This window comes from Lucilia cuprina, chromosome 6, assembly GCF_022045245.1.
Source record: "Lucilia cuprina isolate Lc7/37 chromosome 6, ASM2204524v1, whole genome shotgun sequence".
In the NCBI taxonomy this organism is placed as follows: domain Eukaryota; kingdom Metazoa; phylum Arthropoda; class Insecta; order Diptera; family Calliphoridae; genus Lucilia; species Lucilia cuprina.
The window spans coordinates 42,815,740-42,885,511 of NC_060954.1; the positions used below are offsets into that span (position 1 = coordinate 42,815,740).

Sequence of the window (69,772 nt, forward strand, 5' to 3'; positions counted from 1 at the left end):
AGAACAGAACTAGAACAGAACTAGAACAGAACTAGAACAGAACTAGAACAGAACTAGAACAGAACTAGAACAGAACTAGAACGGAACTAGAACAGAACTAGAATTGAAGAGAACTAGAACAGATCTAGAACTGAATAGAACTAGAATAGAAAATGACTCTGTTCCTCACAGCAGTGTTTTCGATTAATGTAGAATGTAAACTCAAAACTTTGGTTTAGATTTAGAATCGAAAGAAAATGCTATTTCTGTAACAAAATTGTACAAAAATTAATATCTCTATTTATAAACTCTAATCAATTATTGCGACATTACCAAAATATCATAACTAGAACGTGCTTGACTTATTAACACTCCTGAAATCTTACACAATTCGAGAAAAAACTGAACAAAAACCTCTTAACAATTGTCATATTTTTATCAAAATTTTTACACTTTTAACTTACGAAAAAAGTAAAATCAATTTGCTACTTTATCTTTAACTGACACAATTGTAATTTGTATTTTAAATATACTTCAAATTTTTAATATTTAAAGAGAAGAACTCATAAAAAAGTAAACAAAGTTATGATTAACAATAATTTGTTAATGGAAAATAAAACAACTAAACAAATAGACTTAACAATTGCTACAAAAATACGTATTTTAACAAAAAAAAAAAATATATATAAACTTAAATCATATAGTACCGGCAGACAAACATAAATTGTATTTATCGGAATTTTCAATTCATATTGTTATTGTAAAGTTGAGATTGAAATAAGAGCAACAGTAGTGTAACATGTCACTCTAGTAAACGTTTTCATATAAAATGACAACAACAACAGCATTAATATTGATTGTAGCTATTATCACCACTTAGTGTATAACAGTTTGACTTTCGTGCTTGTTATCAATTTTGTAGTTTTTATTATTATTGTTGTATTTTTTTGACAACCATAACAATAATAACATGATATTTAAAAATATATTGAGACTAATTTCATTCTGATGAAAACTTTCAAAAGTTCTCTTTCTCTCTATTTGATAACAGTGATAAACGGTTATTTTATTTTACTCTTTAAGTTTAGTTGTTTCTCTTAGTCTCTAGAACTCAACTTGAACTGAACAAGAACTGAACTAGAACTGAACTAAAACTGAACTAGAACTGAACTAGAACTGAACTAGAACTGAACTAGAACTGAACTAGAACTGAACTAGAACTGAACTAGAACTGAACTAGAACTGAACTAGAACTGAACTAGAACTGAACTAGAACTGAACTAGAACTGAACTAGAACTGAACTAGAACTGAACTAGAACTGAACTAGAACTGAACTAGAACTGAACTAGCACTAAACTAGAACTGAACTTAAACTGAACTAGAACTGAACTAGCGCTGAACTAGCACTGAACTAGAACTAGAACTAGGACTGAACTAGAACTAAACTAGAACTGAACTAGAACTGAACTAGAACCGAACTAGAACTGAACTGAAACTGAAGTAACACTGGTATACAAATGATCTACAACTGAACTAGAACTAAACTAGAACTTTTTTACCTATTAAACATATACCTAACTTGTGTAGGGTTAGCATGTCCGGCTAAAATTCCTTAGTAGTTTTTCATTAAAAATTGACTTCACTTACAAGATATTCCACACACAGTATTAAATAATATTAAAATAAAACTTAATAATTAGTACATACCTTTTGTAGAAGTGTAATAATATATGGTCCTATAAATGTCTTTCAATTAATTGTTCATAATTGTGAGATAATTTTATCAAATACTTTTAAATTATTTGATTAATGATTATGTTTATTCTGCGACATTTTCTTCAGTTATTACTCTTGTCCTCTTATTTGAGAGAATTCTCTTACAATCGTATTCGTCTTTAACAATGTTAAACAAGTGTTTGTTTAATATTTTTAACATTTTAAATGTTTTAAATAATTTTTCTTTTTTATCGTTGGAACAGCAGCTGCATTGTTCATTTATATTTATTTCATTCTTTAAACTAAAATAGTTTAGTTTGTTCTATTTTTCTCATGATATTCTTCATTTTCTGGAAGCATTTGATTCAATTGTTTTCAAAGCTTCAATCACAATTCATTAATGAGTTTTTTTTTTTTTGAAAAATTCTTAAGAATTCTTTCAAATAAATTTTAGTACATTTGTTTTAAACATTTACATACATATACATATTTTGTTTTAGTTGTTTAACAGCTACCACATCGCTTTTTGTTTATTTTAATACCTTTTTGTGTTAAAGGAATTGTTTGTCATCATCTTCATATTTTTGTTTGTTATTAAATATAAATGTCTTTAGAAGATTGTTTTAATAAGTATTTTTTACTGGTCTTCAATGTTTTTGGTTGTTTTCTTCTCTATTACTGCTCTTGATTTGTTTGAGCTTCGTTAGTATTTAAACTACCAATGCCACTGCTAGTTTGTTCAACTATTTCTTCACTATCATCATCCATAGCTGCATTACCATTCATTAATGCTCCATCAACTCCACCGTTTTTAATGATTTGTAAGATTTCCTGTATGATATTCTTTTCCTGATAGAATACTCTTACAATGTTTAAAGTATCGGATGTTTTTAGAAATTCTAATTGGAATGTCTCGGAGAAACGTGTATCAACAAATTGTGAAAAATGTTGCATAACTTCGGGTGTCAGTGGACATGTAGAGTCCAAGGAACATTGTTTACTATATCTTTCGGTTTTAAGTAGATCTTCAGGTAGTTTATAGAATTTATCGGTTATTGAGTTATTGCCAAAGTCTATGTAATGAACTTCACATTTGTTATCCTCTAGCAGGGCTACAATTTCGGCACGATAATAGGCGAGATCTTCGGGAAATTGGGCAGCACATATGGCACCCACTTGTAAGTCAGTGAATACAGGAAATTCTGTTTCTGCATCTAGTAAAACATCGGTGATGTGTTCTAGTTGAGAAACGTCTTTGGTTAATTGTACATAGAAAGAGGTGGGAGAATTTACATGTATGATACTACAATCATAAAGAGTAGGTAAAGGAGAGAATACTTCTTCTACAGCAGTATTAGATTCCACGGCTTTTTCTAGTTCCTCGGCCAAGTCCTTGTAATTGACTTGCAGCTTAACGGTGTGTACACGTGTTTCCTCATCCACATCATCCTGTTCTATTTCGTAAATTTCACCGAAATGTGTTTCCAATAAAGCAGCAAAACGCTCTTCTAATATTGAGTCACTCACGCCGTTAGGTATAGAATTTAGACGACATTTTAGAGCTATGGCTGGTATTGATCTTAGTTCTTCGGGTAACTCACGTATTTCTTGGGTTATTATGGTATTACCATAATCTAATAAGAATATTTCATAGCCTTTCTCACCCGCCAACACACCTTCTATACGTCCTCTATAGTAACAGTCATCTTCAGCTGAATATGCACAACACACTCTTCCCACTTCGGTTTGTTGCAGTTTCTCTTGGTTTTCATTGACTGCTGGCAAATTGAGTAGTGCCTTCTTTACCATTTCCATTTTGGCCGAATTAGATTTCAATTGTATGTAGAATTGTGAGGGTGAAATGGCATGAGAAATGACACAAGTTTTGGCTGCCTTTTCCAAGTCCTCTTCGGGCAATATGCCACTGTTAACTTGTGGGGCTATTGTCACCGTTTGGGTTTTATGATCCATGCCTAAAAGTTTATTAAGACTTTCACAGAGATTTTCTTCCGTGTTCATGGCAAATGCTTTCACTATGGCCGGCTGCTTGTCAGTGCCTTCATTAATAATATCGATTTTGACTAGTCCCTCACATTGATCTATCAAGGTATTGAAAGACTCTGTGGCAATTGGACCAAATTGAGAATATTTAAGGGCATTTTCCAATTGGCATTTCTTAGAGAATTCCTTTAGTTCTACTAGATCTTGGGGTAAAGTCTTAAGTTCTGTGGTAACAGCTTCATTGCCAAAGTCTACAAAAAGAACTCGGTATTCATTATTGTCTAATATTTCCAATATTTTAGCTCTGTATAGTTTGGAATCTTCTGGATAGAGGGCAGCACACAACTGCAATTTGCAAGGATTCTCTATCTTCTCCATGGCCAAAGTATTAAGAGATTGTGTCATATCTTCTAGACGTATAGTATCCTTGGTAAATTGTATATAAAAATCACAAGGAGAATTGACATGTGATATAACCGCTTCGTATAGAGTGCCGGTCTCATAAACAGAGGTGTGCAGAGTCGAGTTGTTAAAACTGGTATTCATTTCGTTACAGGGTTCGGGTAGAGGTTTCTTTTCGCACAACTCCTCAAGATCATCATTGATATTATGACCATCAATTAGTAGATGGACAACGGCATGATGTTGCGATGGCTCACGTAATTCTACACTGAATATAGTCTCACCAGTATCAGCAATTTCCATAAATTTCTGTTCAGCTGCATCAGACCAGCCGGTGCAGCTGGCAGGCACCTCTAAAGCACATTTCTTTGAGAGTGGAGGCAATTCGGCGATTTCTTGAGAAATCTCACGACACTCTGGACTAATGCTGGTGTTACCATAGTCTATAAACAAAACCTCATAACCAACCTCGCCAACTTGTTTCAACAACTTGGCTCTGTACCACATTTCATCGTCGGGAAATAGGGCGGCCACAATTTTGTGTTTTTCAAATTTTTCCAATTTCTTAAGTTTCTCATAGTCGGCTAAATAGATTTCGATTAGTTCCAAGCCTTTAGAATCTTTTTCATATTGTATATAGAAGTCTGAAATACCATTTACATGTGATATAAAACAATTCTCTCCTGAATCTACTATTTCCAAAGGTTTGGCATAGCCATCCTTTATTAATTTCTCCATAACATTAACACCCTCTATGTACAGATTAACATAACTCTTTTTGAATTGTTCCCCCTGGGTTATGAACTCATAGTCCAAAACCTTATTATAGGAATCGTTGAATATAGCATTGGCCGCATCCTGCCAGTCGATAGTACCATTGGGACGTATGGGTAGAGCGCAGGGTATACATAAAGGTTCAACATCAGGGAAAACAATCATTTCTTTCAAATCTGTAGTATCGTTTACACAATCAGTGTTGCCAAAATCGATAAATTGTAAAACCATTAATTCGGCATCTAAGATTTTAGCACGATACCATTGTTTGTCCACCGAGTACATGGATATACAGTAGGCACCGTTGATAATGCGCATTAAAGGTGGCAAAGAACTGGCCACAATTTGTATGTTCTCTTGCAAACGCTGTAGATCTTTAACCTTGTCCATGGGATGTATAAAGAATTGAGCCGGGTTATCGCAATGAGCTAATATAGCATGTTCCATATCAGCATAAGGATTAACAACAGGTTCTGGTTCAGGTTCTGCCACAGGCTCTGGCATTGGTTCAACAACAACTTCTTGTATTTTGGCTTTGGTTTCCTCAACTTTAGCTGTTTCTTTGGGTTTCTCTGTCACAATTTCGGCGGCTTTAACTTCTGCCGCTTTAGGTTTTTCTTGTGTTTCCTCGGGCTTAATCAATTTCTTTTCTTCTTGACTGGCGACCGCAGTCTTTTTCTCTGCTTCAACTTCTTTGTTATTGGTTTTCTTTTTCTTGGGCGTTGATGGTTTACTTCTATTGCCTGTTTTTGCTTTCTCATCGCCACCCTCATCCTCATCTTCCAAGGTTAAATCAACACATTCTATATATTCCAAAACATTGGGTTTTTCTTTCTCCAATAATTTGCGCATAAATTCCAAATCTCGCGATTTAATAAGTTTTTGTTCCTTAAGCAAATCAATCATATTTTTACCATCCGGCATTAAGAGATCGGCTATTAAATGATTATTCTTAACTTCCAGACACTTAACAGTGATTATCTTATCCAAAGTTAAGCTGGTCAATGATTTAATGACAGCTATATCGGTTTCATTGGATGCAGTTGATCCTGCAGCTTTTTTGCCCTTTTGTTTCTGTTGCATATCGGCTGCCAATGTTTTTAGCGGCAGATTTATTTCCACAGCATAAGCACTCTTATTTAAATAGAATTTTTCTTCTAATTTCTTTAAAAGCTGCTTCTCTACCGGTTCTGTATTGCCATAATCTATATAGTAAACTTCAAAAGCACCCTGGGCATTTTGATTACTTTGTATGCGTGCTCGATACCAATTGCCATCACTGCCTTTAGCGGCACATATTTGCTCCAAATCGAATGTTTCAAGCAGAGTACCTACAAGTTTAAAAGTACATAATAAGTATAACTTAAATATTTAGTTTTATTAAGAACTTACCTTCATTTTCATAGTAATTAAACATGTCATCTAATAGTTGTGCCATTTCCATTTCAGTGGCCACAATTTGTCCATACAAACGATAAGGTGATGGTACATATACAATGCGTACATTAAAACTTTCCAATAGAATAGGTGGCGTACAGATGTACCAGGGTATATCTTCTTTAAGCAACGGCATTAGAGGACGCAATAAAAGACTGAAATTATTGAAATTATTTTATAAGATTAAAGAAGTTTTCTTAAAAATTATTGTAGTTAATCACATCTTGATTCTTTTTATTTATTTTATATACCTTTTGCCACTATTACTATACGTCTATACTTTTGCCATGGAGAAGTTAGGGAATCCCTGAAAATAGCAGTTGTGTGCTGCCCTCTATCCTAAAGATTCCAAACTATACAAGAGCTAAAATATTGGAAATATTGGGCAATAATGAATACCGTGTTCTTTTTGTAGACTTTGGCAATGAAGCTGTTACCACAGAGCATAAGGCTTTACCCCAAGATCTAATAGAACTAAGGAATTCTCTAAGAAAAGCCAATTGGAAGATGCCCTTAAATATTCTCAATTTGGTCCAATTGCCATAGAGTCTTTAAATACCTTGATAGATCAAAGTGAGGGACTGAACAAAATTGATATTATTAATGAAGGCACTGACAAACAACCGGCCATAGTTAAAGCATTTGTCATGAACATGGAAGGAAATCTCTGTGAAAGTTTTAATAAACTTTCAAGGTATGGATCATAAAACGCAAATGATGACAATACCCCCACAAGTTAACAGTGGCATATTGCCCGAAGAGGACTTGAAAAAAGCAGCTAAAAACTTGTGTCATTTCTTAAGCCATTTCGACCTTACAATTCTACATACAATTGAAATCTAATTCGGGCAAAATGGAAATGGTATAGAAGGCTCTACTCAACTTGCCAGCATATAAAGAAAACTTCAACTTAAATGGCCAGAGTGTGTTGTGCTTATTCATCCGAAGATGACTGTTACTACAGAGAACGTATTGAAAGTGTGTTGGCGGTTGAGAAAGGCTACCAGATATTCTTATTAGAATATGGCAGTACCATAACGGCTCATCCATCGATACCCACAGCTCTAAACTTTCGTCTAAAGTTCTCTCCGGGGCATGTTTCTACGATGAGTGTCACATCATGGTGTATTGCAATCCCGGGGTAGAGAGGTGCGACCAGTACCTCTAGTCTGCTGGGACTATATACTGGTGTTTACAATACAATCTTTAGCTTGACCTTGGATGAATTAAAAAATGGTCCAGAGCACCATATAATTTGGTACTACGGGTGGCCAGGTGACCAGTTGCCCGAAGGGATCCATGTAGTGGCTGTGTTGAAACCCAAGTGTGCTTGGTTAAAAGACTGGTAAGTATGATTTTCAAGATACATTTCTGTTATCGTTCCTGGATGCTGGAGCGGTACAAATTACAGAGCATGACTATGGATTAATAAAATGTTAGATTTGAGCTAATAATGAAAAGATTGGGTTTACGGGAAGGAGTTTTCTGGTGTTTTCTGATGCTTACTCGCATTCTATAGAGAGAATGGATAAACTGATGGATTTTATTTATCGATTTTTCTACATGGTTGAGTGTATGCTCAACTTATCACAGTGGGTCTTTGTGACCACTGAAATAAAGTCTTGTCAATTAATATGATCCGTGCTTCGGACTACCAATGACGACCCTCTAGGTGATATTGCCGAAACAACAGAGCCATAATAGTGTGGTTGGGCGAAATTATGTCGGGGTAGATTGAGCTGTGCTTGAGAGCTATCTTTCCCCAACGAAACTACTATGGCAAGAGCTTATATAGCTAGAGTACTTGAGCAAAATGCTTGTACATGGACCGGAACATCCATGTACAAAAATTGCATTCTACGTGTAAGTTACACAAAGGGGCGGTGGTAAGTTGTTTAGCTTTTAGTTTCAGACAGGTACTCACGTAAAACACTTCGACTTCATGTCGTCTAAAGTCAATACCTTCCTAAGTAAGTAAATTAGTACTGCAAAAGCGTCTCACTGCCTTGATGACAACACATTTCGGTTTTAATTACAAAATTGAACAGGATGATGTAAATGAGGAAACATGTGTATGCACCACCAAAATACAAGTCCATAACAAGAACGAGGAACTAGAATATAACACTGCTGTAGAAGAAGTATTCTCTCCTTTACCTACCCTTTATGATTGTAGTATTATACATGCCTACTATCGTGATGAAATTGAAACTGTGCTAGAGTACAAGTTTACTTCATTGTACAACTCAATAAAAAACCGATTTTTTTTTGTATTCACTGACTTACAAGTGGGCGCCATAAGTGCTGCCCAATTTCCCGAAGATCTGGCCTACTATCGTGCCGAAATTGTAGCCATGCTAAAGGACATGTTTACTACATACTACAACTCAATAACTGATAAATTTTAAAAACTTAAACTATGAAAAGTAACAAAACTTGAAGCTCCAACAAATCTTGGGCAGAAATTGATAAACGAAAGAAACAACCGATGAATTACTCAACATAGAACAACATAGTAAATGGCACAAATGAAAAACTACTTACACTTTATTATCATTAACATCCTTGATATTGAGAACACATGATTTGCCATCATAGAATTGTTTAAACTTGCGCGCTATATCCTGATTAGATTTAACAAAACGTACATCATCGTAAGAACATAACATTTCAATGTTAGTGATATTTTTACAGCCATAGAAAGGTAATTGAATTTTGAAATTTAACATATTATTAATGGAAGATATTTTGGCACGTATTTGTTGACCGGCCAGTAAATCCAAGCGAAGTTCTGAAAAAAAACATTAAAATAGTATACAATTAAAATGGAATAATTAACAAAAACAAACTTAACACTTACCCGGACATATTTCAGTAATTAAACCTTCAGTACAAAGAGTTTGTTTTAGCGATATCTTATTCACCTTTACATTGACATAATATAGTTCATGATTATTCTTTTCAATGTATTCACATTGTAAGGTTACACCCTGTGGCAAATACTTATCCATACGATCTATAATATAAAGATGATCATAGTTGGAGACAATGCCATCGAAACCACACAAATAGGCCATAATGGGAAAATCGGCAAAACGTTTTTCAACTTGCCAAATATCCTCTGAAGTTACCGTATACTGATTACCAAAATCTACAAAATGTACTTTATATTTGCGTAACATTTGATTACAGGCCATAATGCGGGCACGATAGATAATGTTGTCTTTACGTTGACGTGCCATTACATACGAACCCACCTTCAATTGCAGCTGTTGTAGCGGTAATTTATGATAGAATTGTTGTATATCTTTCATGAAACGTTCAAATTCTGCGGAACGTGATTTTAATTGAGTATAAAATTGATGTGGAGATATCCACCAGGAAATAATAACTTCCTCACGACAAGGTGTCTCAATGGCTTTGACTGGGAAAGCTTTGTTGAGTGGTACAAATGTATAGGTTGTGGTTTTATCTTTGGCCTGTTGCTGTTGCTGCTGTTGAGTACTAGTTGCTGAAGCATTATCCATGTTGTTTTTGTTACATTGTTCTTGTGATTTTTTGGAAGTTTCAGTATTACCTGAGGAGGAAGACTTGTTGCTATTATTTAACTGATTATCTTTGTGTTTGGGTTGTTGTGAAAAACCCTGTGGAGCATTTTGTGGACGCTGCTGCTGTTGTTGTTGCTGCTGCTGTTGTCTATGTTGGCGTGGAGAATTCTGTTGTTGTTGTTGATAATTTTGTTTATTTTGTTGTTGTTGTTGTTTTTGGAATCTGGGTGGTGTATTAGAGTTACTAAGCGATGAAGGTCTTTGATTATTATAACTGCTGGTTGTACTGCGTTTATCGCTCGCTACTGAATTGTTGGAACTTGTTATGTATTGCTGATGCTGTTGTTGTTGTTGCTGTCTATTTGAGGGATAATTTTTATAATAGTTTTGTCTGCGTTGTCCCTGCTGCTGTTTAAATTCACTTGAACTAGAACGTGAATCTCTATTCTCAGTAGTCAAGGAACTATTTGAGCTTTGTTTGTCCCATTCAGTGGTGGTTACCGAAGTAGCATAACTTTGATTATTAACATTGTTATTGCGATTATATTGCCTTTGCTGTGTCTGCTGCTGTTGTTGTTGCAACTGTTGCTGTTTCTGTTGTAAACGTTGTTCTTCACTTTGCAATGTGGTTGAATTAAGTATATGACCTTTTTTACTTGAATGCATGGAGGCCACATCCGTGGAAGAGGCTATAGAAGGTGTTTTATTGCCATTTTCTGAATGTGTTTTGTGATGACCGTTCTGGCCATGATGACCACCCGCATGTAAATTAAAGTCTTCCTTTTCCAGTGTTAAATATTGTTCGAATGGCATTGATAATTTGTATAATTTCTTCATAACATTGAGATCTTTGGTACATAGATTTACTAGATTAACACCATCGGGCTGTATGCGAAATACTTTGACGGTAAAGGATCTTCTTTGACGATTCGACTCCTCGGCCAACATTTCAAATTGTGTGGTAGCCAAATCTTTACTCAATTCATTGTTTTCGAAACCTTTTAGGCAGCATTGCACCGCTTGACGTGGTAATTTTAAATGTTTTTCTGCTATGGTACTGAGTAGATTTTTCGTTACCTTTTGTTCATAGCCAAAATCTACATGTCTGACTATAATGGCTGTGGAATCGGCACGCATAACCTCTGCTCTATACCACTCATTATCGTATTTAACGATACAAGGTGCACCCAAAGCCAAGTGATTGGGTACATTTTGATTTTTGTTATAATACAAAAACATATCGTCCATTAGCTTCTCGAAGGCTGGTATATTGTCAACCTTTTGTACATAGAAATTTTTAGGTGAATCAATATAACGTATCTCTACTATATCGTTGTTACGTAAAGGTTCATTTTTAGCATAAACCAAACGTGTTTTCTGTATTTGTTTTAAAACATGCAAAATATTCTTTTCCTGCAGATACAATTCACAGTATTGAACCAGTGGCGGACCCTCTAAGGGCATAACTTTTAGTTTACAATTCTTATAAATAACCAAGTCCTTGAAAGCTTTTTTTAAACTATCATCAATAGGTTCCAATTCCTTGTGACCGGATAAAGTGAAACGTAAGGCAAAGGCTTTAAATTTAAGAAATTCATCTGGTATTTCATATAAATCTCTAAAATGTACCAACTCAGCATTGCCATAATCTATGTAGGCCACTTTACAAGCTGTAGGTTGTACACCGGTTATAAGAGCTCTGTAGAGTTGACCATCTTCGCTATAACGTGCTATACAAGCTGTTCCCAATAAAGGTTTCTCACTAAATTGTTTCAAATGCACCTTTTCAATTTGATTCATCATATCGGTTAGGTCATCTTGATGGGATACCAGCTGGACGGAAAATAAAAATGGACCATTCTCTACAAAACTCACACTTACATCGTATACTTGACCTACGGTCAGAGTATTGGATTTAAAAGTAGCTGGCGTAGTGCGTCTGGGTGGTGAGAGTGGCATTTGTGGTTGTGGCATATTGATGGCACTTAATTGTGTGGGTGGAGGTGGTCTTTGATAGCGAGGATTGAAATTATTAAAATGTGACACTGTTGAAGGCAAAACACCGGGTAAACCATTATAGGAACCTGCTGTTGCCGACATGCCAACGGCAGTGGGTATTGGCGGAGGTGGTTGTTGATGATGCGGGTGATGTTGTGGTTGGTAGTGGAGACCAGTATAGGGAATGCGATTATTTTGTAAATGAATACCTTCATTAGAAGGAAAATGTGAAAAAAAAGAAAGAAAAACTCGTTATTACCCTGAAGTAAAGAAGAAGAAATCAAAAATTTAAACTGAATATTAACCTTGCATCATTGATCTTAAATTTCCAATTGACTGGGGCATACGTGGCTGAACAGGAGCAGTCTGTAAAATTTAAATAAGAAAAAGCATTAAGATAATACAAATATTAATTTGTATGCTTTAATTATAGAAGATTATCACATAGACAACAATCTAGACTACAGTATTGTATACAATCTAATATAAAGTCAATTCCACTCTATAGTCTAGTCTATAGTCTAGTCTATAGTCTAGTCTATAGTCTAGTCTATAGTCTAGTCTATAGTCTAGTCTATAGTCTAGTCTATAGTCTAGTCTATAGTCTAGTCTATAGTCTAGTCTATAGTCTAGTCTATAGTCTAGTCTATAGTCTAGTCTATAGTCTAGTCTATAGTCTAGTCTATAGTCTAGTCTATAGTCTAGTCTATAGTCTATTCTATAGTCTAGTCTATAGTCTAGTTTATAGTCTGGTCTATAGTATAGTCTATAGTCTAGTCTATAGTCTAGTCTATAGTCTAGTCTATAGTCTGGTCTTTACTATAGTCTATAGTCTAGTGTATAGTCTAGTCTATAGAGTAGTCTATGGTTTATAGTTTAATATCTTGTCTTGTCTATAGTTTGGCCAATAATCAGGTCTATAGTCGAGCATAGTTATTAGTCAATTTTCTATACTTTAATCCTTAGTATATTCTAGATTATAATATCTATCTGTCTATACTCTAGTCATATAGTAAGAAATAACTACACTGAAAATAATCCATGCTTAACATTACGAAAAAAAATGTGGTAACTACTTTTTTCGTAATATATACGAAAATTTCGTGTATAATACGAAATATTGTTTAATCAACCCCTTTTCTAATTTTACAAAAGTACGAAAACCTGTCGTAATATCTTTTTTCGTATATATTAAGAAACTTTGTTTTCTTTTACAAAAATAATTTTGTTAAGGCATGTAATATTTAACGAAAGTAACGAATTTTTTTCGTAACAATATTATAGTACGAATAATTTCCTGTAAAATTTAATTTAAAAAACCTTAAAAAAATTTGTTTTTTTAATTCGCAATCTTTTTCTAAATTTACAATAATTATTTGAAAAGAACTAAAATATTTGTCTTTAAAAAAATCGTAAAATGGAAATTTTTTTTCTAAAATTATATAAAATTATATTTCATTTTACTAAAATATTTCTTATAATTTCGTTTATATTACGAAAGAATTTCGTGGTGCGAAACCACGAAGCATTTCGTACAATGTACAACATTTTTCTTGTTTATTAGGCATGGATTATTTTCAGTGTACAGACATGACAGTATCGGAAATATTCAACATGATATCTGTTAAATAATCCCATCTCTGCTTTTTCACTATTTATTTCCCTCATTTTTTACCTCTCAAAATTCAGATAAATTTATAATCCACAAACAAAAAATTAAGATAACAAAACAATAATTCAGTGCAAATGATAACGGTAAATATTGACATCAAAAGAATAGGTAAAAAGAATAAAATTTTGATAATTCTATCTTATTCACTCTCTCCCTCACAAGAATGTAGAAATACACAGCGAAAAAAAATGAAAAAGATTCCAAACTTATCGTTGTGACAAAGTGTAAAAAAAATTGTTATTTATAAATTTTTTTCTATTATAGTTTCTAAAGATTTCTTTTCGTACAATGACCACATTTTAAACATGCAAAATAATTATTCAAATATATTTTTCTCTATCGTCTTCCATTGTTAACAACAACAAACGCTTTCATTGTTTTTTGTTTTTGCTTAATTTTTTTGCAGAAAATTAGCGGACGCAGCATAAAACCTTACTTAAACAGCAAAAGAAACGGTGAAGAAAAGAAACTGAAGAAGAAAAAAGTAAAATCGCAAAATTTGCAAAAACGGTACCAAAATTAAATTACCACTTAAATACTCGTGGCAGAGTAGACAGCGAACAAACAAAAAATTTCGGCTCAAAAGAAATGCTAATAAATTTATATTCAAGAAAAGAAAACTCCAATTTTTGAAAACATATAAAGCAACTGAACAAAAACGGTCATTAGAATTATGAACACCTCTCAGGGTTCAACTGCAACGTCGTCTGGTACGACGACTACAACGACAACATCACAACAATCTCTGACGAACGGTGGTAGTAGTGCTTCCACAAGCGCAGGCGGCAATAATGAACGCAAACGTCTCTTTATTACACACGTCGACTCTCTGGGACCATACCTCAAGATCAGTGGTCACCTTAATCCCGATGCTATGGGTGTTGTGCGTAGCCAAGTTCAAAAAATCTTAACCACATGCTATACGATTGATTCATCATGGCCAGTAGCACGTCAGCTGGCTCTACTGTTACCCGGTGCCATGTGTCTATACAAACGCATCAATGGTGCTGCTCCGGCAGATTTTGAATTTGTACGATCACGCATTATAAAAGTTATTGCCGCCCCATCCAGTGCTCCCCCCACGACAACGCCAAAAGTAGAAATCGAAATCATAGATTATGGTCAGGTTGCAACCGTGGCCAGTGTTGAGGTAAGTTAATTTTTATTATTTAATTTTTTATTAAACATATTACATATTTTTGCTTTAGAAATTTTTAAAATATTTTATTTTAAATACATATCTAAATATATACTCACGTTAAATGGATGATGAGCTTCATTGATTACGAACCGTTAATTAATATGCTGATCGTGTAGTTTTTCTGTATTTCTTCTCCATGCTAACTCATATTACTTTAGTGCCGCCACTACCGCCCGTCTATTCGTACTTGATTTTCAAATATTAATTGCATTTATTTGTGTTTTATATATTTAAAATGAACTTTCATAACTTCAAGATTACTCATTATTAAATACATACGTATGTATATAATATATGAATGACCATTAATGGAGGCATATTATTAAGGCATTTTTAATTTTATAGTTTACAATAAATACAAAATTAAGCAATCAAGATTGAAATGATACTAATAACTTTGGGTTTTTAAAATACGGATTTGAACATATTCCATGGAGATAGATAATGCCAAGGTTTTCTGGTTGAAATTTCATTGCATTGAAAGTTTTCCGAAGTTCTTTAACATATACAACAAGACAATAGTCTATAAATAGACTATAGATTAGAATATAGACTAGACTATAGACTACACTGTAGACAAGACTATAGACTGGACTATAAACAAGACTATAGACAAGACTATAGGCCAGACTATAGACAAGACTATAGACTAGACAAGACTAAAGACAAGACTATAGACGAGACAAGACTATAGACTAGACAAGACTATAGACTAGACAAGACTATAGACTAGACAAGACTATAGACTAGACAAGACTATAGACTAGACTATAGACTAGACTATAGACTAGACTATAGACTAGACTATAGACTAGACTATAGACTAGACTATAGACTAGACTAAAGACTAGACTAAAGACTATTCTATAGACTAGACTATAGACTAGACTAAAGACTATTCTATAGACTAGACTATAGACTAGACTTTAGACTAGACTATAGACTAGACTATAAACTATACAATGGACTAGACTATAGACTAGACTAAATTTACTAGACTATAGACTAATCCAACAGATGTATACCAAAGACTTGGTCTATCGACATTATAACTGGCGAGTTGATATTTCCTCTTAATGTTTTAAATAATAATTAATTAAATTGACCAATATAATTCTATAATAGAAAACAATAATACATTTTGGATTGTTTGTCTTAAAATGCTAAATAATTTATTTATAAATTCATTTTTCGAAATACATAGTTGTAATTATTGTTTTGAAACTAGTTTATAGCTTACATTATTTATAAACTTTATGTGGGCATTTAAACAGCTGATCCATAAATATGCACACACATACATACATTTTGTTTATATGCGATCTTGAAAAATAAATGAAAATAAAACTTAAAAAACACGCCCGACCTACACAAAATAATTTTTTTTTTGTTTTGTTTACCCTTTCAGCACTTTTACACATATAAACAAACGTTCTGTTACAATCATCATCATAATCACAGGCATGCAAACGCCAGACAAAAAACGATCACTACCAGCACTGTCAACTTGCTGGAAATTATGTTTTAAGCGGGGAACACAATAATTTATTTTTAGGAAAACTATTTTTATAGTTAAACAGGGAATTTAGAGTAAATACTTTTTGTACCACACCTAAAGACCATTTTTTCCTGTACCCTTTTGAAAAAAACTCTTGGGAATTTTCCATACATATTATTATGTATAGTAAAATAACTGTCGATATTGCGCAATTAGAGAGATATTTATTTTAATAACATTTTATGATCTTTGGAAATTATAAACATCTGAATAAATATTATATGTACATACTTAGCTTATAAAAAGTCTAAACTTTTGGTGAAGTGAATATCAATATTCCCATTAACCTTAGCATTCCGACAACCTTTTTCATCTTGTCGACTGTTTTCTAAACATTTTTTCTTTATATTTATCATTACGATAAGTTATGCGACTGCTTTCAATTGTCTGATTTGACATCTTTAATTGAAGATGTAATATTTTTTATAAAAGATCTTATTAGTAACATGCTTATCGAATATAGATATGGTTTTATTCAAATATTCCCGACAGTACTTTCAAATAGCAGATTTATGAACCAGAGAGAAACAACTGAGTAGACTAAAGTAAGTCGCACATTGACATAGAAACGATTTCAAGAACCCAGTCATATTTCATTTTAAAAAGTCCATTAAAACTTTTTTAGGGAAGTCGAATCTATAGACGATCTGGGACATATTGGTTTAACTACAGTTTTAGAGAAGAAAACTAATACATCTCTGTCTTAGGGGCTTAATGATCCTTGGAAAAAGATTATAAGGATGTTCCTATATGTGATCTGTCCTCTAAACCTCTGTCAGAAAATAGTTATCCAATACTTTGTTGTTAGGTTGAAAAGACCCCTGTACCCTTGATTTAGCAGGGTAGGCAGGTACATTTTCGGCTTGCATCTCTTAAAGGTCCCTGCAAGTAGACATAGACTCCTAATGCTTCCTGTAAGGAGACCATTAAATAGGTAACGTAGGTGATTGAAGACAGCAAATAAACACATATTGGCTTAACTACAGTTTTAGAAAAGAAGACTGGTACATCTCTGTCTTAGAGGCTTAATGATCCTGGCAAAACGATTATAAAGAGGTTCCTATATGTGATCTGTCCTCTAAACCTCTGTCAGAAAATAGTTATCCGAGGTAGGTTGTTAGATTGAAAAGACCCCTGTACCCCTGTTTTCCTGTTCTCTCTGCAAGTACACATAGACTCCTAATGCTTCCTGCAAGGAGAGTAGAGTTAAATGAGTAATGTAGGTGATCGGAGACAGCAAATAAGCACGCCGGCTTTAGCTAGGAAGACTGCTTCATATTCTGTTTAGTCTCATAAAGTTTCCTGTAAGAAAGCCCTATCTAAAGATTACCATAACAATGAAATTAAACAAATTTTAGTCGATAACAATAAGTACTAATATTACAATTTTAACCTAAGAGTTCTTAGTTCCCTAGTAAATAGTATGATATTACTTAAAAAATTTCAAACTGTACATATTTACACCGATTATAAAGTTATTCAGTGGCAGTCAAAATAAATAACTTCGAATTACCTCAAATCTAATTCAGACTCCATTACATTACAATGGGCGTATTTTAACACTTTAGTGTGTTACAAACCTCAATAAAAACGCATAATACCCTTGCCTCTATAGTGAGATAGGGTACAACAATGAATAATTGTTAAACATATATATGATACAGTATATTATAGAAATAAAAACTTACCTAAGCTTAAGCAAAGACAAAACAAATCGTGCAAAAGAGTAAAAAAACTCAATTGAAATGAAACTATAAACAGGCGATGGCGATGATGATGATGATATTCTTCAAATTGGCCCCTCCTTAACTGCAACGTCTATAAAAAGTTGAATTTTTCTTTTCGATTTCTTTTTCAACTGTTGTGTATTTGCAAAAAGACAGAGATTTACGCCTTTTTTTAATAAATATCAAAAAAATATAGGTATTTACATTTACTTGGTTTAAAACACTTGTCACGAATTTAATTTCTTTTCTTTTTATTATTATTTTTGGTATTTTATTGCAATACAAAACTTTTCACCAAAATTTCTATTAAATAGTTTTGATTAAGAATTGCAGCAGTGTTATATTTTATAATTTTTCTCTTTTTCTTTATTTCATATGATTTTCTTTTCAACTGGTAATGTGTATTAATTATTGAATAATTATGCAGGAATTTCTTTAATCTTTTTCTTCTATTTTGTTTTTTTTTTTTGTATTTTTAAGCACTCACACACATATACGCATATTTTTATATTCTTTTTTTATACAAATTGGGCAGTAGGCAGTTTGTTATGGAACAGCTGTGTGTGTTTGTTTGTGTCTTTTTATTTAATCTTCTTCTTCTTTTTTTTTGTTTTCCGATTACTGTTGTTGTTTTTGCACTTTAATAATATTTTTTTACACTTTGCTTTTGCTTGTATTTCTATTCGTTTCTTGTTTTATTTTTCTTTTTTTTAATTTTTTTATCTGTGCTAATTATTCATCATTCACTTTTTAAGTCAAAGAGAAAAAAATGTCGTCGTGGATTATTTTTACTTCTTTATAAATTAATATCTTGGTTTTCTTTCATTAATTTTTATTATTTTAATTTAATTAATTCAGTCTTTTAAGTTACAAAAGCATAAAACTAAACTTTTCGTTTTTAACGAAATTAAATTTATGCCAAAAATGAAAAGAAAATATAATGTTAAAAAGTAATGTTAATGTGAGAAAATTTTCTTTTCTATATTCGTGAGGCGTAGATAAATATATAGTAGCTGCTGGCTCCCACTTTCACGTGGAGTTAAACCAATACCGTATGGAGGCTATTCAAGCGTTTACCAAAAGTGTTCGTTTTTAATGATTAACGTTTTAGTTTTCTTTTACAAATGCAGTCAGTAGTTTATTATTTAGTTATTGTTTTATATATAAATGTATTATAAACGTAAAATGACGAACTAAAAGAAATTAATTAAAAAAAAACTCCAAAAAAGATTTTCTTTTTATTTTCAAGCGCAAACTTAAACACACGTCTCCTCTTCATAGAAAAATTGAAAGACGACTAAAGAAATAAATAAGAGTATAGCTAATTTAGCGTTTTTGAACTATTAACATATTTGTTAAAACTTGTCTGCAATAGTCAAATATCTTGTTAGAAATAAACAAATGTTTTTATTACAATAAAATTCCAAAGAAACAAACATTTTCCGAAATTAATGTGTTATTTTGATTAAATTTGTTAAATATTATTATATAAAATAACAATTGTTTTAAAAGTTTAATAATTCGTCTACTTTTGCAAAAAATATATCAATGATAAACAAGAAATTCTAGCGATTTTTTCAGAGTTGAGTATTTGCACTATATTTTTACAACAAAAATTATAAACATCTTTTTACGTTTTTTTTTATAATTTTTTTAAAATAATTTCGAATTCACATTAAAGTTTGACTAAAAACTTTTCGATATTAGACTTTTTTTAACTTTTAGAGGTTTCGATTTTTAGTATAAATATATAAACATCGACGTTTTAGTACAAGTCAAATTATTTAAAATCGTTTTATTGAATCCAAATTTTGAAAACAATGTAAAAAATAAAAATATATTGTTAGCACTTTTGTAAAAATTGAACAAGAAAGAAGAGAAATGGCAGAGAAAGAAATAAGAAGTTAACTGCCCTACAAGAACAGTGACAGTCATTTAACCGGTCATTTGACTGGCAAATCGATCAAAGTTTCCATCAAAAGTTTCTATCTGTTTCTTAAGGGCAATATGTAAAAAGTGATGGAAACTTTTGTGTACATGTGATTTTGCATCACCCTCGCACTTATGAATTCTATCGACTTTAAAACATATATTTGAGCTGCTCACTCTTTTGCTTTTTACCAATCATGGATGATGGAAATGTTAGTCACGATTGACTAATCATTCTTTATGGATATATCCATCACAGTTGACCGATCACACTTGATGAATTTATCCGTCAAATCTGACGGCTATGCCAATTTATAATAAAACACAATTTATTAACATTTTAAGACATATATTTTTAATTTTATTAATATACATAAATTAACTATCATTTCACCATTTTACATACCTCACAGAATGTAAAATCCTCCTATGCTCCTTTTAATTTGTGGAAATAAATTGTCTGTAAAGAAATGCATATAAATATTGAAATATAAAAATTAAAAGTAAATATGTATTCATATTACCACAAATAGATTAAACTCCGAAGTGTATATTCTCAGCTCCACTTCCTGCACCGTTTTTAAATTATAATAAATCTCTTTATTTTTAATAATGTTAGTCTCAATTTTTTTAATTTTTTGCTCCTTGATCTTTGGCTTTCACTGAAATAATTAATTTATGCGACGGAAAACACAGTAACAGTCAAATGTAGTTGTTTCACTCTTTCATATGCAAATGAAACCCTTTATCACACATTGAGTACATCAACAGTCATTTTACCGGTCATTTGACCGTCATTATTGATGGAATTATCCATTAACTATTTTTTTTTGCAATTTTTAAAGAAAAATGTTGCAAGTGTGTTAGTAAAATCATTTTGTATGTGTTAGTTTCGGTCATACATTTCTTGTAGGGTGAACTCTGCGTCGATTCAACTGACCACTAACTATGTCTAGCCGTCGTTTCAAGATATGTCTGTAACGTAAGTCCACTGTGGACTTTCATATATACATTATTTCAAACCTTTAACACTAGCTATGCATAATATATTATAGTTTTTTTTTTAATTTGTCAAAATATTTTATAAAAAAAAATTATGAAAGCCATTAAAAACAAATCGGTTGAAAATTAAGCTGACTAACGGCACATTTTAAAGCCGCCGCTGATTTTTTCAATTGCCTGCTAACGACGTCATTAATTTTTGTCGGCGCAGATCTCTGATGGTTAATAAGAAGAAAAACGTCTGATTCAGTGTGTAACAAAAAAAATAATTTCTGGAATATTTTTCGCTGAAAATAATCAGCAGTATTTTAACTCTTAATAATTGGCCAAATTAAGAAAATAACACAAAATTAACTAAAAAGTATAAATTTTCAAAGAATATGACAGCACCGCGTCGTTTACGTAAAGAACTAACAGATTTACAGCAATGTCAACTGAAATCCTTTCGCGAAATTGCCACTGATGACGACAATCTATTGCGTTGGACTGGTCTAATTGTACCCGATAACCCACCCTACAATAAGGGAGCATTTCGCATTGAAATCAACTTTCCGGCGGAGTATCCCTTCAAGCCACCAAAGATCAATTTCAAAACGAAAATCTATCATCCGAACATTGATGAAAAGGGACAAGTTTGCTTGCCCATTATAAGTACGGAAAACTGGAAACCTGCCACACGTACGGATCAAGTTATAAACTCTCTTATAGCACTGATTAACGATCCGGAGCCAGAGCATCCATTGCGTGCCGAATTGGCGGAGGAGTTTCTTAAGGATCGCAAAAAGTTTATGAAAAATGCTGAGGACTTTACCCGCAAGAACAGTGAAAAAAGACCAGCTGATTAGTAAAGTAAAACGAATCATATAATTAAATATTAAAAAAAAAAAACAAAGACTTTTTGAACCAAATTGTCATTTCAAAAAAAATGTCCCTTTTTTGCTAAGGATTATTAATATTATTGTGCACTATTTTATTTGCGTATCTCATTTTATTTTCCAAAAATTAACCTCCAGCCGGACTGCCTTCTATGCGTACACCAGCAGCAGCTGTAACTGTAGCAGAAAGTAGGAAACTATTAACTAACAAAAAAAAGTACTTTAGCATGTTGCAATGATGATTATGTCCTTCGTAAAATAAATACATTTATACCTATTTTGTTTTTTTATTTTTCTATTTTTATTACATATTTTTGTTTTTTTTTATTTCATTCGACATTTATTTTTCTTAACTGCATATTGTTTAACGAAATTCATTCATATTTGAACAACTAATAATTGTATTTAAATATACACTACTGAAATTGAAAATAAAAAGTTTTAAATAAAATTGTGTATTTCATTTATGTGATTTATTTATTTTTTCCATTCACCTGCCAATAAACAAAAATTGCACAGTGTCTTTGAATCATTGAGTTTTGAAGGTTAGGTTTGTGTCTTGGCTAAATTATATGAGAAACAACAGGATTTTGTTTGTGAAAAATTCATGTTTATTTTTCATAAAGATTTATAATCCATATATTAAATTTGTTTAGATATTGAATACATATAATGTAATAAAAAAATGTACTATTTTTAGTAATTAATTTCTAATACTTCACTTCATAATTCATCATCATTATGGAGATTTTCAAAATAAGAAAAAACTCCTTCATTTAATTGTGTAACAAGTATTTAAAGTTTTTCAATAGCAACATATTATTGAAAGCACACAAAGTTTTATTAAAATCATTGCGATGCAATAGTAATATGTTTATAAAACATAAAATATCTTGATCTAAACTACTGGACAAGGCCACTTTTAGTTCTTCCAAACTATTGGTAAAATCGCCGCAGCTAGCTGTTAGTGAAATTTCAAAATCTGTCTCAAATGCAAATGACAAATGTCTATACGATAATGTTGATAGATAACGTAAAATGGAGACAGCGTAATGAGTTAAAAATGGCATATTTATAAATTTCACTTCATTTGGTTTTGCTGCCGAAAGTGAGGAAATGAGTTTTTTGAAAAAAAGTTCCTGTTGCAGGGCAAAATTTCCATTAATGTTGGCAAAATCATTAAATTTAATTTCTACCACTGTTTCATCACAAGTATAAGTTGCTCGTGGTTCTTGCAACCATAAACTATCGCATGACGTCTCACTATATAAATCATTTAGTTTTGAACGCATTATTAATAAATGAACATTGGCAAAAAGACTACTATTCAATACTCTCACTCCCTGTCCCCGATAGAGCGATAACTTTACTTGAGATTCTTCTAACTCTTCTAAATGTTCAAATTTATATTTTATTTCACTTGAATGTAAATGTTCTTTTAACATTTTCTCCAGATCATTTAAATGTTTACGAAATTTAAAAATATGCTCTTCTTTTGAGGTCTCCTTAAACATTTCCCTTTCGGAGTGTGAACCTTTATAGATTTGATTTTTATAACTTTTCTCAATAAACTTTTGATATTTATAGAGAATTTTCAATTCATCGGGTAGTTTTTGTATGTTGTAACGTTGATAGAACTCATTGCAAGTGGCAGTTCTTAGATTTTGTAAACGTTTAACAATCATTTTATGTGGTCGTATCTCATAACTATAAATGTTCTGCTCTATGGCATTAATTTGATGATTCATAAATATGCGACAGCATATTTCATGTTGTCTTAGAAAATCCAATGGTAAAGAAGTTTTGGCAAACAATGGCCATAGTAAGGCATTTTGGGGGGTCAATTTCAATTTCATTTTCTCTATAATTTCAGACAAATGTTTTGCTTCCTTTTTATAATTTAAACAAATAACATAGACCTCTGAATTGCCACGCTTAGAGGTGCAAGGCTTAAAAACGTGTACTTTTTCAAAGGCACAATTCAATAAGAATAGTTTACTAACCGATGATGCTTCGTACAGCGTAAACATTTTAATGACAAACGAACCACCCTCAGCCAAGATTGTTAAGGCGGTTATTATTTCGGCATAATGTAATAGAGCTACTTTTTCCTCTTGACAATCTGGTGACTCTATACAATCGACAGAACCATCAGCCGTTATAAGATGGACATCACCTAAACGTTTTGCACATTCCTGCTGCATATGCTGTAAGTTATCCGTATCGATAATGTTGCCAGTGAAATCCTTGTGAAATAGCCAATTATCGAGTGTGTATAGAAGAAAGCGGTCATCCATGATCATACGATTAACAGGATTACCTTCATAATAAGGATTTAAGGTGGTCGCTAACCATTTCCATTGCACCTGTTGGAAATTTATAAGGAATATTAATTAATCTAAAAGCAATAGGAAAGAGTAGACAACACTCGACTAGGTCAAAGTCAGAATAGGCTATAATATACCATAATCCAGACTAAACTATGGAATAGATTATACACTAGACTATAGGCTACAGACTAGGCCATAGACTACTACATACTAGACTTTTAACTACGCTTTATACTAGACTATAGACTAAACTTTGGACTAGACTCTAGAATCTATAATAGACTATAGGATAGACTTTCGGCTACAAACTATAGATTACATCAGCCTAGTCTTTAATACAGTACAGACTGTAGTCTAATCTAGTCTGTAGTCTGAAAAAAAAATTACGAAATTTGTTGAAATTTATAGCCTGACCAAATAACAAGACAAAATCCCATACAACTTACCTCATTCTTATCATAATTCGTATACATATAATGATTTAAAGCTGTTATAAATGCTCCAGGAGCTTCACACAAATGCAATGAATTCACCTGGGGTCCCTTAATCAATTCCGGAAATCTTCCCAAACATTCATACATTTTACACCAGGCAATTGTTACGAATTCAGCATTTGTTTCAGTCTTCAAACGCCAAGGTATCTCGCCAGCAGGATCCTGACGTCTTGTATGCAATGACCAATCCTCAATAACATAATCATTTAGTTTACTTTTCACAAGATTCAATTTAATTTTTAACTCTTGCAACGATTCCAATTGATAATATTCTTTAAAGAGCTCTTGGGCTGATGGTAGACACCAGTCATTTGCAGTTGCATATTTTTGATATAGAAAACATTTTTCAAACATTTCCTGAATTTGGCTGTTGTGGTGGTCATGCTGCTGTTGCTGTTGCATTCGGCTGTGCTCAACATGAAATGCATAGTTGTCGTTGTTGTTCCTGTTGCTATAGGGTTTTGCGTTGTTTTTAATACCAATCGATTTGCCGGTTGCAGAGCTATTACCAACGAAGCATTTCGTGGGAGATGTGTGCGGACCACAGCCATTTCTTAAGCCTTGCGGTGGTGCTAAACGTGTATCTTGCGATAAATTCATATTTTTTTGTATAATTCTTTCTAATTTTATTGGTATTTTAATTTCAAACAAACATCTTCGTAAATATCCGGAGTAAAAAAAATTGTAATTGCACTCAGAGCCCTGAGTCGACAAATATTAAGGGTGGCGGCGGCAGCTCTTAAATGTCGGCAGCGGTTTAAAATCGATTGTATAAATCGGTAATCGAAAGATTAAAAAGTCAGATTTTGGAGGTAAATATTAAGGCGGGTTTTTTTCTGATAAAGATAATCTTCATTCCTTGGCTAAACCTGGTTTAATATACGTTTTGTGTTTTTCAGTAATCAGTTAGTTATTATCTAAGTTTAACTGAGTGTAATTGACCAATTAAACTTAAGTTATAAGTGAGAACACACAATCAACAAAAACAATAAAATAATGATTTCGGAAGAAGAAAAACTTAATATTTTAAGTAATTAGTAATATTTTGATTTCTTTTATCGATATTACTACTGTTTTAAATGTTTATTTATATTTTTTCTAAAATTTTACATTATACAAAAGTGATATTTGCAAAAAAACAGCTGTTCATTGTTTATGTTTTTGACTAAAAAGTTGACAATTCTACTGATCCTAAATCCATAACTGAAAAACATGATATTTGGTTAAAGTCCGCCTTAATTTGTTCCGAGTTTAATCTAACAGCAAGTTAAACCTAGTTTAACTGAGTAGTAGGAAACACGCCCTGAATTATCCTACGCCACACAGTGGGCAATTAAAAAAGAAAAAGTAAATCTGTAATTTAAAGATTGAATTTTATATTAGAACAAATGAAACATATACTTAGTTAAATCTGTCCAAGATATCTATACTTTTATTTAAATTATGTAAAAAAAAGTAGTTACTACTTACATAATGATCAATTTTAAATTAATTTATATTATAAAATATATTTTGAGACTTAAATAAACGTTAAACTAAACTTAATTAAATAAATTATACTGTATCAATTATAATGATATATTTTGCATGATTTTTAAATTTCTGGTGGTATATTTCCCGAATATTTCAGTAGTTTTGTTTCTTCCCATTCTTTGGGATGTATCTTTTTGCGATGTGCGTGCATGTTGCCATTAGAATTAAAGGTTTTCGGACACCAGGGACAAGTGTATAAAGTAGTACCAGTGTGTGTGGCCATATGTTCCTATAAAGATAATTATTAAGAGTTAAATATATAAACCAGATTGTGGAATAAACTGTAGACTGTATAATAGAGTAGATATTTTAAATAATCAAAGTAATAAATTGTAGATCAGACTGAAGAGTACTTTGTACTAGATCAAACACTAAACTGAAGTCTTCATCATAGACAAGGCTAAAGACTATAAAATAGAGTATAGACTAGTCTATTGACAAAACTTTAGAATAGACTAGATTAAAGTTTAGACTATTGACTAGAATATAGACTGGACTTAAGATTAGTCTATAAACTAGGCTATAGACGACGCCATTTGCAATTGGATTTTAGAAATTTCCGTTTTGTACTAATTTAGACTATAGACTAGAACATAATGTAGACTAGACAATAGACCACATTATAAACTATAGACATAACTATATATTAGCCAATAACCTAGTATTCACTTCTTCACTAGACTGGAAAATACTCTGCTATTTATTTTATCCTTACCTTCAAAGCTTCCGATCTTTTAAAAGCTTTTTCACAAATACTGCACTTGTGATCGTAACCCTTTTCGTGCATAGTATTTATATGCTTTTTAAGTGCCTTTAGGGTGGGTGATATTTTTGGACAAATAGGGCAGTGATGTTCCTGTTTTCCCCCAACCGGATGTTGGGATTCTTTATGCAGCTTTAGACCTCGTTCACTAGTAAGACGTAAACCACATACATCACAATTGATAACAGGAGCGGGTATACCTTCATGCTTATTCATGTGTATTTTAAATTCAGCACTGGAGTTAATAGCTTTACCGCATATATAGCAAATTTTAACGAAACGCTTAAGATGTACCGCTTGTCGATGTTGATTCAATAGATAAGGACTGCCATAACTAAAATATAATGAGAGAATATTTAAGAAAAAAAATGAGAATTTCTTAAGAGAGAATCAATACTTTTTGCCACAATCACTGCAGGGAAATTTCTTTTCCTCTTCCGGCAAATGAGTTAATTTGTGTATCCTCAGGACATAAGCTTCTGTAAAAGATTTACCGCATACATCGCAACAATGTTGCTTAACAACCTCACTGGCTCGATGTACACGCAACATGTGACTGTCAAAACTAATACGATCTGACATGGCTTTGCCGCATTCATTGCACTTAAAATGATCGGGATTTAAGTGACAATGAAGATGATCCACCAAACGGGTACGATCGAAAAACTTTCGTTTACAGCAAACAACATAGCCGCGTTGTTTGTGATTCTCGGTAAAATGTTTCTGCATGGCGGGAAAGTCTTCAAACGGTACCTGGCAAAGATCACAGAACATTTGCTTAAAGTGCTCGGCTATAAATTGATCATTTTCTTTGCGATTTGTGCGGTGTTTACTGTAAGCTTTGCGTCTTTTACTTTCTACAGTTTCCGCAGAATCTTTTTCCGGCTGATAACTGGCATCGTTGTCATTATCACTAAGACTATCTGAATCTTGATTATCATTTGTATCTAGAGGCTCTTCTTTCACTTGCGATTCATCTGCCGCCGTTTCTTCTGATATTTTTGTCTCTGCCGTTGCTTTGGCTTTTGTGGGTTTCTTTTTATTCTTGGATTTGTTGTTTACTTTCGATTTTTTCGATTTCTCTAGAGGATCTTTATTTGTTATTTGATTTTCTAATCTTAAACGTTTACAAGCCTGTTTTAAGGGCATATCATCCAAATCCACTTCATCTAATGGCTGTGTTATTACAGTTTCTTTATTAGCCCTCAAATCGGGAGCTGGTGTTGGTGGATCTATCAGAATTTCTGGTTCCGCCAGATCCTGTGGCTGAGGTTGGTCTATTAGTATCTCTGGTTCTAGAAAACAAAATGCAATGTTATCTTTAATCTCCTCTTCAGTGGTAGTTTTTATTTTCGTTTTTTGTATTGTTATTTCCTCTTTACATTCCACCGTTGTTGTGAGCGATATTACACCAGCATCCTCTACTTTTATTTTTCCAAAATTCATATGAGCCTCTTCTATGCGCATATAGAATTTGTGAAAATCGTTTACCTCTTGCCAGCAGGACAAACATATCCAGGAATTTGTTTGTATATTGTTCTAAAAGGAATTAATTATTGTTTTTTGTTAAGGCAGACTGACAGTAGTTCGATACTTACCATTGGCCAAAAATGTTTCTCTATCACTTTTCCCATATCCAGATCTTGCCATTGTGTTGAGTTTGCCTTTATGGTGTCCAAAATATCTTTATTTATTTCCAAACACAATAAACAGGATTCCATTATTAATTTTTATTTAGAAATTTATTAAAAATAACATTTTCCAACAATTTGTAAACAAGAAGAAAAAAAATTATGTATACGAATAATTGGTAATCGGATTTGTTTAGTTAGAACTAGTACAAGGAGTTGCCAGAACATTTTTTTATGATTTTATGGCGATTTTTAACAGCATTTCTATTAATCAAGGAAAACTTAGATAATTATATCATTTTTATATAATTTTGTAATTCCTATTTCATTTAGTTAAAAGTCGACTTTTCGACTTTTTGCATTTTATGAAAAGTCGATTTTTCAACTTTTCGACTTTTTTCATTTAAATAAAAGTCGACTTTTAGACTTTTCGACTATAAGTATTATATAAATAGTCGACTTTTTATGACTTTTTTCGACTTTTTGACTATTTTCGACTTCTTTTTACTTTTTTCCGACTATTTTTTACTTTTTTCGAGTTTTTCCGACTATTTTAGAGTTTTTGACTTTTTTCCACTTTTTTAAAATTTTTGACTTGTTTCTACAATTTTCGATTTTTCGACTTTTTCCGACTTTTTTCGACTTTATTCGACTTTTCGATTTTTTCGACTTTTTGACTATTTTCGACTTCTTTCTACTTTTTTCCGACTATTTTTTTACTTTTTTCGAGTTTTTCCGACTATTTTAGAGTTTTTGACTTTTTTCCACTTTTTTTAAAATTTTTGACTTGTTTCTACAATTTTCGATTTTTTGACTTATCGACTTTTTTCGACTTATCGACTTTTCGGCTTTTTTCGACTTTTATTCACTTTTTTCGAGTTTTTTCCGACTATTTTAGAGTTTTTGACTTTTTTTCCACTTTTTTGACTTGTTTCTACAATTTTCGATTTTTCGACTTTTTACGACTTTCAGACTTTTCGGATTTTTTCGACTTTTATTCACAAAGTCTACTTTTCGACTTTTTTCACAGACGAAAGTCGAGTTATCGACTTTTTTGGAACAAAATAGTCGACTTCGACAAAAAGTCTATTGTTCGATTATTCGAAAGTCGATTTATAGAACCCTAATAGAAATCGTATAACCAACTAGAATCAGAATCGGTTTATAACTGAACATAAGTTCCATCTCCGATAATCAATTAAAAAAAAAACATAATTCACTTAAAAATATCTTTATCAAGATAAAATTCTTCAAATCATAATTTTGTTTTTTTTATTAATTCAATATCGGTAATTTTCCCGAATATTTTTGAAGTTTTGCTTCTTCCCATTCTTTGGGATGGACTCTTTTGCGATGGGCATGCATATTGCCGTTTGAATAAAAGGTTTTTGGACACCAACTACACGTATATAAAGGTGTACCGGTATGTGAAGCCATATGTTCCTAGAAAAGAAAAGTCATTAAAAATCTAAATTTTTCCCAATCTATTTTTATACCCTTCACCTTCGTGAGAAGGGTATATATAAGTTTGTCATTCCGTTTGTAATTTCTATAATATAATTTTCCGACCCTATAAAGTATCTATATATTCTGGATCCTTATAGATAGCGGAGTCGATTAAGTCATGTCCGTCTGTCTGTCTGTTGAAATCAGTTTTTAGAGGTCCCCAGATATCGGCGAGATCCGAATCTTCAGTAATTCAGTTAGAAATGCTTTCGAGTAGATCGCTATTTAAAATCAGCAAAATCGGTCTATAAATAACGGAGATATGAGCAAAAATCCGAGACAACCTCCGAAAATTTCATCAAAAAAAGCCACATTTTTTCATGCTTTGTTAAAAAAGCAACAACAACACTGTGAATTGGATAAAGATGTACATGTGCGTGTAGAGATGTATTTGGTTTTATTCAGCTGTGTATTTTTTTGCATGTTTGCATGCTGTTCTGTTTTCACAAAGGTAAGTGGGTATAACAAGAGCAAGGAGATAAAGCAGTAATATGTTGGTAATACAGCTCATAATTGTTTAAGGGTGGTAATACAGTTTGACGGTGGTATTACAGTACAACGGTTAATATTTCTTTCTGCTACAGTTTATATTTGTTTGTGTGTATGTTATGTGTGACATGTGTGCAGAGATACAAAATAAATAAAAAAAACATACTTGGTGAAGGGTATATAAGATTCGGCACAGCCGAATATAGAAATATTACTTGTTTGTATTACCCTTAATGCTTCTGCCCTCTTGAAAGCCTTTTCGCAAATGTTGCATTTGTGATCGTAACCTTTTTTATGCATTGTACTAACATGTTTGAGTAGAGCCTTTCTTGTTGGTGATATTTTATGGCAAACGGGACAGGGATGATCTTGTTTACCACCCACTGGATGTTGATTGTCTTTGTGGCGTTTTAAACCTCTTTCGCTGGTCAATAGCAAACCACAGATATCACAACTTATTGACGGTGGCGGTATACCCTCGTGTTTGTCCATATGTATTTTGTACTCAGCACTAGTAACTATGGATTTACCACAAATATAACATATTTTGACGAATTTTTTTAAATGTACTGCCTCGGTATGTATATTTAGGTGGTTAGCAGAGGGGTATCTAAAATATATATTATCAATATTTACACAATTGGAAAAAATTTCAACTTCAACTTACAATTTTCCACATTGTTTACAGGGAAACTTCTTTTCCTCTTCGGGCAAATGTTGCAATTTATGGTAGCGCAATAAAGAGGCTTTCATAAATGACTTTCCACAGATCTCACAGCAATGTGTTAAATTAACACCTTTTGGTCGGTGTAAACGCAGCATATGTTTTTGAAAATTATCTGAATTTGAAAGAACTTTACCGCAGTGTTTACATTTGAAATGATCTGGATTGAAGTGTACTTGTAAATGGTCAACTAAACGATAGCGTTGAAAGAATTTTTTATCACAACACACCAGATAACCTTTTCGATCATGTTCCGTTTCGAAATGTTTCTGCATGATGAGAAAGTTTTCAAATGGTATACCGCAAAGATCACAGAACATTTGTTTAAAGTGTTCCGCTATAAATTGATCATTTTTCTTATTTTTACCTTTAATTTCTGATGAATTTTTATCTGGTTCATCGTTATCGTTATCGTTATTTTCTAACTCGGAATTCTTGTCTGGTTCATAATCGCTATCTTCGTCATCATTATCATTTACTCCATCAGAATTATCATCGTTGCAAGCATCTTTTTCCGTTTCTGTGTTAATTTTTGATGCTTTCTCATTCAGGTCCTTGGAATTTTTTAACTTTTTAGCAGAAATTTTATGTTTTTTTCTATTTTTGCGATTTGTGGCATTTGATTTTACTAAAGGATCGACATGTACTACATGTTGACTTATATCATCATTATTTTCGATTTGATCTGTTGTTTTATTATCTGTTAGGACAGCATTCTTATCTATTATCATTTCCTTCTCCAGACAGTCATACTCAAACTCTTCACTTTCATTATTTGATTCTTTCCATTTACTTTCTTTAATTTTAATACTGCCAAAATTAGTATGAGCCTCTTCTATGCGTGTGTAGAATATGTTAAAAGACTCCAATTGCTTCCAGCAGGTTAAACACATCCAGGAGCAGTCACTCGTGTTCTAAGGATATATTTTATGTTTCATTGTTTTCAGCTTGATGTTCGTCTTTGTTTTACTTACCATTGGCCAAAAGTGTTTCTCCAGCAATTTTGTTATATTGAACTCTTGCCATTGTGTGGAATTTGTTTCTATGATATCCACTAAATCTTTATTTAATTCCAAACACAACAAACAGGCATCCATTGTTTGTTTGTTTACATTTAGTAAAAAGTAAACAAAATTTGTATCTAAAGTTATGTTAATGTTGAGAAAGTGTCGAGTATTTGGTAGTCGAATTAAGGCGAATATAAGAAACAGGTGGAATACTTGGTTTTAGTTAATTAATTTGAAACCAGGATGCATTTACATTAGGCCTCTATCGGTCCTCTTGTACGCTCCTTAACTAGTGCCAAAGGTGGCACTGGTCCATCTTGACAAGAACACTAACCTACCGGAAGCCAGTAAGTCAGTACAGACGATATGTCGATGAAGCATGAAAAATACAGATATATTACGAAATTTTTATTTTAAAAGTAAAGTTTATAAACCGCTTTTTTATAGGGTTCTATAGTTGAAACGAAAAGTCGACTTTTCGACTTTTTGCATTTTATGAAAAGTCGACTATTTGCATTTTATGAAAAGTCGACTTTTTGCATTTTATGAAAAGTCTACTTTTTGCATTTTATGAAAAGTCGACTTTTTGCATTCAGTTAAAAGTCGATTTTTCGATTTTTGGACTTTTCGACTTTTTTCATTTAATTAGTGATTTTTCGACTTTTAATATTTTATAAATAGTCTACTTTTCGACTCTTTCCGACTTTCCGACTTTTCGACTTTTAATATTTTATAAATAGTCGACTTTTCGACTTTTTCCGACTATTCGACTTTTTTCGACTTTTTTTGACTTTCTTCGACTTTTCGACTTTTTGACTTTTTTCATTTAATTAAAAGTGATTTTTCGACTTTTAATATTTTATAAATAGTCGACTTTTCGACCTTTTCCGACTTTTCGACTTTTTCCGACTATTCGACTTCTTTCGACTTTTCGACTATTTTCGACTTTTTGACTTTTTCCGACTTTTTTCGACTATTTTCAACTTTTTCCGACTTTTCGACTTTTTCCGACTTTCGACTATATTCGACTTTTTCCGACTTTCGATTATATTCGACTTTTCGACTTTTTTCAACTTTTCAACTTTTTCCGACTTTCGACTTTTTTCGACTATTTTCCACTTTTTCCGACTATTTTCGACTTTTTCCGATTTTTTTCGACTTCTTTCGACTTTTTCAGACTTTTTTCGACTTTATTTACAAAGTCGACTTTTCGACTTTTTTCATAGACGATAGTCGAGTTATCGACTTTTTTGGAACAAAATAGTCGACTTCGACTTTTTCGACAAAAAGTCGTTTGTTCGATTATTCGAAAGTCGATAGAACCCTACTGTTTTATAAAATATACTACTACAAAACAAAGTACTCGATACTTTAACAACATGTACATACATAGATATTTAGATAAAAGTGTTTGTTTACATTTCATTTAATATAAACAATAAGATGGATTCCTGTTTGTTGTGTTTTGGAAATAAATTAAAACTTAAATTCTTCATGAAGAATTTATTGAAATTACTTGATCTCTCCGTTTTTTTTTGAGCTCGTTGGGCGTTCAAAATGCAAAGTTTCAATTTCACTATAGAACACCGATCTGGGAGAGAGAACGTTGTCCCTGATACGCTATCTCGGGCCCATAAAGGCGAAGACTTTTTGAGATCTATTGAGTTAAAGACACCACCGGCAATTGACCTTGATTCGGATGCATTTAAAACTGATGAATATTTTAAATTTCGAGACGATTTTCAAAATTCAGGGTTACCAGACTACAAAATGTTCTACTGGCGAAACAAACGAATCAAATTTGTGGAAACGTTATATCTGTAGTGGAAACTTTATGTACCGACAGAACTAAGACGAAACGTAATTCGGCACACAACACACCAACATCGAAACATGGTGGAATCAAGCCTAGTTTAACTGAGGACTAAGAAAGCCGCCCTTAATAATGTAATATCTATGGTTTATATTTGAGCATGGGAAAGGGTCTAAAATTTCAAGCAGTAAATCTAATCTAGGGAACAATAATAGGACTTGTTTTTCTTATTTTTGTAAATATTTATTTCCGTAATTTTAATAATATTGTAATGTAAATACAGTTTATTTTTATAAAAAAAAATTGTTTATAAAAGGTTTTCTATGGATTAATAACTTTTGCCAATGCTGGTGGTAAGTTTCCCGAATATTTTTCAAGTTTTGATTCTTTCCATTCTTTGGGATGCATCCTTTTGCGATGCGTATACATACTGACACGTGATTTAAATGTCAACGGACACCAAGAACATTTAGGAGTTTCGTTATGAATGACACTATGATCCTGCAAAGAAGAGAAGTCATTTAAAAAAAGTACTTTCAACTCTCAACTTACTTTATTAATTTACTTTTAAATCTAATAATCTCTTAAAGCCTTTTTCACAAATATTGCATTTGTAATCGTAGTCAATGGCATGCATTACTTTATGATGATAGATTAAAGCTCTTTTTGATGCTAATATTTTGTGACACACTGGACAGGGATGATCTTGTCTACCACCCACTGGATGTAAATTTTCTTTATGTAATTCTAGATTTTGTTTGCTGGACAAACCTATACCGCAAATATCACAAGTTAGAATCGTTGGCGGTTTGACATGTTTGTTCATGTGCGTTCTATAACCGCCACTAGAAGTAAATGTTTTGCCGCAAATATGACATTTTTTTCTATAAACCATACATTCGGCTCGGTGTTTTTTCAAAAGATAGGAAGAGGCATAACTAAAATTAAATATATTTGTTATTACTCAAATGTTTCAAAAATAATAATAATAATAACTTACCATTTGCCACATTTTACACAGCGAAACTTCTTTTCCTCTTGGGGCACATGACATATTTTATGTCTGCGCAAATAGTTAGACTTTGCAAAAGACTTACCACAGATCTCACAGGTATTTTTCAACTTAACACTTTTTGATCTCTGTTTGTGCAGCATATGTATTTCCAAATTCATTCGATTTTTATGAGTGTGCAAATGGTCCACTAAGCTAGGTTTATCAAAAAACTTTTTATTGCAACATACAATGTAACTACTTTGTTTGTGTACTTTAAGCGAGTGTGCCATTAAGTTGCCAAAGTTTTCAAATGGTTTATTGCAGAGATTACAAAGTATTTGTTTAAAGTTTTTCGCTATAAGTTTATCATTCTTCTTATTTATGGCATCCGATTCATAAGCGGCATCTTCTTTGCCTAGATTAGAAGAAGAATTTGGATTCGTGTTTGCTTCTTTACTCTGGTCCTTTGAATTTATTTGTGTTGTAATTTTTGTTGTTATTTCTCTATTACTAGAATTTATAAAATTCGATTCTGATAACGGATCCTTGTTTGTGTCAGTATTATTTTCTATATATTTGGAAACTTTTCCATGTTTTCGTGGATTAACACCTTTTGTTCTATGTTTACGGAATATATGTTTTTCCAAACTTTCTCGACTGGCTAGAACTTTGTCACAGTGTTGACACTTAAAATAATTCGGATTTAAATGCGTGTGCAAATGATCAACAAAGCGACATTTATCAAAGAACTTTTTATTGCAACAAACTAGAAAACATCGTTGTTTGTGTACTTTTAAGTAGTGTTGTTTCATGGAGCAAAAGCTTTCAAATGGTATGTTGCAAAGATTACAGAGCATTTGTTTAAAGTGTTTTGCTATAAATTTGTCTATTTTCTTACTACCATCTTTATAGTTAACACTTTTTGTGACATTTTGTTGATTTGTTCCATTATCGATAAGTTTATCATTATTATTTACACTGTTCGATATGTTGGTTTTAGAAAAATCCCATTCTTTTTCTTTATTTTGGTCCTCCTTTGAATTTGTTTGTGTTGTAGTTTTTGTTATTTCTCTATTACTAGAGTTTGTGAAGTTTGTTGTTTTTTCTAACGGATCCTTATTTACCAGATGTTCATTTATATCAGAATTGTTTTGTATTTGATTGGAAACTTCATTATCTGTTACTAAGGTATTTTGATCATTTATGATTAACTCTTCATGACTGAATTTAGAATGATTCCGTAAAACCCTTCCTGATGATATTTTCTGATGCAATGTATTGTTTTGATCTTGTTTACCACCCACTGCATGTAGATTTTCTGCTTGAAGTTTTAGACTTTTTTCGCTATTGAAATATAAACCATCATTACATTATCAAGACATTCTCAAACATGTTAGAGTAAAAAACAAAGTAACTTACAATTTGCCACATTGTATACCCGAAAACTTCTTTTCCTCTTCGGGCAATTGACTATGTATATTCTCCATATGTTTTTCAAAACTCTGTCGATTGGCTAGAACTCTATCACAATGTTGACACTTAAAATAATCAGGATTTAAATGAGTATGTATATGGTCTACAAGAGTAGATTTTGAATAGAATTTTGTATTGCAACAGACAAGATATGCACGTTGTCCGTGCACATTTCGAAAGTGTGTTCTTATCAAGCGAAAGTTTTTCGCTGGTGTATCGCAAATGTCACAGCTGATTTGTTGAAAGTTTTTCGCTATAAATATATCTGTTTTCTTACTGTTAACTTTCTTTTTAACACTTTCAGAGGAATTTCTAACGGGTTCATTATCACTGTCGTCTATATCATTATTGTCCAAACTATCTATATTGTTGGAATTTGAGGTATCATTTGGATCTGCATTAATGTTAGCTATTTCTTTTTTCTGATCTTCTTCAACTAATAGATCTTTTTTAGCCAGATCTTCACTTATATCGCAAACATAGTTATCTGTTATTTCAGAATTCTGATCTTTTGACATTTCCTGTTCCAGACAAGAGTATGAGTAGTTTTCACTTTCATTACATGATATTTTATCTTCCTCAATTTGAATTCTGCCAAAATTTTCATGAGCCTCCTCTATTTGTTTGTAGAATTTGTTAAAATTTTCAAGTTGCTCCCAGCAGGACAAACACATTTTAGAGCATGAGTACATTGTATCCTATAATTATTTGCGTTTCAATTGTATTAAAATTTCTATTAGATTGTACTTACTATTGGCCAAAAGTGTTTTTCTATGATCTTTGTTATATTCAGCTCTTTCCATTGAGTGGAGTTTGTTTCTATAAAATCCTCTAAATTTTTATTTAATTCCAAACACAATAAACAAGAATCCATCTTATTGTTTACTTTTTATTACTTTTTTATTGTTGTAAAATGTTAACAAACAAAATTGTATCTCTGATACAGTACAGTATCGCATTTTGTATTATTGTTGGTGTATTAAAACAAGATGACATTCATTGCTCAGCTGATCATTGTTTACAATTTTTTATACATAAACTTGTATACAGATTTAAAACGTACGTTTGTCAAACTCCCTATAAAAAAATATGAAAAAGTGGTACCTTTCGAGTACTTGGTAATCGAATATTATAATTGTAAATCAAAGAGTAGGGTGCTACAACTTACAAACAATCAAATGATTGCACAAAAAAGTCGGAAAGAGTCGAAAAAAGTCAAAAAGACGGAAAAAGGCGGAAAGTCGGAAAAAGTCGAAAGAAGTCGAAAAATTCGGAAAAAGTCGAAAATAGAAAGAAGTCAAAAAAACTCAAAAAATTGCAACAAATAGATAAAATATAAAAAAATTTTTATTAATAATAATAAATAATAATAAGTCGAAAAAGTCGAAAAGTCGACTATTTATAAAATATTAAAAGTCGAAAAATCGACTTTTAATTAAATGAAAAAAGTCGAAAAATCTTTTAACTAAATGCAAAAAGTCGAAAGTCGAAAAGTCGACTTTTCATAAAATGCAAAAAAAAAATCGAAAAGTCGACTTTTCATAAAATGCAAAAAAAAAATCGAAAAGTCGACTTTTCATAAAATGCAAAAAAAATCGAAAGGTCGACTTTTCATAAAATGCAAAAAGTCGAAAAGTCGACTTTTCGTTCCAACTTAGAACCCTAATACTAGGGTTCTAAAAATCGACTTTCGAATAATCGAACAATCGACTTTTTGTCGAAAAACGTTGAAGTCGATTATTTTGTTACAAAAGGGTCCATAACTCGACTATCGTCTATGAAAAGAGTCGAAAAGTCGACTTTGTAAATAAAAGTTGAAAAGTCGAAAAAATAGTCGAAAAGTCGACTATTTATAAAATACTAAAAGTCTAAAAATCGACCTTTTGCATTTTATGAAAAGTCGATTTTTCGACTTTAAGTATTTATTAATCGAACAATCGTCTTTTTGTCGAAAAAAGCCGAAAAGTCGAAGTCGACTATTTTGTTACAAAAAAGTCGATAACTCGACTGCAAAGTCGGAAAGTCGAAAAAAGTCGAAAAGTCGAAAAGAGTCGAAAAAAGTCGATAAAAGTCGGAAAAAGTCGATAATAGTCGGAAAAAGTCGAAAAAAGTCGGAAAACGTCGGAAAAAGTCGAAAATAGTCGAAAAGTCGAAAAAAGTCGGAAAAATTCGAAAAGTCGACTATTTACAAAATATTAAAAGTCGAAAAATCGACTTTTAACTAAATGCAAAAATTCGAAAGTCGAAAAGTCGATTTTTCATAAAATGCAAAAAGTCGAAAAGTCGACTTTTCATAAAATGCAAAAAGTCGAATAGTTGACTTTTCGTTTCAACTATAGAGCCCTAATATGTACATAGTTATTTATATATTATCGATAACCAAGCAATCGACAATTTCACATCATTAACACAAAGTCAGATACAATATTTTTGTTTACATATCACTGAATGTAAACAAATACAATGGATTCCTGTTTGTTGTGTTTGGAATTAAATAAAAATTTAGAGGATTGCATAAAAACAAACTCCACTCAATGGCAAGAGCTCAATGTAACAAAAGTCCTAGAAAAACACTTTTGGCCAATGGTAAGCAATAAATCTATAAACATGTTAACAAAATAAAAAAAATTTAAATACAAAACAAATTTCTCTATAGAACTTAGATTCCTGCTGTTGGATGTGTTTATCTTGCTGGAAGCAACTGGAGGCTTTTAACATATTCTACACACGCATAAAAGATGCTCATGTTAATTTTGGCAAAATTAAAATTGAAGAAAATCAATTGCTAGCCAAAGATGAAGGTGGCAGTAATGAAAACCTTTTGTATTCTTGTCTAGAGCAGGAAATGCTAATTGATCAAAATGCTGTTGAAGCCTTAATGGATAAGAAAACTTGCGAACAGTTTAAAAATTATGATGGAGATCCTTTAGTGAATACTAAAAGTAGGCAAACATCGAAAACTACAAGAAAATCAATTTCAAAAGGCTTAAATGCAAATGAAATTAAAACCGAACCAAATGATTCTTTCAATGAAGACACTACCGATAGTGTATATGATGATAATGATGAAGCTAACGATTACGAACCAAGTAAAAATTTATCCGATAACATTAAAGATAATAAAAATCATACGAGACGCAAGGATAATGATAAATTTATAGCCGAACATTTTAAACAAATGTTCTGTGATCTTTGTGATTCTTTTGCATTTGATAGCTTTACCGTCATGCAGAAACACTTCGAAATAGTTCATGAACAAAAAGGTTATCTTGTCTGTTGCAATAAGAAATTCTTTGAAAGATCTCGTTTAGTAGAACATTTACATATTCACTTAAATCCTGATCACTTTAAGTGTCCACACTGTAGCAAAGTTCTATCCAATAGGGAAAATTTGCAAAAACATATACTAGGTTTACATCGGCCAAATGGTGTGGTTCTCAAACATGTTTGTGAGACGTGTGGTAAGTCTTTTGTTAAAGCTTCCTTATTGGCCAAACATAAAATGAAACATTTGCCCGAAGAGGAAAAGAAGTTTGCCTGCACACAATGTGGTAAATTGTAAGTTATATTTGCTCATTTGTTTTGAATTGTAAACGAAAACTATTCCTTTTAGTTATGCCAGTTCTTATCTCTTAAATCAACACATACAAGTTGTACATTTAAAAAAATTCGTCAAAATCTGTTATATTTGCGGTAAATCTATAAGTACTAGTACCGAGTATAAACTGCATATGGACAAACATGAAGGCGTACCGCAACCGATTATAAATTGTGATATCTGTGGCTTACGTTTGACCAGCGAAAGAGGTTTAAAACGCCATAAAGAAAGCCAACATCCAGTGGGTGGCAAACAAGATCATCCGTGTCCCGTTTGTCATAAAATATCACCCACCCAGAGAGCTTTACGCAAACATATTAATACTATGCATGAAAAAGGTTACGATCATAAATGTACTATTTGCGAAAAAGCCTTTAAGAGGACAGAAAATTTAAGAGTAAACATTTTTAAAGGATAATTAAATAGAATTTTTCAAGATATTTCTTATTTGTAGGAACATATGGCTTCACATACCGGCACAACTCTATATACATGTTCTTGGTGTCCGAAGACATTTAATTCGAATGGTAATATGCATGCTCATCGCAAAAAAATGCATCCCAAGGAATGGGAAGAAGCAAAACTTCAAAAGTATTCAGGAAATTTGCCAACAGTTAAAGGAGTAAATTTATGTGATAATTCCTAGAGGAATTTTATTATAAAAATGAATTTTTCACAATGTTTTGTAATGTGATTCAAATCGAGTGAAATATATGATGAGAGAATCGAATGAACACAATCCAATTTTAATGTTCGAAATTGAGAAATGAATGAAATTCCAATTAAAAAGAACTAGATTAGATAATATTACAGCGAATACACTTATTCTTGAGAATTCAAATATGAATATGAACATAATATTGTATTATTATCGACTGTGCAATTTTAGCAAGTTATGGCTACAGGAACTGGTTAAACAATAAAAATCATTCAGAACAAAAAAATTTTATCGAGAAATTATTTTTGTTTAATTTTAATTATTATACCCTACACCTTCATGAGAAGGGTATATATAAGTTTGTCATTCCGTTTGTAATTTCTATAATATAATTTTCCGACCCTATAAAGTATATATATTCTGGATCCTTATAGATAGCGAAGTCGATTAAGCCATGTCCGTCTGTCTGTCTGTTGAAATCAGTTTTTAGAGGTCCCCAGATATCGGCGAGATCCGAATCTTCAATAATTCAGTTAGACATGCTTTCGAGAAGATCGCTATTTAAAATCAGCAAAATCGGTCTATAAATAACGAAGATATGAGCAAAAATCCGAGGCAACCTGTGAAAATTTCATCAAAAAAGCCACATCTTTTTCATGCTTTGTTAAAAAAACGCAACAACAACACTGTGAATTGGATAAAGATGTACATGTGCGTGTATTTTTTGTATGTTTGCATGCTGCTTTGTTCTCACAAAGGTAAGTGGGTATAACAAGAACAAGGACAAAAGCAGTAATATGTTGGTAATACAGCTGATATTTGTTTGAGGGTGGTAATACAGTTTGACGGTGGTATTACAGTACAACGGTTAATATTTCTTTCTGCTACAGTTTATATTTGTTTGTGTGTATGTTATGTGTAATAGATAGATAGATAGATAGATAGATAGATAGATAGATAGATAGATAGATAGATAGATAGATAGATAGATAGATAGATAGATAGATAGATAGATAGATAGACATATAGATTTTGGGTTTGGGTTCTTTCAACGGAAGTTATGATTAAGCTTTTCAATTGCAAATACCGGAAAGTAACTCCAATTATAAATGGTTCGCTGTAGAATACATTTTTTAATAAGTAACCAAAATCTGGACGACACTAACTACATTTTTTTTGTGCAAACGAATTAATGCAAGATGAAGTCAAGGGTAATATTAAAAAAAACAGCTGATTAAATATCTTCAACGATTGTCAATGTTCTATGCACATATCCATCAAAATCTTTCATTACCAAGTAAGGAGTTGAAATGCTAAAATTTACTTACACTGGAGCATTTTAAGTCATTATTTTAAAATGGTGATGCCAATAGAGGTATATACTATCTACGATAAAAAGTCTTGAATGTCAAAAGTAGTCTCTTCCGAATACTTCGCGATATCTGCATGCGCCACTGAACTGACCTTGCATAAATTCTACGAGTTTGTTTTTAGTATTTTGTAAACAAAAATTACTTATTTAGTTTTTTTCCTCCAAAAGCATCCAATTAGTTCACCTAACTTTCCGAAGAAAAACCAAAATAATGGATTCCTGTTTGTTGTGTTTAGAAATAAATAAAGATTTTCGGGATTTTATCCAGGCTAACTCAACGCGATGGCAAGAGCTTGAAATAACAAAAATTCTAGAGAAACATTTCTGGCCACTGGTAAGCAGAACACTTTACCTAAGAAATATTTAATATTATGTGTTGTTTTTGGAAAAAAACTAACTTAAAAAGACTATACAAATGGACTCGTGGATATGTCTAACTTGCTGGAAAGAACTGCACCAATTTCATAAATTCTATTTGCGCATAGAAGTGGCTCATATACAATTTGGAAAAGTAAACCTTGGCAAGGAATTTAAAGAAGAAAATGATATGAAAAATTTGGCAGCTTGTTGTCTTGAGCCGGAAATTTTAATAGAACCAAATATTTTGGAAGATGAAGAGACAAGTTGTTTAAAAACTAATAACAAAGCAGATATTGGGGTAAATCAATTAAACAATGATCCTTTAGAGAAAACTGTAGTTATTGACCATTCTTCGGATAGTGCAAGTGAACGAGAGGAGGACAATCCAAACAGTCATGAATCAAGTAAAGAATCTGAGCAAAAGATAAAACGTTTAAATCGTAAAGAAAGAGATAAATTTATAGCTGAAAACTTTGAACAAATGTTCTGTGATGTTTGTGGTGTTCCATTTGAAAATTTCAGTTCCATGCAAAAACATTTCTCACGAGAACATAAACGAAAAGGTTATCTTCTTTGCTGCAATCGAAAATTCTATGAACGCAACAATTTAGTAGATCATTTGAAATGTCATCTTAATCCCGATTATTTCAAATGTCCTCAATGCGGTAAAGTTCTATCGGATCGAAAAAACTTTAAAAGTCATCTGCTGCGTGTACATCGTCCAAAAGATGTTGTTTTGAAACATTCCTGTGAGATCTGTGGTAAGTCTTTTACCCAAGGCTATGTTTTGCGCACTCACAAACTGACACATTTGCCCAAAGAAGAGAAAAAGTTTCCCTGCACAGAATGTGGTAAATTGTAAGTAATACAACTTATTTTTTTGTATTTTATATAGAATCTATATATATAAAAGAGTAGCGTTACTGAATGACTGATTTATCATCGCACAGCCCAAAAGGCAAAACCTAGAATCACGAAATTTTGACAGTAGATGTGGTCACAGGGTATGTGGTTTTGGTTATGTAGATCCACTAAGGAGGGTTTTTTGGAAATTTGCACATTTACGGGTAAAAAAAGGGGGAAACGGGTAAAACACGTTTTCTTAAATATCTTACATAATATTAGTGATACAAGAAAAATTTTAAATGCACCTGTATCTACTCTTAAAATAAGCAGATGGGTGCCTGGTACTTTTTTGAAATTCGTACTATTAAGGGGTAAAAATATGTAACAAAGGTGATTTTGGTACCTTTTTCAGCCCTTTATAACTCTTAAACTAATTAACATAATTCAATTTTTTCTAAATATTTTGGATACATCTCTCAAAATTATGAGACACCTGTTTCGTACTTTTTTAAAGTTCAATCCTTTTTGGGTGTAAAAGGGACAAAACTGTATTTATGGTACTTTTTTTTAGCACATTAAGAAAATTTTTTTCGGTTTATTGAATTATTCATATTAAATTACGGACTAACTCTGTAATATTTATTATAATAAAATTTTTGCTATTTCACTGGGTAAAAAAGTACCAAAAATGGAAAAAACGGGAAATTTAATTTTATTCAAACTCATTGAACTGAGTTTGAATAAATAAAACTTTTATAAAATTTCAAAAAGTAGTTTATTTACTCACACAAAATAAACTTTTGGTAGTATATTATTTTGGAATTCGAGTACTAAGGCCTATATAGGACCAACTTCGAGTAAATTGTTTGGTACCTTTTTTAAAGCACAATTTTTCTGGAATAAATTAATGCAGATTTGAATCGTTTGAGTTTTATCTGTGATATATGTATGTAGATTTAAATACGGAACATTTTGTAAACTTAATTGTCGAAAAAGTATACTTCTAAGCGAAAAGGGGAAACATTGTACTCTTTTTATTAGGTAAACTTTATTCCACTTTTGGTACTTTTTTCTTCCTTCAAATGATACTCTATGTATGTTCTTTAATATGAACTGAAAACACATGATTATTAAACATACACGGTCCTCATTGAATAAGATCCTTTAAGAGACAACTTTTTAGTACTTTTTATCTCATAAATTGTAGTTTTTTAATTTTCTAAAATATTGAACCTAGGAACATTAATTTTAACATACATGGTCTTGACTGAATAATATTCTGGAAGTGGGAATTATTTGGTTTATTTTCTATTATTCAAATGGATTCTTTATAATGGTTAACCGGAACACATGGTCCTTATTAAATGAGAATTTATTGAAAGAGATCTTTGTACTTTTTCGTTTTTCCGATGGTACTTTTTGATATTTTTACGATATTGAACATAGTTAGGGTAGCGAAGCAGCCAGGGTATGCTAGTATCTTAATAATTTCAATTTTATAATTAAATTTCAGTTACGGCAATTCTTATTTATTAAAAATACATACCGAAGTAGTGCATTTGAAAAAACAGGCGCAAGTCTGTTATATTTGTGGCAAAACCTTGGGCACTAGTACCGAGTACAAAACTCATATGAACAAACATGAAGGCATACCAGCTCCAGTTATCAATTGTGATGTCTGTGGTTTACGTTTAATTAGCGAAAGAAGCCTAAAGTTGCACAAAGAATCCCAACATCCGGTGGGTGGTAAACAGGATCATCCCTGTCCGATATGTCACAAAATATCACCCACAGCTAGGGCTCTAAAAAAACACATTAATACTATGCATGAAAGGGGCTGTGATCATAAATGTACTATGTGTGGTAAAGCTTTTCGTAGGCCAGAAACTCTTAAGGTACATTTTGTTTTTAAATTCTGCATTTTCAAATTGATAAGATACTTTCAAATTACTATACTTTCAGGAACATATAGCTTCACAACATACGGGTGCAACGTTATATACATGTCCCTGGTGTCCAAAGACATTCAATTCGAATGGTAATATGCATGCACATCGTAAAAATGTCCATCCCAAAGAATGTTTAGAGTTGAGATTACAAAGATATTCAAGAAATATACCGCCGGAAATAAGTTAAAGAGAAACATTAATACTTATTGTGGTTTTACTTTAGAAAAATTGTATCACATAGTCTAGAATATATAGTTACCTATATAGTTGACCTTACAGATGAATTTATAGTGGATACCATAGAATTATATATAGACGATACGGACGATATAGACTCTTATATCGTCAAGACTATATACTTAAATATATATAAATTATAGATTAAACTATAGACTAATCTATAGTCGATACTACAGACACATATAGTTAAGAATATAGACGGATCGTGCGTCTGTACTCGTGAGATTCAAAATAGAAAAACCAAATTTAATAACAACAAAGGATACGGGCTCAGAGAAAGAGAAGAAGGTTAGGAACGGTACTTTAAGGTTTCTCGCCTTTCTGACTTAGATGGCAATGGCTGATTCTTAAAAGTTATCGTCAAGGGAAGGCTATTACTCAGAAGGCACTGACAAAGAGAATATACGAATGTGATTAACATACAAATTCGAATCGAGTTACTGAGTGCACCCCATGGGTTGTTCCACTCACTGGAGACAACAGGAGGATGCTATCATCAACCCGGCTAGTACACAAAAGAGTGATTGGTCGATAGCTTCATCAACCTGTAGTCTACTAAAAGGCGAAGAAGTTGGTATTCCTAAACAGTGGTGACAAAGTCACTGAGCTCAATGTAGAGGTTTGGTACTCCCCAAGGATACAGTTAAGAAAGCCATATCTGAAAATAATCAACCCTTCCAACAAGAAGGCCACCAGACTTTAAGTGTCAGTCAATGATCGGATAGATCCAGATAGAAGGATCAGTACCGATTTCTGGCAATAAATTGAAGGTAGGCTCATTGATAAAATCTCCATTTTTGAGGGTAGTTTTGATGATATACCCTTCAACGCTGCAGATTGAGTTAAGAGCGTGAAAGTTGTCAATTGTGTAAACAAGAACTCCTTGGAGTTTTTATAATCGACAATACAAATGGAGCACCATTAACCCAGTAGCAAAGCTTGATGTGATATGGACTTCCGAACTGCCACTACGGTCAATGATGACAGTGTAGATTCTACAGAACGGTGCAAAACATAATGGCTTGAATGTTGATAGAATTCTTATAGACCAATGACGACCTGTAAACTCACTGGTATGTAAGGAGAATACTAGCAAGGACTTTTGATTCGATGTGGATCGTAAGTCATTAGAAGTCCCGGATGAGATAGGTGGGATTGCTATGTTGGTTTAAGGGTGAAAGCGTTTACCTTATTTGTCAAGTCTTCTAAGGACTTGTATCCTGCTAAAAAAATATATTTGGTTTTCTTATTCTTTCAGGAGCGCTAAGCGTACGCTCACATTGGCTTTGGTGTATATGCCGCTTAATTCGACGGACCCACCATTGTCGGAGGTGCGTGATATGAAAGAATACGATACTTGTGATGGGCAGTGATGCCAGTACTTATCACTGCCAAAGGACATCAAAAAAAGTGAGTTTGACTTTATAACTGAAAATAATCTCATCATCTATAGCAAGGTTGATACGCCGACCTTCATGAACAAAGATAGGGAATCAGTTATAAATTTAACTTTAGTTAACCATTAACATGAAACGTTTCAATCCCTGTTTCAACGGTTTGTTTATTTTCGAACAATAGTATCAACCTTGGATCAAGGTTGGAACACAAGCCATATGTAATTTGTTACCAACTGATTTATAGGAGGATGTGCATAAGTTTACAGACTTAATCAACGAAAGCTATCTTGTCCAGTTACTTAAAATTTAAAGGTAGTAGAAAACAGTACAATAGGGCTAAGCTTGCAGGTCATGAAATTGACTGGAACAACTTTAAAATGTGTTTTAATATTTATAAAGCTGATCTCAAAAGGTTATTCTCTAAGGCTATTTGATTCTAAATCTAGGAGGATCGTTGTCTATGCGGATGACGTTAAACTGGTAAAGGAAAATTTCTAACCACGATCAGTGACATCATAAAGACTGTACTAGGTCTTGGACATCATTCTGAACCTGTCACCTGTAGAACATTTTGTAGCAGTTTTGGCGACTATGAATCAACGAAAACTCTACGAATAAGATTGCGTTGGGTGCCATATAGCAGATAGGGGAAGAGTGTTAAAACCATTTGTCACTATAATCTATATATATAAAAGAGTACTGACAGACTGATTCATCATCGCACAACCCAAACGGCTGAACCTAGAATCATGAAATTTTCACAGTAGATGTGTTTTTGGTAATGTAGATCCACTAAGAAGGGATTTTTGGAAATTTGCATATTTACGGGTAAAAATGGAAAAAATCGGGTTTTCTTAATTATCTTACACAATATTAGTGATAAAAGAAAAAAATTAAATGCACCTGTATCTACTCTTAAAATGAGCAGATGGGTGTCTGGTACTTTTTTGATATTCGTACTTTTTAGGCGTAAAAATGTGTAACAAAGGTGATTTTGGTACCTTTTTTGGCCCTTTATAACTTTTGAACTAATTAACATAATCAAATTTTTCTAAATATTTTGAATCATCTCTCAAAATTATGAGACACCTGTTTCGTACTTTTTTAAAATTCAATCCTTTTTGGGTGTAAATAGAAGAAAACTGTAGTTATGGTACTTTTTTTCCTTCAAATGATACTCTATGTATGTTCTTTAATATGAACTCAAAACACATGATAATTTAACATACACGGTCCTCATTGGATAAGATTCTTTAAAGGAAAACATTTTAGTACTTTTTATCTCATAAATTGTACTTTTTTAATTTCCTAAAATATTTAACCTAGGAACGTTAATTTTAACATACATGGTCTTGACTGAATAATATTCTATAAGTGGGAACTATTTGGTACTTTTCTATACTTCAAATTTTATCTTTATTTATTGAGAGAGATTTTTGTACTTTTTCGTTTTTCTGGTACTTTTTGATATTTTTACGATATTGAACATAGATATTGAAAATAAAATTTAAAACCTTAGTGAATGAGTATCTCCTGAAAGGGACTTTTAGTACTTTTTTATTCATTAAATTATATATTTTGAATTGTATATAATATTGAACACAGAAACATAAAATTTTTTATTAGAGGTATTTTATGGTACTTTTTTCAAATATTACTTTTTTATAATGTGAAAGAATGAAACTAAAAATAAAAGCTTCTTACTGAATGCGAATTTAAAGTAAACCAAATTTTGAATGTATTTAATTTAAGTTAGGGTAGCGAAGCACCTAGGGTATGCTAGTAGTAGGTTTATATTTGAGAGAAGACGTTACATGAAATAGTAGATTGAATTGCAATATATCAAAGTTCCTCTGGTCAAATCTTGATATGGGTGGTACCAAAATACTTATAGAACTAGTTAGACGTAGTCTAAAGGTTCTGATAAGGATTCTAACTGGGCACTTCTCAGTTGGAACCTTTGTCAGTGAGTGGGACAGTAGTATACTGGTCTATTGCAGACTATGCAATAATAAGGAGGAAGTAGAAACATTTGAATAATATTCGAGATATTCCGAAGATATGGAGATATTATTCATTATTGCACAGATTTTTTTTGGGTTGGATCTTTTACAAGAAACTGTGATCATAGATTAATGTTATTTTCTCAATTCAAAAATGATTTAATAAAATATAAACTAGTAAAACATAATAAAGTTAATTTAATTGATTACTTAGAAATGATTGCTTTCATCAATCTTAATATAGAGATTAATATGCGTCTACTTGCAAGGTCAGATGCAATGGAGATATATGTATGTATTTATATCCTTAAATAAACTACAATTTTTCCCCTATTTTCATATGTAGTTGTTGCTTTATAGATGTTATTATTATTAGTATGTTATCTTAATTTCTGTTGGGGAAATTTATTGGATTTTACCCTATATTTCTTATTGAACCATGTTAATTCAGTTGAATAAACATACATAGGCACACATGTGTGTATGCGTGTAATTAAGGTCGTTCTTGAGGGGAATTGGAAGGATAAAAGGATAATAGTATTGCGTTTGACTTGAATATCCCTTTGGGGAAAATTGTGTCAATCATTGTGAAAGTATTGAAAACGTGATTGTTAAATGCAGGCAATATTATCTATTGAACTGTGTATAAATATAAAAATTAATAAGTAAATAAATAATATAATTTTAACAATATTTAATTACTTTTTAATTTCTTGTAATTACATCCCCCCGAGGGCATGTTAGCTTGGTGAAGCCTCTACCTTGGTGTTATTACAATTCCGGGGAATAGAGGGGTTTTCCAATATCTCTGGTGCAAATGAGTTGGTATTAATTGTGTATGGTGCAGGACAAATGTGAGGTACGGCGGGCCACACTCCACCTGTCCACCTATTATGAATGTGTCGTATGTTTTTCTCTCATGAATGTGTCGAATAAATGAGATGTGTGCTGGGTTGTATGATGATGGATGAATGGTATCATAAATTTTCTTTCTTTGTCCAGATATGTCTAGAGTATATTCTAAATTTTCTTTCCTTGTCCAGATATGTCTAGAGTATATTCTGTTTATATCAGAATTACCACAGTGTTTCACTGTGATTAGTACTTCGGTCTACCGGTTACGTCTTTAGGTGCTGTTGCCGAATCAACAGAGGTCATCCCATCTGTGTGGTTGTAAACGGAAGTGATTTTTACATCACGGAAGTTAAGCAACGGGGCAGCAATGGTCAGAGATTAGATAGCTCGAGTATTTCAGCTTGTACATGGACCAGCCAATATAGCTCGAGTATTTCAACTTGTATATGGACCAGCCCAATCCATGTACAAAAATTACCATCTGAGTTCTTCATTGAATGATTCAGGGACGATGGTAGACCGTTCTCAAGTCAACCCAGTTGATGAAAAAGAACACCGTGGGATAGAGCATCATGCCGGGTACTCACTTCAATATTCATTCCTGTAATTACAATATTATTATTTTAAATCTCCATAAAGATGTTGAGGACTAGACTATTGCCTTGTCTAAGGACTAGACTGTTGCCTAATCTATTGCTTAGTATATTGTCTAGCCTCTTCATTGCTTAGTCAATGGAGTGGAGACTTATCCATTGCTTAATCTTTCTTGTGGTCAATAGACTAGTCTATGTTATTTTCGGCTTCTATAGGTGCCTAGTCCAGGGACTAGTCTACTTTGCTTAGCCTATTTCCTAGTCGATTGCATAGCATATTACGCAGTCTATGAACTAGTTTATTACCTGTCTTTTACTTAGCCTCTGGACTAGTTTATTTCTTAGCCTATGTACTAAATCATTGACTAGTCTATGAATTAGTCTGTTTACTGATCTATGTGATAGTTTTAAACTTGCTTAGTCTATTGCTAAACCTGTGGATTCTACTAGTCCGTTTACTAATCTATGCAATAGTTTTTTTAACTGTACTTTGCAATTTTTAAAACCATACTTTTTTCCTTTTTATCCTTTAGATCCCCTCTTTATGACATTGTAATTGTTAAGAAGAAATACATACATATGTTACATACCTATATATGTAAGTAAAAAACAATTTTTATCCTTTCCATTGCAGTCACACTCAAGTATGTCTCTATATTTAAAAACACATTACCAATCATAGGAACTCAGTCAAACATACACATACATTTCACATTAGGAAAAAACCCCAACCGTCAATTTGCCACATTAATCGAATTAGTTTTATTTCTTTTTATTACATTTTTTCATTGCACATGTGACACAAGTAAACAGACGAGTAAGCAATTGAATGTCACAGTTTTGTTGAATAAAACAGGCAACAACATAAACGTTTTCCTTGTAACATCTCATCTACAATCAAACAATAATAATAAAAATAATGATGATGATGATGATGATGATAATAATGACGATGATAGTTGTATTTTATGTTTTTCCTTTTTATCTATTCTGTATTAGTCCTTCGCAGGAATGGACAAGTTGATGTTACGCTCAAATCTACTCTTAGAAACTCTTTTATTCCAAAGGGATCAGCCATTTAGATATGATCGAGATTCAAAATATTTTGATCGCAGATTGTAAATTGTCTTAACATTAATAAAAGTTCGAGAGTTTTGCTTAAATGTCCATAAGGATATAAAGTCATTTCATATGGTTTAGAGTTGTTATACATTCTATTATTGCCCACCCCTGCTCCTTTAAATGTAGAAAAAACGAATGTTACATGAGAGAAACATATGTAGTTACGCATGTGTATGTAACACAGTGTGCATGTGGGTGAATGAACATTATTGGAAAAAATGGAACAAACCATCAATTTACTATTAATGCAATGTGGTAAATGTCAATTACGTGTTATTTTATTTTCAATTTATTTTTATGCGAATTTTACAGCAAATATCGAGAGTACGATTCCAACAAACTAATGGTAGAAATAATTACATATGTATGTACATAGATGTACATATGTATGTATGTTTAATGAAGGTAAAAAATCAATGTTCGAAAATAAAGTTTGGAATTTAATGTCTGCAACCTAACAAAGAAACAAACAATCAATCAATCAATCAATCAATCAATCAATCAATCAATCAATCAATCAATCAATAAATCAATAAATCAATAAATCAATAAATCAATAAATCAATAAATCAATCAATCAATAAATCAATAAATCAATAAATCAATAAATCAATAAATCAATAAATCAATAAATCAATAAATCAATAAATCAATAAATCAATAAATCAATAAATCAATAAATCAATAAATCAATAAAATCAATAAATCAATAAATCAATAAATCAATAAATCAATAAATCAATAAATCAATAAATCAATAAATCAATAAATCAATAAATCAATAAATCAATAAATCAATAAATCAATAAATCAATAAATCAATAAATCAATAAATCAATAAATCAATAAATCAATAAATCAATAAATCAATAAATCAATAAATCAATCAATCAATCAATCACTAACTAACTAACTAACTAACTAACTAACTAACTAACTAACTAACTAACTAACTAACTAACTAACTAACAAACCAACTAACTAACTAACTAACTAACTAACTAACTAACTAACTAACTAACTAACTAACTAACTAACTAACTAACTAACTAACTAACTAACTAACTAACTAACTAACCAACTAACTAATTAATTGACTAACTAACTAATTTAGTCAATTAATTAGTTAGTTAGTTAACTAACTATCTAACTAACTAACTAACTAACTAACTAACTAACTAACTAACTAACTAACTAACTAACTAACTAACTAACTAATTAATTAATTAATTAATTAACTAACTAACTAACTAACTAACTAACCAATTAACCAACTAACTAACTAACTAACTTACTAACTAACTAACTTTCTATCTATCTAACTAACTAACAAACTAACCAACTAACTAACTAACTAACTAACTAACTAACTAACTAACTAACTAACTAACTAACTAACTAACTAACTAACTAACTAACTAACTAACTAACTAACTAACTAAATAACTAACTAACTAACTAACTAACTAACTAACTAACTAACTAACAAACCAACTAACTAATAAACTAACTAACTATCTAACTAACTAACTAACCAACTAATTAACTAACTTATTAACTAACTAACTAACTAACTGACTAATTAACCAACTAACTAACTAACTAACTAACTAACCAACTAACTAACTAACTAACTAACTAACTAAGTGACTAACTAACTAACTAACTAACTAACTAACTAACTAACTAACTAACTAACTAACTAAGTGACTAACTAACTAACTAACTAACTAACTAACTAACTAACTGACTAACTAACCAACTAACTAACTAACTAACTAACTAACTAACCAACTAACTAACCAACTAACTAACTAACTAACTAACTAACTAACTAACTAACTAACTAACTAACTAACTAATTAACTAACTAATTAACTAATTAACTAACTAATTAATTAACTAATTAACTAACTAACTAACTAACTAACTAACTAATTAATTAACTAACTACATTTGGCTTTCTTTTATTTTCACTGCTATAGATGAATCTTTTAAACAGATACGAGTGTGAAGTGGACCTTATATGGTGAGTAGTAGGTACCAATTATGGACCGATCTTTTTATATTTTGAAATATTTTACCAGCACTACTAAGTGAAGTTTACACTAGAATACTTTTAATTTTGCGTCAGAGAGAAAGAAAAGAAAGTAACATTCATCTCTCTCGCGGTACAGAGCTTTTCGTACTCGCAAACTTGTTTTGTTATTCTCCTCATTCATACAAAAACAAATCAATTCAGTTAAAACATAGTTTCTGAAACAAAAATTTCTATGTGTAGACATTAAGGAAACTTCAAAAGAGAATTAAGAAAAAAGTTTCTCAACAAAAGTTTCCTAGTGTGAACCAGGTCTAATGGAAGATGCAACATTTAATATTACATTTAATTGTGAGTGCATATTTTAATATCTTATAATGTCTTTAAAAATTTGACTTCTAAAGTCATAATAAGTAGTCTTACATTTTAATTCTTTGGTTTATGTGTAATTTCCCAGAAAATAATTTCCTCAATTAAATCTATTGATTATTCATGGTTTCTCATAGAAACTTTCTATGTGCGTGTGAAACAGCTAAAAGGTTCAAAGGAGCTTGTGGTTATGTACCATTTTGTCTTTGTGGTTGTGGCAGGCAATTATTATTAATATGAATTTCATTAAATATTATTATATATTTTGAACTTATAAATTTAATATAAACAAATGATATTTTGTCTTAAAGGGAGTTTCAATAAGATTTGTTACATAAAAGTTTGGTCTTGATATTTTGTTTGAAAAACAAACGTAATTTTGAAAACTGACCTTTTTGCTATATAAATCTCATCTTTGATGAAGTTTCCTACAGAAAATTGATCTTTGAAAGAGTTTTCTATAGAAAACTGATCTTTTTTATAGACAACTGATCCTCGATTAAGTTTTCTATAGGAAACTGATTTTTTATAAAATTTTTTTTATTATGGTAAATTGATAAGTTCTCTAAAAAACATGACCTTCGATAACGTATTCTATAGACAACTGATCTTTGATTGTAGACTAATCATCGAATTTTTTTTCTGAAAAGTGATCTTCTAAAGAAAATAGATCTCCAAAAAAGTTTAGTATAAAAACTAGTATTTGGTGAACTATTCTAAAAAACTTACTGTTGAAAATAAAGGATCTTACATGAAGTTTTCTGAGCGAAAATGAAGTTTCTTTTATGGGGATTTCTGTAGTAAACATAAATATGAGAAAGCTTTCTAAAGAAAATGATCTCCAATGAGGATTTTTATTGAAAATTAATCTGCAATATAGTATGTTTTTTTGCATAAAACTGATCTGCTTTCTCAACAAAAGTGATCTCATCGCAGATCTTCATAGTAAACTGATCTTTAATGATGTTTTCAACGGATAAAGAATCTTCTTAGAAAATTTCTAGAAGAAAGTAATCTGTGATGTAGTTTTTTTATTTTTTATAGAAATCTGTTTTTTGATAAGTTTTCTCTAGAAACAGATCTGCTATAAGGATTTCTATAGAAAACTGATCTTTTTTTTAGAAAACTGATTTTCGATGAAATTTTCTAGAGAATAGTTATCTTTGATAAAATTTAATCTAGATAGTTTTCTTCTATAAAGTTTTTTTTTTTGTAGAAAAATCATCTTGAATTAAACTTTCTATAGAAAACTGATCTTCGATGACTTATCGATGATCTGCAATTAAGATTTTTAATTAATTTTTTATAAAAAAGTGATTTTTAATGAAGCTTTCTATAGAAAAGTGATTTTTGATGAAATTTTCTCTAGAATTCTCTAGAAAAGTGATCCTTCATAAAGTTTTCTCTAGAAAAATGATCTATGATAATGTTCTCTCTAGAAAAGAGATCTGCCATGATGTTTTCTATAGAAAAATGTTCTTAAATGAAACTTTATATAGGAAACTGATCTTCGATAAACCGATCTTTGTTGAAGTTTTCTTAAGGAATGTGATCTGCAATAAAAGGGTTTTTATAGAAAACTGATTTTTGATGAAATTTTCTTTATAATAGTTTTCTTCCATAAAGTTTTCTCTAGAAAAGTGATCCTCCATAAAGTTTTTTGTTAAAAAAGTGATCCTCTAAAAAGTTTTCTCTAGAAAAATGATCTGTGTGTGATCTGTGTTTTTTATAGAAATCTGAATAGAATAGTTTTCTTCCATAAGGTTTTCTCTAGTAAAGTGATCCTTTTCACTTTTTTAAAGAAAACTTTGTAAGTTTTCTCTAGAAAAGTAAATGAAACTTTTTATAGGAAACTGATCTTCGATGATGTTTTTTTTTTTTTATAAGACGATTTTTGATGATGTCTTCTTTAGAAAAAAGGATATTTTTATGAAATTTTATTAAGGAATGTAATCTGCAATAAGTATTTTTTATAGAAAACTGATTTACAATGAAATTTTCTTTATAATAGTTGTCTTCCATTAAGTTTTCTCTAGAAAAGTGATCCTCGATAAAGTTTTCTTTAAAAAAGTGATCTTCGATAAAGTTTTCTCTAGAAAAGTTATCTGTTATGATGTTTTCTAATTGATTTAATTATAATATTTTGTAAACTAAAGCAAAATCTTTTAATTACTTACCTTAATAATAATATTCCAAAAAAATGAATTCCACAACCGATATTCTACACTTAAAACTTGTTCATTTGTTTTATTATTAATTTCTTATTTAAATAGATTTTTTTTATAATTTTTCATTTTACACTTAAATGACTTAAAAATTATGTAGACATTATTTTGTTTTCTCATTCTTTTAGCAATTTCTTATTAAAATTATATATTTTTTTAAAAAGAATCTGTGTTTGATGTGTAAAATTTGTTTTATTAAAGGACAGTGTATATAGAATATGAATGATTGTTGTTTTTAGTTGTTTTTTTTTTTAATTAAGTAAATTAAATATAAATTAGAAAAAGTTTTAATTTAAATAAAGTTTTTTTTTTATTTTTTTTGCATACAAATTAAGATTAATGTTGCTTTAAGTTACAATTTCAGTTAAATATTTCATTTCAAATATTTTAAACATAAATTTAGTAACAGTTTATTTTTTCAATGCTTTTTTATAATCAAATTCTTAAAAAGATTTTTCTCTGACAGAATACATTGCCAAATCTTATAATAATTCACATTAAACATTAAAGGATTATGTTTTCAACTTAAAACATTTAGTTTTTTATTATAAATAGTTTTTAGTTTTGTTTGTATTAAATTCTATCACGGAAAGGTACACTTTTTCTTAGCTATCGTACTAACAATACATTGAAGATAGTAGTAGGGGTATTCACAGTTTTTCGGTTAGTAAACAAACTATTTAATTAAACGAAATTAACTTAAAATAAAAATAATTGAATATTCTTTTTCTAATTATTATGTTTTTCATAAACTTTGAATACCCTTAATGTTTTATTATAACTTGTTTAGGGTTTTTATGTGTATGTGTGTTTTGTGTTAAAAATTGATTGTCAATTGTTAGGAAATTAAAGAAAATAAACTTAGAATTTTTATAAATTAAAATTTTTCTTGTAATCTATCACTACATATAAGATTTCTTAAAATTTATTTTCTTTCTTATTTTTTTATTAATTTGTTTATTTTTTTCTAAATCTATTTACATAAAACTACTCATACATTAAATAATACATCAACATTAAACATGTTTTTTTCATTAATTTTATTAAAAATTTAATTAAACTAAAGATTTTAGTTCTAAGAAAGTTTTGTTTGAAACAATAAACAAAATGTTTAAGATTTTTAATTAGGGAAGTTCAATTTCTCGCAAAAAAACTTCTAATATATATTAGAAACCTTAATGTAGATGAAGGTGTTGTAGAAAATTTGCTGCTCCGTAATGTTTTCTGTAGAACACAGATTTTTGACAAAATTTTCTATAAGAAAAAAAGTTTTGAAAAAAAACTGATCTGCTACAAGATTCTTGCCTAGAAAACTTATTATTGACAATTTTCTTTAGGGAAAACCAAATATCAAAGAATATTTCCATATAGAAAACGCATCCTTTAGGAAGTTTTGTTAAAAAAAACAGCTGATTTGCGACCTTTTATAGAAAACTGATTTTTGACAAAGTTTTCTACGGAAAATCAAACATCAATAAAGTTTTTCATATATAAAACTATTCTTTCAAGAAATTTTGTAAAAAAACTGATCTGCAACAAGATCTTTCTATAGAAAACTCATCTTTTAGGAAGTTTTGTAAACAAAAAACTTATCTGCGACAAGATCATTCTATAGAAAACGGATCTTGCACAAAGATTTCCATGGAAAACTAAACATCAACGAAGTTTTCTTTAAAAAACTCATCTTTTAGAATATTTTCTAAAAATGAACTGATCTGCGACAAGATCATTTTATAGAAATGTAATATTCGACAAATTTTTCTAGGAAAAACCAAACATCAATGAAATTTCCCATCTAGAAAACAATTTTTTAAGTAGTTTTGTAAAAAACTGATCTGCGACAAGAACATTCTATAGAAAACGGATCTTCAATAAAGTTTTCTTTTAAAAATTCATCTTTTAGAAAGTTTTTTAAAAAAGAACTGATCTGCGATAAGATCCCTCCATAGAAAAGTGATATTAGACAAAGTTTTCTATAAAAAACCAAACATCGATGAAATTTTCCATATAGAAAACTATTCTTTTAAGAAAATAAAAAAAAAATGATCTGCTACAAGATCTTTCTATAGAAAACTGATCTACCACAGAGATTTCTATGGAAAACCAAACAACAATGAAGTTTTCTTTAAAAACTTATCTTTTAGAAATCATTCTAATAAACAACAATCTGCGATAAGATCCTTCTATAGAAAACTAATATTCGACAATTTTTTCTAGGGAAAACTAAATATCAATGAAGTTTTCCATATAGAAAATTTTGTTAAAAAAAAAGATCTTTGATGAGATCGTAGAAAACTGATCATCGACAAAGTTTTCTATGGAAAATCAATCAATGAAGTTTTCCATCTACAAAACTCATCTTTTAGGAAGTTTTGTAAAAAAACTGATCTACTACAAGATCCTTTTAAAGAATACTGATCTTTTAGGAAGTTTTGTAAAAGAAAAAAAAGATTTGCAAGATACTTTTATATAAAACTGATCTTCGATAAAGTTTTCTATAAAAAACCAAACATCATTGAAGTTTTCTATAGAAAAATCATCTTTTAGAAAATGTTGTTAAAAAACCTTTTATTAAAAACTGATTTTTGACAAAATTTTTTATGGAAAACCAAACATCAATAAAGTGCGACAAGATCCTTTTGTAGAAAATTAATTTTCGATCAAATTTTCCATCTAGAAAACTCATCTTATAAAATTTTTTTTGTAAAAAAAATGACAAGCGAAAAGATCTTTTTATAAAAAACTGATCTTCGACAGTGTTTCCTGTAAAATACATACTGATCTTCGAAGAAATTTTCACAAATCATCGATCTTTAACAAGTTTTTACAGAAAGAAGCTGATCTTCTATAAAGATTTCTTTAGAAAATGATTTTCCATAAAATTTTCTATAGAAAGTTTTTCAAGAATTTTTTTTTTATATAGAAAAACTAGAAATTGATCTTTATTAAAATTATTTAAAGATAATATTTTCTTTAATGGGTTATTTTCTAGTTTTTTTTTAAGATAAACTGATCTTCGATTAGGTGTTCTATTGAAAACCTGTCTTCCTTCACCTTTGCTAAAATTTTCGAAGTTAAACTGATCTTCGCTGAAATTTTCTATGGAAAACTGATCCTAGCTAAAGATTTGTTTATAGAAAAGAGATCATTGGGGAATTATTCTATAGAAAACGGAAAACCTTTTATGTATAAAACTGATCTTTAAGAAAGTTTGCTTTGAAAAAGATTTGAATGAACATTTCTTTAGAAAACTGATCTTTCATGAAGTTTTTCTATAGAATATTGTTTTTAAATGTTCTTTATAGAAAAAAACTGATATTCGATGATCTTCAAAGATCTTTTCTTTGGAAAACTGATCGTTGCTGCAATTTCCTTGGAAAGCACATCATGGGTAAAGTTTTTTTTTCATAAAAATTATCTTCAGTATAGTTTTTATGTCAAAACATGATCATAGTTGAAGTTTTCTTTAGAAAGGTGATCTTTGGTGAAGTTTTTATACAAAACTGATCTTCTATGATGTTTTCAATAGATTCGATTAGTTTTCTATGGAATGATGATCATAGTTGTGCTTGTCTGCGGATCAGTTGATCTACGTTAAAGTTTACTATAGAAATCTGATTTACGCTAAAGTTTTCGTAAGGAAGTTTGTAATTCGTTTGTACAATATTTTTTCATAATTAGAAACTAATTTGTCTCTAAAATTAATCATTTTGCTGAGAATAATAGATGAAAAACCAAATTCGACAAGAATAGAATGTAAAAGAGAAACAGTTGATAGAGACATACATATGTAAATAAATGAAGTGATTCATAGAGTAAAGAGAGTAAAATGAACCAGTTCAGTTCAGATCTAATCGGCTTCACACGAGCACACAAGCACATCTGTCAAAATTTTGTGTAGAAGAGTACGAATGGGATCGTTGTAACGCAATATGTAATAAAACTATCACACATTGAGAGAAAATAAGGATGGAATATTTGACTGTCGTATGGCTCTCATCATTTTTTGAAATTATTCAAAAATTAAGCAAGTCGCATTAGATCAGGGATGTATTTTTATGTAAACACATACGAAAAAAAGTTTAAACAGCTGTTTCCATCTTACTTTGTTATTGTTTTATACACAAAAACTACTTTTATTCTCTTTTCTGTTATACGGATGAAATTTCATTTTATTCTTTCATTAGACTTTACGTACGTAAAGTGTTATCGTGTAAAGTGCCCTTAAGTACGTAGAAAGAACTCGTTACTTTGGAATTAAAATGTGTTTTTAGATTTAATTGCAAAACAAATTAGATTATTAGAAATTTTATTTAAAACTTAATTTGTTACTAAGAAAAGCATGCAAATTAAATTAGTTCCTTTAAAAAGACTTAAGACTCAATTAGTTTCTACATTCTATTACGTGATGAATCAGCTGATTCGTTTTTGACTTACGGAAAGCTGTGTAAGTTGTTAGTTTAAACGTGAGATTGCCGTTGAGTTTTTATATGAGAGCAACGAATCAGCTGATACATTATGTAATGAAACGTAGAAACTAAGCGTTTTCTAACAGAATAACTAACTGTTTTGTATTTTAAATTAGTATTTTTTGTTTGTATTTAAAATCTATCCTGGAAAATATGGAAGCTGGGATAAAATGGCTTTGCATTTTTATTTTTATTATTATTTTTTTTTTAATTATTTGGGCTATTGAAATTGTTTTGTTGTAGATTTTATATATTTGTTGTTGTATTATTGTTGTCAATTTAAAAATAAGCATAGTTTAGCTTTTAACCCCTTAATTTTTAACTTTTGCAATTTGTTTTTTCTTATACAAATATTTTTATATGTTTTTCTTTGTGTTTTTTTCAACTACATGATTTATTTTTTAAAATTTTTATAATTTTAATTTATTTTTTTTTAACAATTAACAGTTAGAAAAATATTTATAGAAAAAACATTATTTAAAAAGAATCACGGGTGGTTTATTTTTTCACGTTTGTTTTTTTAACTAATTTAAAATTATAAATGAAAAAGTAAACTTTAAACGATCAGCTACTCGATTTAGGTTTCATATGTGGAATGACAACATCTTTTCCATAAGCTCTTTTAGAAGAATTTAATATTTTTAACATTTATTTTTCCATTATTCCATCATTAATTATTTATAATTAGTTATTAGTCTGGCATACTTAATCTTCTCTAATGATATCCTCCTCCTCCTGTAGCGAAATGATCTGTTGGGGATACAAAATAAATATTAGTTACAAAAGAGTATATAATTGAAGTTTAAAAAAAGGTATAAAATTGGGTTTTTTTTTAAGAAAATAAACTTTTTTGCAGCAGAAACTTTTTCTATGTAAAACTAAAATCATCAACGATTTTAATGAAACATGAACAGACACGTTATTTCTATAGAAAATTATGCAGACATTTCTGTTTAAGTGATCTTTATTAAAGTTTTCCGATTTTTGATTACAGCAAGTTGATCTCCCAGTTAGAAATTTTATGGAAAACTTATGGATCTTTGTGCCTCCGGTAGGTTAGTGATCTAGTCTGGTAGACCGAAGATGGCGGGTTTGATTCCCACCTGTGGCACTGATTGAGGAGCGCACAACAACTAACTAAGTAAATAACTAAATAACTAACTAACTAACTAACTAACTAACTAACTAACTAACTAACTAACTAACTAACTAACTAACTAACTAACTAACTAACTAACTAACTAACTAACTAACTAACTAAGTAACTAAGTAACTAAGTAACTAAGTAACTAAGTAACTAAGTAACTAAGTAACTAAGTAACTAAGTAACTAAGTAACTAAGTAACTAAGTAACTAAGTAACTAAGTAACTAAGTAACTAAGTAACTAAGTAACTAAGTAACTAAGTAACTAAGTAACTAACTAACTAACTAACTAACTAACTAACTAACTAACTAACTAACTAACTAACTAACTAACTAACTAACTAAATAACTAACTAACTAACTAACTAACTAACTAACTAACTAACTAACTAACTAACTAACTAACTAACTAACTAACTAACTAACTAACTAACTAACTAACTAACTAACTAACTAACTCACTAACTAACTAACTAACTAACTAACTAACTAACTAACTAACTAACTAACTAAGTAACTAAGTAACTAACTACCTAACTTACTAATTAACTAACTAACTAACTCACTCACTAACTGACTAACTAACTAACTAACTAACTAACTAACTAACTAACTAACTAACTAACTAACTAACTAACTAACTAACTAACTAACTAACTAACTAACTAACTAACTAACTAACTAACTAACTAACTAACTAACTAATTAACTAACTAACTAACTAACTAACTAACTAACTAACTAACTAACTAACTAACTAACTAACTAACTAACTAACTAACTAATTAACTAACTAACTAACTAACTAACTAACTAACTAACTAACTAACTAACTAACTAACTAACTAACTAATTAACTAACTAACTAACTTACTTACTTACTTACTAACTAACTTTTCTACATAACATTGATCTTCCATTATGTTTTATAAAGAAAACTAATCTGCCAGGAAGTATCTTTGAAAAGACCATGAAGTTTTCCATAGAAGATAGATCAGAAAAGTGATCAAACATGAATTTTTCTATACAAAATATATTAATATATTAAATATATTAAATTTTAGTATATTAAGAAAACTGATTTGCCGTGAAGTTATCTTCAGAAAACTGATCTGTCATGACGTTTTCTAAAGAAATCTCAACTGTCGGGAAATATTCTATGAAATGACTGATCTACCATGAAGTTCAATACAGAAAACTGATTTGCTATGAGGTTTTCTATTTAAAACAAATCAAACAATAAGATTTCTACGGAAAACTGATCTCCTATAAGGTTTTCTATATAAAACTGTTCTACTACAAAGTTTTATAAAGAAAACTTATCTGCCAGGAAGATTTCTTTGAAAATACTGATCTGCCACGAAGTTTTCTACAAAATAACTGATCTACCATCAAGTTTTCAAACCAAAACTGATCTGTCATCAAGTTTTCTAACCAAAACTGATCTGCCTTTAAGTTTTCTAAAGAAAATTGATCTGTCATTAAGTTTTCTAACCAAAACTGATCTGTCATATAGTTTTCCAAAGAAAACTGATCTGCAATGAAGTTTTATATAGAATATCTGATATGCCATTAAACATTCTGACCAAAACTGATTTGCCATCAAGAAAAGAAAATTGAACTGCCATTAAGTTTTCCAACCAATACTGATCTGCCATTAAGTTTTTTTAAAGAAAACTGATCTGCCATGAAGTTTTCTGTAAAATAACTGACCTTCCATCGAGTTTTTGAACCAAAACTAATCTGCTTTTCAGTTTTCCAATGAAAACTGATCTGCATTGAAGTTTTGTCTAATATACCAAAACTGATTTGCCATCAAGAATAGAAAATTGAGCTGCTATTAAGTTTTTCAACCAAGACTGATCTGCTATTAAGTTTTTATAGAAAACTGATCTGCTATGAAGTTTTCTGTAAAATAACTGACATTCCTTCAAGTTTTCGAAAGAAAATTGATCTGCCATTAAGTTTTCTAATCGAAACTGATCTGCCATCAAGTTATGTGACGAAAATTAATCTGTCATTAAGTTTACTAACCAAAACTGATCTGCCATGAAGTATTCGAAAGAAAATTGATCTGACATGTAGTTTTGTGTAAAATAATTGATCTGCCATTAAGTTTTCCAACCAAAACTGATCTGCTTTTAAGTTTTCTAAAGAAAATTAATCTTCTATTAAGTTTTCTAAACAAAACTGATCTGCCATATAGTTTTCTATCCAAAACTGGTCTGTCAAGAAGTTTTTTTTATAAAATAACTGATCTGCCACCAAGTTTTTCAAAGAAAACTGATCTGTTTTTAAGTTTTCTAAACAAAGTTGATCTGCCACCAAGTTTCCCAAAGAAAACTGAATCAAGATTTCTTAACAAAACTGATCTACCTTTAAGTTTGTTGGAAGATCAGTTTTTCTAAAGAAAACTGATCTTCCAACAAGTTTTTTAAAGAAAACTGATCAGTCAACAAGTTTTCCAATGAAAACTTAACAAAACTGAGTTGCCTTTAAGTTTTCTAAAGAAAATTGATCTGCCATCACGTTTTCTAAAGAAAATTGATCTGCCACCAAGTTTTCCAAAGAAAACTGATCTGCCACCAAGTTTTCCAAAGTAAACTGATCTGCCATTAAGTTTTCTAAACAAAACTGATCTGTCACCAAGTTTCCCAAAGAAAACTGATCTGCAATCAAGATTTCTTAAGAAAACTGATCTACCTTTAAGTTTTCTCACAAAAACTGATGTGTCTTCAAGTTTTCTTAACAAAAATGATCAGCTATTATATTTTTGATAATTTTGTTTTATTAAAATAATAAAAAAAGTTTCTGCTGCTTATGAAGGCTGTGTTTTCTGTTAGTAACCGGAATGCAAATTTTACTAAAACTTGCAACTTAAACACAGCTGTAATAATAAATTAAAAAAAAAATAATTATTAGAAAAAAATAATAATTTTTTTGTTGTTGTAGTTCATGTTTACGTTAAATTTCAACTACTTGTTTACATTCATTCAAAAAGCAATCTAAATGTCTAATAGAAATTGTTTAGTTTAGTTTACAATGTGTATTTTATTTTATTTTTTTTTTTAAATTCTGATACAAACTAAGAAGGCACAGTGTTTGGCATTTGTATAAAATTGAATGTAAAATTAATACTTACTTGTATGATGTAATTGTAGCAGTAGCCTTAATATATCCTTTAGATTTTTTTATAATTTTTCAAAATTTTTTTCTTTTTAGATTTGTTTTTTTTCTATAATAAATTTTGTGTTCAACAATTCAGCTAGATGTGAGGTATTTTATTTTAATATTTTTTTGTGGAATTTGAAATATTAATTCCTTTAATATTTTTGTGTTTATTTGCTTTCAATAACTTAATTAATTTTTATAGAAAAAAATTTTTTTTGTTAAATTTTTGTGTTTTCAACTTTAAAAATCTGGAAATTCATCTAAAATTCGAAAGAAAATTTTTTTAAATTTTCATTTAATTTTTACAAAAAAATTTGTGGATTTCTCAATGGGAAACATAATATTTCAACATTTTTGGAAAAGTGCTGCAGGCTATTTTTTGTCTAGTAAGGAAACAAATTATTTACTTTTTTTGGGGCGAAAAACAAAATGGAGTTTTTTGTTTAAAATTTTCTTTTTTTTTTCAATATTAACATTTGCTACAAATATAGAATTTAAATACTATTATTTTTTGGGGGTTGGTGGTGGTGGCTTGTTTAGTGCTTCTTAAATAATTGGCTGTTGCAAAGAGCTTCGGGAGCTGGTTTTCGAATGCACTGCTGTTTGTTGGCAAGTTTGAGGTTAAAATTCATTTTTTTGATCGGTTGATTGTTGATGTTTGGATTTGTTTCAATAATTGGTTTTTATAGGTCGGAGTTGTTGTTTGGTTAGTAAATTTTTTTTTGTTATTTTTTTAGGGTTTTTTTTTTGGTGGGAAATGGAAAATAGGAAAAACGTTGTCGTTTTAATAAAAAATCTTTAATATTTTTTCTTTGTCATTAAGCTAAGGTCACATGATTCAAATATTTAAACGAACTACTTCAAATAATACACACTATAAAAATATATTCACATAAATTGCCTTCTTTTCAAAGTCATCATTAATATTTGTTGCAATATTTGTTCAATGTGACCCCTGCTTTTTTTACTTAATGTGTTTTTTTTTAACAATTTAATAATTTTTATAATAAGTGATTATACATTTTGTTTTCATTTTCTATAATTTCTTATTATAATTTACATAGACATTTAGAGTGGAAAAATAAACATTTGAAATATGAAAATTTATTTTGTATTTAATTAAAATGTATGTTTTACATGAACTGATGGAAAATGCTGGGAGGGTATATATTGTTTTCAATTATTTATATGATGTAACAAAAATGTTAAAAACTTTACAATTAGAAAAATTAGTTGGAAAAAAATGGCTTAATTAAATTGCAATAAGTTAAACTTACCTCGGAGTAAAAAATTATTATCAAATGTTCCTTTCTACCAAAGAATGATGGCAAAGAAACAATTACAATCCTTTAAAATCAAAACATCATACAAAGGGGGACATTTTAGTGTCATACAGATTTTGGGAGGAGGACTGGTTCCGAACAAGAACTAGAACATAATTAGAACAGAACTAGAACAGAACTAAAACAGAACTAATACAGAACTAGAACAGAACAGAACTAGAACAAAACTAGAACAGAACTAGAACAGAATTAGAACAGAACTAGAACAGAACTAGAACAGAACTAGAGCAGAACTAGAACAAAATTAGAACAGAACTAGAACAGAACTAGAACAGAACTAGAACAGAACTAGAACAGAACTAGAACAGAACTAGAACAGAACTAGAACAGAACTAGAACAGAACTAGAACAGAACTAGAACAGAACTAGAACAAAACTAGAACAGAACTAAAACAGAACTAGAACTAGAACAGAACTAGAACAGAACTAGAATAGAACTCGAACAGAACTAGAACAGAACTAGAACAGAACTAGAACAGAACTAGAACAGAACTAGAACTGAACTAGAACTGAACTAGAACTGAACTAGAACTGAACTAGAACTGAACTAGAACTGAACTAGAACTGAACTAGAACTGAACTAGAACTGAACTAGAACTGAACTAGAACTGAACTTGAACTGAACTAGAACTGAACTAGAACTGAACTAGAACTAACCTAGAACTGAACTAGAAATGAACTAGAACTGAACTAGAACTGAACTAGAACTGAACTAGAACTGAACTAGAACTGAACTAAAACAGAACTAGATTTGAGATAGACTTGAAAAAAAACTGAACTAAAATTCAATTAGAACTAAAAACTTCAATAAAGTTTTTGAATATATTTTTTTAGAGATTGTAAACGAAAAGCTCCGGAACTGATCTAGCTATTATGCTTGAGCCACCTTCAATTGCTTCTTATATTTCTATGTTTAAATTATCAACAAACAAAAACACCATATCTTTATTATTTCGGCTTCTTTTTTTCATTTCTTCTTCCTTCCTGTAAAACAACAATTATAAAATATTGAAAAAAATCATAAATAAAACACTTGCACACAACACAAATAAAAAAATCTGAAAAAAATGAATAACAACTCCAAATAGGGTTTGTCAAGACAAACATCATTGGTCGAGGATCGTTTGGAGTCGTCGGATGATGATGATTATCATGATGAACGCACAGGTATGTTATCAGCATCCTATGATGAAATTCATAGATTAGCACTACCCGCAACACCAACACTACTAAGCATGCAATCAACTCCTCCTCAAACACCAATACCAACACATAAAACAGCTACACAACGTTTACGACCCGTTTCTATGCACGCATGGATCACAAGTAGTTGCAAAGCACTTCATAGTAGTTACACCAATAGCTCAAGTAGTAATAATTGTAATAGTTATCATAACAGTACGAATGAATTGTATCCCTCCTCCAATTGTCCCAATGAGTATGAAAATGGTGCAACATCGACAAACGTTACAACTACTGCTACTACTACACCGTATGTCAATCACAGCAGTACCCAGACCCATTTAACACCCGAAGAAGAGCGTAAGGACTTTAAGAGTTCATTACGCAGAGGTAACCGCCATCAACCTGATCTGGTAAAGGATCTCCAGCATTCGCAACCAGCTAATGAAGAAACAGATATTTTAAGTCAGGATCGTCGTTTACGATTTCGCAGTTTCTTTAGGTGGCGCAGCTTAAAATCACGTCTCATGCCTAGACGCAATTGTCATTCTTTGCAGCCGCAATCTTTAGCTAGTGTTCATATTGCAGAGCAAGTCCCCAGTAGGAAAAATCAACCCACTCCAGCTCCTTCTCCGGCAACTCCTATTAAACATGTTCCACAGCCAGTGGCTCATTTAAAGCGTCCAAATCCTATTATAATTGTGGAAAACTATGATCATCGCAATGTTAAGCAGGTACAAACACAAATACTATTACATCCACAAAGTACTCAGGCCACTTGGGGTCAAATTGTTAACGCTGTGCCGAATTTACCCAAATCAATAGAAACACCACCCCCAGTCACCACTATGCCCGGTGTTCTTACTGCAACTTCAAATAGTCAGCGTAAATGGCGACCCTGGAAGTCCAGCGATTCCAATAAACCAATTACCACCGACTTACCTGAAATGGCCGTTACTGAAAACAACAACAGTCCGCGCAAAAGTAGCGGTAGTACTAGTAGTGGTAGTAGTAGTAGTGACAATGGTACCGGTTTCTGTGGCACTTCCTCTTCACGCTCAAAATCGAAACTCAAAACCTCCTCCACTCCCACCACCACAACAACTACGAACAGCTCAGCAAGTTCTAATAGTTGTATTGCTCAATAAAACCGTAAACAAACGGAACCGATATATCGATATATTTTAAACTTTCCTCCCCCCAAACCTAAATTTCATTTGAACCACTGTTTCCCGTATTTCTCTGTAATTATAGAATGAGTAGTTTCTATTTTCCAATCAGCATGTTTTTATTTTAATGAATGTTTTAAATAAATTTTTAAATATTTATGTCTTTATTTTAGTCTATTTGTTGGTATTCTACAGCTGTTAAACAATTTAAAAAAAATCAAAAACAATTAAAATTTTATATTTATTTTTGAAAAAAATAGATCGTTTTTCATTTTCTGTTTAATTTTGTACTTTGATTTTTGTAAAAAGGTAAGTTGCACTTCTTTTTAAATTTTGGTAATCTTTTTTACTAAGCATTTAAAATGGGTTTTTAGAAATTGGATCTAATAACAAAAAAAGGTATTTTATAAAAAATAAATGATTCTTATGATGTTGAAAGTATCGAATTGATAAATCTTTAAAGTTGTTTATAAAAGTTCTACTTCATATAGAATAGACTGATGTGTTTTCAAAGATCTCAAATATATAATTGACAATAGAATATCGACAGAGAAATATAGTTTTGAACATAGAATATAGTCCGATGGTTTTCGTAACTTGATTAAAATATAAATTATTGTCTCGAATATAGTATACACTATAGACCTTAAAATGTACAATAGCCCACCAGATAGTTATATAAACATCTTACATTATATATACCTAGGCCGCTAATGGATCCGTTGACCGCTTCCTTATATAGAATTTGTTGGTGATGATGATTCAAAAAAAATGATTCCGTTTCCTAAACGTAATTGCTTAATGTTTTCTAATCAATAAAACAAAGTTACACTGGATATAACATCGACATGTATCGATAATGCAATGGCAAAGATAAAAATATTTTCACTACAGTATCTGCATCCAATAGATTCGCCTCGAATGGTTTTATGTTTATCAGATTAGGTTCCATGAGTTCCCTGCCATTAACGGCACTATCAATTATAGTTCAGTTCTAGTTTAGTTCTAGTTCAGTTCTAGTTCAGTTCTAGTTCAGTTCTAGTTCAGCTCTAGTTCAGTTCTAGTTCAGTTCTAGTTCAGTTCTAGTTCAGT

At 30.8% G+C, this 69,772-nt stretch overlaps 9 protein-coding genes and 1 long non-coding RNA gene across 10 annotated transcripts in view; 3 read left to right on the forward strand and 7 right to left on the reverse strand.

The window, feature by feature from the left end:
• Positions 1 to 1,486: 1,486 nt before the first annotated feature.
• Positions 1,487 to 12,228, reverse strand: LOC111684801 (maternal protein tudor; the record flags this gene model as incomplete). Its single annotated transcript, XM_046954106.1, has 5 exons — positions 1,487 to 6,204; positions 6,266 to 6,465; positions 8,855 to 9,101; positions 9,171 to 12,065; positions 12,162 to 12,228. Coding segments are annotated over 5 exons (7,242 nt in total), but the record flags the coding sequence as incomplete, so codon positions are not given.
• An 8,047-nt stretch (positions 12,229 to 20,275) lies between these two features.
• Positions 20,276 to 20,850, reverse strand: LOC124420907. The gene is made up of 2 exons (XR_006941434.1): positions 20,468 to 20,850; positions 20,276 to 20,403 (listed from the first exon to the last, which is right to left on the reverse strand). It is a non-coding gene; the product is annotated as an uncharacterized LOC124420907 (long non-coding RNA).
• Positions 20,851 to 21,144: 294 nt separating this feature from the next.
• On the forward strand, positions 21,145 to 22,283 carry LOC111684798 (ubiquitin-conjugating enzyme E2-18 kDa). Its single transcript, XM_023447005.2, has one exon. It carries the CDS (start codon positions 21,326 to 21,328, stop codon positions 21,788 to 21,790), a length of 465 nt encoding a protein of 154 aa, XP_023302773.1. The 5' UTR covers positions 21,145 to 21,325; the 3' UTR covers positions 21,791 to 22,283.
• Positions 22,103 to 25,341, reverse strand: LOC111684792 (cap-specific mRNA (nucleoside-2'-O-)-methyltransferase 2). The gene is made up of 2 exons (XM_023447000.2): positions 24,597 to 25,341; positions 22,103 to 24,186 (listed from the first exon to the last, which is right to left on the reverse strand). The coding sequence occupies exons 1-2, from the start codon at positions 25,242 to 25,244 to the stop codon at positions 22,597 to 22,599; spliced, it is 2,238 nt and encodes a 745-aa protein (XP_023302768.2). The 5' UTR covers positions 25,245 to 25,341; the 3' UTR covers positions 22,103 to 22,596.
• Positions 25,342 to 26,042: 701 nt separating this feature from the next.
• LOC111684796 (transcription factor grauzone-like) lies at positions 26,043 to 28,975 on the reverse strand. The gene is made up of 4 exons (XM_023447003.2): positions 28,539 to 28,975; positions 27,338 to 28,479; positions 26,893 to 27,274; positions 26,043 to 26,406 (listed from the first exon to the last, which is right to left on the reverse strand). Exons 1-4 carry the CDS (start codon positions 28,659 to 28,661, stop codon positions 26,239 to 26,241), a joined length of 1,815 nt encoding a protein of 604 aa, XP_023302771.2. The 5' UTR covers positions 28,662 to 28,975; the 3' UTR covers positions 26,043 to 26,238.
• A 665-nt stretch (positions 28,976 to 29,640) lies between these two features.
• Positions 29,641 to 32,426, reverse strand: LOC111684800 (transcription factor grauzone-like). Its single transcript, XM_023447006.2, has 4 exons — positions 32,265 to 32,426; positions 31,234 to 32,204; positions 30,795 to 31,176; positions 29,641 to 30,014 (listed from the first exon to the last, which is right to left on the reverse strand). The coding sequence occupies exons 1-4, from the start codon at positions 32,385 to 32,387 to the stop codon at positions 29,847 to 29,849; spliced, it is 1,644 nt and encodes a 547-aa protein (XP_023302774.2). The 5' UTR covers positions 32,388 to 32,426; the 3' UTR covers positions 29,641 to 29,846.
• Positions 32,427 to 34,334: 1,908 nt separating this feature from the next.
• Positions 34,335 to 37,557, reverse strand: LOC111684794 (transcription factor grauzone-like). The gene is made up of 5 exons (XM_023447001.2): positions 37,329 to 37,557; positions 36,524 to 37,275; positions 35,111 to 36,448; positions 34,676 to 35,048; positions 34,335 to 34,611 (listed from the first exon to the last, which is right to left on the reverse strand). Exons 1-5 carry the CDS (start codon positions 37,449 to 37,451, stop codon positions 34,432 to 34,434), a joined length of 2,766 nt encoding a protein of 921 aa, XP_023302769.2. The 5' UTR covers positions 37,452 to 37,557; the 3' UTR covers positions 34,335 to 34,431.
• A 1,452-nt stretch (positions 37,558 to 39,009) lies between these two features.
• On the forward strand, positions 39,010 to 40,916 carry LOC111684802 (transcription factor grauzone-like). The gene is made up of 4 exons (XM_023447011.2): positions 39,010 to 39,163; positions 39,234 to 40,135; positions 40,191 to 40,572; positions 40,630 to 40,916. The coding sequence occupies exons 1-4, from the start codon at positions 39,041 to 39,043 to the stop codon at positions 40,819 to 40,821; spliced, it is 1,599 nt and encodes a 532-aa protein (XP_023302779.2). The 5' UTR covers positions 39,010 to 39,040; the 3' UTR covers positions 40,822 to 40,916.
• A 1,217-nt stretch (positions 40,917 to 42,133) lies between these two features.
• Positions 42,134 to 45,579, forward strand: LOC111684806 (transcription factor grauzone-like). The gene is made up of 4 exons (XM_023447014.2): positions 42,134 to 42,539; positions 42,612 to 43,423; positions 44,925 to 45,306; positions 45,374 to 45,579. Exons 1-4 carry the CDS (start codon positions 42,417 to 42,419, stop codon positions 45,545 to 45,547), a joined length of 1,491 nt encoding a protein of 496 aa, XP_023302782.2. The 5' UTR covers positions 42,134 to 42,416; the 3' UTR covers positions 45,548 to 45,579.
• Positions 45,580 to 61,342: 15,763 nt separating this feature from the next.
• LOC111682943 (protein qui-1) overlaps positions 61,343 to 69,772 on the reverse strand; it is a 122,500-nt gene continuing 114,070 nt past the window's right edge. Inside the window, exon 18 of the mRNA XM_046954107.1 lies at positions 61,343 to 61,421. Within this exon, the coding sequence (XP_046810063.1) occupies positions 61,377 to 61,421 (45 nt within the window). The 3' untranslated portion in view covers positions 61,343 to 61,376. The remainder of the gene's footprint in view (positions 61,422 to 69,772) is intronic.

Bases quoted from the DNA above. Each gene is read 5' to 3' on its own strand.
- LOC111684798 (XM_023447005.2), top strand. From the start codon at position 21,326: ATGACAGCACCGCGTCGTTTACGTAAAGAACTAACAGATTTACAGCAA.
- LOC111684792 (XM_023447000.2), bottom strand. From the start codon at position 25,244: ATGAATTTATCGCAAGATACACGTTTAGCACCACCGCAAGGCTTAAGA. The intron at 24,187-24,596 runs GTAAGTTGTATG...AATTTCCAACAG, and splicing joins CGAATTATGATAAGAATGAG to GTGCAATGGAAATGGTTAGC.
- LOC111684796 (XM_023447003.2), bottom strand. From the start codon at position 28,661: ATGGAATCCTGTTTATTGTGTTTGGAAATAAATAAAGATATTTTGGAC. The intron at 28,480-28,538 runs GTAAGTATCGAA...AATTCCTTTTAG, and splicing joins AGAAACATTTTTGGCCAATG to AACAATATACAAACAAATTC. The intron at 27,275-27,337 runs GTATTGATTCTC...ATTATATTTTAG, and splicing joins TGCAGTGATTGTGGCAAAAA to TTATGGCAGTCCTTATCTAT.
- LOC111684800 (XM_023447006.2), bottom strand. From the start codon at position 32,387: ATGGATGCCTGTTTGTTGTGTTTGGAATTAAATAAAGATTTAGTGGAT. The intron at 32,205-32,264 runs GTAAGTAAAACA...ATATATCCTTAG, and splicing joins AGAAACACTTTTGGCCAATG to AACACGAGTGACTGCTCCTG. The intron at 31,177-31,233 runs GTAAGTTGAAGT...TATATATTTTAG, and splicing joins TGTAAACAATGTGGAAAATT to ATACCCCTCTGCTAACCACC.
- LOC111684794 (XM_023447001.2), bottom strand. From the start codon at position 37,451: ATGGATTCTTGTTTATTGTGTTTGGAATTAAATAAAAATTTAGAGGAT. The intron at 35,049-35,110 runs GTAAGTTATTAT...ATTTAATTTTAG, and splicing joins TGTGTAAAATGTGGCAAATG to TTATGCCTCTTCCTATCTTT. The intron at 34,612-34,675 runs GTAAATTAATAA...TCTTCTTTGCAG, and splicing joins AGAGATTATTAGATTTAAAA to GATCATAGTGTCATTCATAA.
- LOC111684802 (XM_023447011.2), top strand. From the start codon at position 39,041: ATGGATTCCTGTTTGTTGTGTTTGGAATTAAATAAAAATTTAGAGGAT. The intron at 39,164-39,233 runs GTAAGCAATAAA...ATTTCTCTATAG, and splicing joins AAAAACACTTTTGGCCAATG to AACTTAGATTCCTGCTGTTG. The intron at 40,573-40,629 runs GTAAACATTTTT...TCTTATTTGTAG, and splicing joins AGAGGACAGAAAATTTAAGA to GAACATATGGCTTCACATAC.
- LOC111684806 (XM_023447014.2), top strand. From the start codon at position 42,417: ATGGATTCCTGTTTGTTGTGTTTAGAAATAAATAAAGATTTTCGGGAT. The intron at 42,540-42,611 runs GTAAGCAGAACA...TAACTTAAAAAG, and splicing joins AGAAACATTTCTGGCCACTG to ACTATACAAATGGACTCGTG. The intron at 43,424-44,924 runs GTAAGTAATACA...ATTAAATTTCAG, and splicing joins TGCACAGAATGTGGTAAATT to TTACGGCAATTCTTATTTAT.